The sequence below is a fragment of the Helianthus annuus genome, chromosome 13, assembly GCF_002127325.2.
Source record: "Helianthus annuus cultivar XRQ/B chromosome 13, HanXRQr2.0-SUNRISE, whole genome shotgun sequence".
NCBI classification, from domain to species: Eukaryota; Viridiplantae; Streptophyta; class Magnoliopsida; order Asterales; family Asteraceae; genus Helianthus; species Helianthus annuus.
In genome coordinates this window covers 148846529-148918617 of record NC_035445.2, presented here as the reverse complement: position 1 = coordinate 148918617, position 72089 = coordinate 148846529, and the positions used below count along the sequence as shown (strand labels likewise).

At 37.2% G+C, this 72089-nt stretch overlaps 4 protein-coding genes and 1 non-coding gene across 5 annotated transcripts in view; 4 read left to right on the top strand and 1 right to left on the bottom strand.

Annotated features, from left to right (window-relative positions):
* Positions 1-1575, bottom strand: part of LOC110899679 — a 1962-nt gene extending 387 nt beyond the window's left edge. The window contains exons 1-2 of the mRNA XM_022146569.2: positions 845-1575; positions 667-742 (exon numbers count right to left, since the gene is read on the bottom strand). Of these exons, the coding sequence (XP_022002261.1) occupies positions 686-742; positions 845-1357 (570 nt within the window). The 5' untranslated portion in view covers positions 1358-1575 and the 3' untranslated portion in view covers positions 667-685. The remainder of the gene's footprint in view (positions 1-666; positions 743-844) is intronic.
* Positions 1576-12951: 11376 nt separating this feature from the next.
* Positions 12952-14535, top strand: LOC110901923. The gene is made up of 2 exons (XM_022148679.1): positions 12952-13149; positions 13252-14535. The coding sequence occupies exons 1-2, from the start codon at positions 12952-12954 to the stop codon at positions 14533-14535; spliced, it is 1482 nt and encodes a 493-aa protein (XP_022004371.1).
* Positions 14536-15538: 1003 nt separating this feature from the next.
* LOC110899680 (E3 ubiquitin-protein ligase HOS1) lies at positions 15539-25208 on the top strand. The gene is made up of 10 exons (XM_022146570.2): positions 15539-15765; positions 17423-17810; positions 18658-18792; positions 19218-19393; positions 20167-20559; positions 21183-21341; positions 22018-22491; positions 22842-22979; positions 23739-24298; positions 24791-25208. Exons 1-10 carry the CDS (start codon positions 15634-15636, stop codon positions 24948-24950), a joined length of 2715 nt encoding a protein of 904 aa, XP_022002262.1. The 5' UTR covers positions 15539-15633; the 3' UTR covers positions 24951-25208.
* A 1685-nt stretch (positions 25209-26893) lies between these two features.
* LOC110899682 lies at positions 26894-28790 on the top strand. Its single transcript, XR_002570436.2, has 3 exons — positions 26894-27475; positions 27931-28402; positions 28497-28790. It is a non-coding gene; the product is annotated as an uncharacterized LOC110899682 (transcript).
* A 24174-nt stretch (positions 28791-52964) lies between these two features.
* On the top strand, positions 52965-54048 carry LOC110901924 (putative receptor-like protein kinase At4g00960). The gene is made up of 4 exons (XM_022148680.2): positions 52965-53099; positions 53236-53351; positions 53440-53650; positions 53822-54048. The coding sequence occupies exons 3-4, from the start codon at positions 53443-53445 to the stop codon at positions 54046-54048; spliced, it is 435 nt and encodes a 144-aa protein (XP_022004372.1). The 5' UTR covers positions 52965-53099; positions 53236-53351; positions 53440-53442.
* The last annotated feature ends 18041 nt before the right edge of the window (positions 54049-72089 follow it).

The following is a 72089-nucleotide window of genomic DNA, read 5'->3' as shown; positions in this document are numbered from 1 at the left end:
CTAACCGGTTTTGGTTCATGTTCCAAACCGGTTTCCAAGTGGAAAAGGATCAGTTAGTTTCCAAACCGGCTCCGGCTTTCAACCGGTTCGGTTCATAGTTGTTAATGGCGAATAGCGACAAATAGGGGTAAGATACTTATATGCTATTGCTACATAGTGAATAGCAATAAATAGCGATACATTAGAAAAAAATTGAAAAAGTTTTATATGTATATTTTATCAAAATACCTAGGTATATACGCTATTTTACATGTATATTTAACAAAAACTTAAAACTCAGCTATTTTATAGCTATATTTAATCGCTATTTATATTTAAAATAAAAACTGAAATCCTGCTATTTATAGCTACATACCCTGCAGTGACCTTCGACCTATACGCTACGCTATTCGCCACAGCGACAACTATTGACAACTAAGGTTTCGGTTCGATTTTAACAGGTTTCAAACCGGTTCAACAACAGAGGGGTTCCAGCCCGATCGCAAACCAGTAATTTGGTTCTTGTCAAACCGATTTTACGCACCTCTACCCTTGACTACCACTTAAAACATAACACATTCACTATACACAATGGGATACCGCCATGCTACAAGCCCTTTCGTACACAACATGAACATACAAAAACAGATTTCAAGAACACGATACGAATCATTAATAATTTCATACCATCTCGCATTCTCGCAGTTCAAACTCTATACGAATCGGCTGAAACTCCAACCAAATACAATCCAGGGAAAACATTCTGCAACCCAAATCAAGAACCAGATAAGCAAAAATATATTATATATATAGAAACAGGGGCCAACAAGAAGCTGAAATCAATTCAAACGATTCAAAGACATACATCGACATGTTTCTGTGCTGTTCTATTCCTCTTCTTCGGTCTTCTAACCGGTCTGGATCCAGTAAACGCATACACATCTTCTTCAATTTCATCTTTCGATAACGAGATCCATAACCTCCTTTTCTTTCCGTACTCCTCGTTCTCCTCCTCCGCCGCACCACCACCACCTCTCAACAACCGCCCCGATTTTACGCTACCGTTACTGTTACCTTCAACGGCATCGATCACCAGCCTCCTCGGCCGCAGATTCCACGGCTTAACGTCTCCGTCATCTGTCGTTACCACGTCACCATCGATGATCTTTCCGTTGCTGCAGTTTGCTTTCTCCGGCGACACGACGTCGTTTTTATGGTTTTGTTTATCGGGTTTTTGTTTTGTGATGGTGTGAATCCGGTTGAGGTCGGAGGAGTCGGTGGCGGGGGAGTTGCGGTGGCGGTGGGGACGGCGGAACTGGCCCCACTTAAGGAACGGGAGTGAGAAGTTGTGGAGGGGTTTCGGCGGCACCGTCGCCATGTGTATAGTGGTTAGTTTTCAAGAAGATGAGGATGAAGTTACTCGTGCATACATACATACAAAGATGATGTATGTATGTATGTATGTATGTATGTATAAGATTGTTTGTTCAGGATAACAGAAGAAGGGGGGAGGGGAGGAAACAATGACAGGGATGAAGAGGAGGTGACCGAGAGAGGTGAAGGGAGGTGGGTGTGGAGTATACACAAAAAGCATGACCCCTTCAACAGGGGTTATAAATATTTAATTGAGTTAAATGCGATTTTTTTTTTAACGGCAAATTTGGATCACTGACGGACCACTAGAGTATCATTATGCCACCAGCAGAACCACCCGATCATATGGTTTGAATCATTTTCACACTTTAATGTAAAGTAGTGGCGGACCTAGGAATTTTTCTATGGAGGTGCGAAACATTTTTAAAAATTTTAGGCCCCTAGGTATATAAGTAAAAAAATCGGTTCGGGTCGGGTCATGTAAAACAAAAGAAATTGCGCCATAACGTCCCTACTCATGGTTCCTATCACAAATAAATTGATGCATAAGTTGATCGCTCCATAACATAATGTTTCAATTTTAATTTTCAACTCTAGAAATCGTGTGTAATCACCCTAAAAATCATCTAAACAACATAATCACCCTAAAAATCATCTAAACAACCATAAACAACGTCAAAACACATGAAATTTCAAACCTATTTAAGAATTTTGTTACCCTTTGGCGTCGGACGGCGGTGGTTCGCGGCTGCTGGTGACGTGCTGTTGTGTTCGATGATCGCTGGTAGGAGACGACCCAAGAGAGGGAGGGCGGGAGGAATTCTAAGGGACTATTGAGCTTATTTTAATTATTATAGTTTGAACTTTGGTTGAGTTTGTTTAATGGGCTAGTAATTAGTGGGTTAATTATGTTTAATGAAATAGTGGGTTAAGGTATTGGGTATTTGGGTTAAGTTGGGTAGTATAGGTTTATATAATTTAGGTAGTTTTTTAATTAGAGTTTACTAAAAAAATTTAAAATATAAATCGAAAACATTTTTTACCTAAGGTGTGCGGACGAAAAAATCCAAGGGGTGCAGACGGGATTTTCAATGAAAAATAGCACTAAATTTTTTTTTCCCGGGGTGCGCCCGCCCACCTTGGGCTACATATAAGTCCGCCCCTGATGTAAAGGTTTGATTTTTTATTTGTGAGTCTAAAAAGCTTCATCATTGTTATTTTAGTCCATTAGGTTAAGTTTATCTATTTTCTTTTTGTTAACAAGAAGAGTAATTCGGTCATTTTATATGTAGAAAGGCAATTCGGCCATATAAATGACCGAATTGCCCTTCTCGTTAACAAAAATAATGGATAAAGTAAACCAAATAGACTAAAATGGCAACAGTGAAGCCTTTTTGGACCCGCAGGTAAAAAACGAAACTTTTAGACTAAACTGCCAAAATGATCCAAACCACAGGGACTAAAATGACATTTAACTCTATTTAATTTTTAGATGGGTTGTTTGGGTTTTATTATACCACACAGAGTGGATATGTATTTGTGGCGGGGAAGCCTCTTTACGTCGGGCACATCGGTTTGCGTATGGCATGTAGGGCGGAAAAGTCTTCACCACTCAGCATGAGGGGCTTATGGATGGTGAGGTGGCGACTTTTTTATTGGTTGGTGGATTTTGAGTTGGTTTTGATTGTTTAATGTTTATTTTATTTTATTTTTTACCTTAAATTTTATTAATTCATACCTGCCAAGTTACATCAAAACAGAAGGTAGACGGGCAACAAGCTGCGCCGCCACCTCTTTCTGAATTGCAAACCCTAATCTAAGAAAGACAAAACATGCCCACTGAGGTTGAACTATGGATGACCCGTTGGACCCTGGTCAGGAATTGGATAGCTTCTAGTGCTAGGGAGTCAAATGTGTCAAATGCAAAAGGGACAAAACATGTTGGTTCTCTGCACAAGCTTTAGCGTGCTTATCAACTTTCTTCGATTCTGCCTTTCTTGCTGTTTGTCCAGCTACGAACCCATTTTCTCTTAAACCAACCAAAGGGGGAAACCCCCGTGAGGTCCACACGAGCATGTTTCTCCATAGCCCAACCAAAGACGGGTAGATCCGCTGGTCGCAGAGTAGATCTGCCTTCCATAGGGTCCGTAAGGAAATTCACAGGAGCCTCTTTCTTAGTCGAAATCCCAACTCTTCTCATGAGGTCTCACAAAACATCCCGCACCCAGTCATGCCGATATTTGAACCCAGGGAACTCTTTACAATGCACTGTGTGCTCTCCGTATTTATCCATACAAGTTTTACGGCATATCGGGCACGTTTCATATTTTCGGTACATAGAAATCATCAGCCGGTATTTAAGGATGACTTTGTATTCTACTGCTGACATACATTGTTTATTTTTTATTTCATTTTTATAAAACACAACTTTCACGCAGCTACCACTTTATTTTTTTTTTTTTTTATCATGCTCTCTTGCGTAAGTGGCTGTCACATGACGCTTGACACTCTCTTTTCATGCCCTCCCAACCCATATATGTCATGTAGGAAGAGATTATAAAATTGTGATTTGAGAAGTATGAATGGTATGTAAATAAAATGGGATTATATATTTGGATTAATATAGTTTAATAATTTCGCGTGACTATTAAGACATTTTATATTCATTTAATAGTAAGTTTAACTTGACTTATTGCAAAATATAATATAATCAATCAATTGTGTGAAAGTAACTAAATTAAAATATACACGTGTATTTTATATTTAACACGTATGAATTCAATATATCGATATATATTTTGTGTGCGTAAAAGAAGAAGAGAAGGTAGCAAATTAATTAATTAAAGATATAAATTTAGTTTGTTTCTTTTTACAAATTTCAAATTTTAATGTAATACTAACACCGTGGGGTATGGTGGGGCTTGGGTTAGGTTTGGGTAGGGACATGAGTTAACACCTGGAATTGGAGCCCCCCACCGCCTAGTGACGTATCCGTGGGGTATGGCGAAGCGTGGGTTGGGCTTGGGTTAGGTGCACCGCTTGGCAGATTATTAAAAAAAAAATTACAAAAAAATTATAAATTTCACACAACATTTATAAAAAAAAAACCTAAAATTTCATTAGATTTTTAAAAATGACATAATCCTAAAAATTACATAATACCTAAAAATTACAAAATAAAAAACCTAGAGCGTTAGGTAAATTTCAAAAATGGTGATCTTGTCGAACGCCTTTCGCTCCTTGCCTAGAAATTCAATGTTTGCCATCGCCACCCGGTTCTCGTGGCTTAAATCGCCGCTCGGAACGGCTCGTAGTAAGCCTTGAAACGATCGAGCTTGGGCCGTAGCTCGCACCATTTATGTTGGCACGCGTTGAGGTTGTGGTGGTCGTGTCGGACGTTATGTTTGTAGGTTGCGAATGCTTCCGGCCAATATCGTGTTTGGCCGGGTTGCCGACCCTTCATAGCGTCAACGACGCTTGTGACGAGGCCAATTCTTCCTCGTGGTTCCAAGATGCCATCTTCTTCGGGTTGGGGTAACGGGTTCGTGGGATCAAGTGGGTAGACGTTGGGGTAGCGGTGGATAGTGACGGTTTGGGATGGGGTTGCCGGTGGGGTTGGGGGTTACATTTATAGGGGATGTTGGGGTGACCGCTTGGCTTGGCCAAACGGTTTGAATTTAAAATTCAAACTTTCAAATGGCCCGCTATGACATGACGGGGTTAGCGAATAGGAGGCCGCCAGCTAGGATGTCAAGACCGCCCCATGCCCGGCTTGAAACCCAAACCCACCTGGGGTGATGGCTTGAACGTTTTCCCCCAACCCAAGCCCCATACCCCGTAGTCTAACATATTTTTAAATATTTCTATATTTAAATCTTACACGATTTAAACCCTCAACCATTTTAGATAAAGAGAAAACATCATATCATCATACCATATTCCTAGAGACATACAATTTTCATTTAATCTTGAGTAAACTGTAATTTTACCCCCTGAGGTTAGGGGTTATTGGCATGTCTACCCCTCCTAAGGAAATAATTGCAATTTTACCCTCACTGTTTGCTGTTATGTTGCAACCTTACCTCCCGGCGTCAAAGTCAATAACAGATCTGTTAACTCTAAGTTGAAATGACTATATTACCCTTCCATTTTACCCCCCAACATTCGTGTTAAGTCGCACAATTACCCCTACTGGTAAATTACTAATTTGTCCTTTGTTATTACCCCTGTACTTTGTGTTAAGACACAACATTACCCCCTGCAACCACTGCCACCGCCATTCACCACCCTCAACCACCACTGCCACCTCCACTGCCACCTCCAGCCACCACCCTCAACCACCTCCAGCCACCACCCTCCAACACTCTCAACCATTTTTCTCTCTCGCCGCTGTCCATTTAAATCAAATCACACCCAACCCTCAACAACCTCAGTTCAATTCATCTTGTCATCAACAAAGCATAAACTCATACAGATTAAGGAACAAATTTCTGAAAAAATGCAACTAATTACTAACCAGAATGGGGATTCTTCCAACATTAACAATAAATGTGACAAAATCTCCATTAATTGAAGAGGTAAATACAACAATCGGATTATACAATATATGCTGTGAAGGTCTAACCCATCATATTCATAGCCCTTCCTCTTTCTTTTTCCTTTAGTCACGCTACCCAAACAATAGCTCCACAAATCCCTCTATTTTCTTCAAATTCACATCTTTAAAATCCTCAAATATCTCTCAAAACCTCACAAACATTCAAAATTTCCATTTGGGTATCTCTCAGATCTCCAAAACATCTCCAAAAATTCAAGAAATGGAACCGTTAATGGATTCCGCCACCACTCCCCACCGTACGCCGTCGTTTAAGGATAACTATACCAAAAGTAGGCTCTTGTTGAGTATTTGATAACTAGGGTTGAGATCCTGTACAAACAGTGCTAATTATAAGAACCGTAAGAACAGATCTGAACCATTGTTAATTTAAATCAAGGGTTGATATTGATTATAAATAAAACTCTTATAATTAAAAATTACTACTAACAAATTAGGGGCAATTTTGTAAAATTGCTAGTCATTTGACCATTTTCTATTAAATACAAATTCCACCAAGGTTTTTTAAACTAAAATAACTTTTATATACTTCATTATTTTTTTTTAAAATATATACCATAAAATCAAGTATTTTTTTATCTTTAATATGAGTACCATATTGCTATACCTTTTTGTATTTATAAAAGTGTTTTTTAAAAAAAGTTAACAAAAGGTGTTTTATATTTGTGCTAATAAGGTGCTGATTATGTGTTAATTACAAAATAATACAAACAAACACCAAAAGTAGATATAATCAGCACATCTGGTGTGCTGATAATGGAGAACGATTGAAGATGTTGTGCTAATGTCGTTTATGTTGATAATGGAGAACGATTCGAGGACGATGTGCTGATAATGAAGAACGATTAATGATGTTGTGCTAATTATATAGTGTTGTGCTGATTATATTTTTTGTAATTATTTTTAATTAGTTATAAATAAATATGGTCAAAAAGTCTAAATTACCCCTAAACTAATTTTTTATTGATGGATACTTGTCAATTATGTATTGGTTCTTATGGTTCTTACAAACTTAAGTGTTTGTATTTGATCCCATTCCTTGATAACTATACCAAAAGTAACATAAAAAACATTACTAAAACATAATAAAAATATACACATCAACTGTAAACCGACTAGTAAGAAACCATTTATCGCACACACTCTAGACTTTGCTGCACTCGGATGAGCCTTATGAGAATCATAATCCACATCACTTCACAAATTCACACCACCAAAAAGATCGAATTTTCGTTTAACAAACCACAATATGTCAATATATGAACCTAAACATGAACATAGAACCATAATCTGTACATGAAGAAAATATAAGACAAGATTTACCAATCATAATCATTCTTATCATTTTCAGAGTTGAGAAATTCATCAACACCGGTTTTTTGAACAGTTGTTGCAGATTGCATACCGAATATAGGAGAATTTCCTGTTCTTGATGCTACAACATGAATATGATTTAAGAAATATAAAACAATTAATCAGCATATCATCAGTTCATCACATGGGGGGGGGGGGGGGTACTCAAATGTCAAAAATCCCACCCAAGATTATATAATTCAACATGTATCTTCTTCCCTTTTAGTCAAAATTCACCTAACATGTTATAAAGCTTATAACTTGATGATAAAATTAAAACATACCAAGTGATGAATCAAATTCAGCTTCTGGGCTCTGAACAAGAAGATCATGAAGTTCTTTTTCTCGTTTTCTCATCTGTAAAAACAACCCTGGCTCCTCTTCTTTCTCTCTTGCTGCTAAATTCCGGTAACTCTGTTGCCGTTGTGATGTGTGCCCATGTTCCCATGACAGATGCCACGAACAAGTTCACATCTATTTCCGTGTTTCATGTTTTGTATTTTCCATAAAACTAGGCTTGTTTAGTTAGTTGGTTTAGTTTTTTAGTATATTCCTTTCCTGATGCTTTTGTAAGCCTATAAAATGGCATGTATGTTTATTGTTTGATTAGGATTGAAATATGAATTAATTCTTGGTTTCTCTCTAAATTTCTTTCAAGCTTCGATCTATTTTCTTTGGATCAATTGGTTAACGAATAGGTTCGTAACAATTGGTTTCAATGGTGGCATAGTGTTTAGGGCTGGTGTTGTTGTTGCGGAAGCGGTTTCGATGGCAGGAGCTTGGAACCGGGGACGATTTTTGAGAATATCGATCATCCGAGCAATAGATGACTCGATTTGCTCGAACAACTCGTGTTTGGATAGAGTTTGAGCGTCCATTGAGTGGATTAAGCTCAAAAGAAAATAGTAGGAACAAGACTTGAGATAACTCTCTAATATTTTTCATTCCTAATCAATTGCTAAAATGAGATATCCTTAAATAAGGATTACAAACACTAATTAAGAACATGGGATCATGGGTGCATATGCCCCACTACTACCTATTTTCCCTTACAATTCTCAACCTACTGACTAAGTAAAACCATGTGACTAAAAACAATAAACATAAAATTAATTAAAAGTAAAAACCTATTCTATTGGTATTTCATGAGTACACATCATTCCCCACCCCTTATAAAATCCTTGTCCTCAAGGATGCAACCAGAACAAGACTTAACGGTGCTCCACGGAGGTCGCCATTCGAGGCGTCCAACTACATTCGGATCTGGCGGAACAAAACGCAGTGGTGGCCGCCACTCGTGTTTCACGGCTACCCATTTGATGTGGTTCAAAAACAAAGTCTTGGTGAGATGATAAAACAACGAACACAACTTGGGTTCCTCTATTGCAACTTTGACATTTGTCCTTTTCTTTTTTATGACCGTCAACTTGGGTTCAAGTGCTTGTATTGGTTTTGGGGCTGGCGGTTGGTTGGTTTCTTGCACAAGCGGTACCGGTAGTGTGGCTTGTTTTGGTTTTGATGCAGAAAATACAGTGTAATGGTTGGTTTTCGGTAACGTGGTTGCGGAAATTAGCGGCGGCATGAGAGGAAAAACTGATGGTGGCGGTACTTTTGGTGGGGGTGTAGCTGTTAGAGCGGGTGGTACGGGTGGTGCGGTGGCAGAAATGCATGGTGGAAGTGTAAGAGATTGGGCTTCCCATGCGGTTCGGAATGATCGGAGCTCGTTGAAGACGACTTGCAATTGAGATTCGAGCTTCACAAGAGATTCATTCATCCATTGATAAAACTCGCCTTCGGATAAAGTGTGAACAACCATGGTCCAGGGGATCACGACGGCTCTGATACCAATTGTTATGTACCAATCGGTTGATAGATATTCCGTTGAGTGGATTAAGCTCAAAAGAAAATAGTAGGAACAAGACTTGAGATAACTCTCTAATATTTTTCATTCCTAATCAATTGCTAAAATGAGATATCCTTAAATAAGGATTACAAACACTAATTAAGAACATGGGATCATGGGTGCATATGCCCCACTACTACCTATTTTCCCTTACAATTCTCAACCTACTGACTAAGTAAAACCATGTGACTAAAAACAATAAACATAAAATTAATTAAAAGTAAAAACCTATTCTATTGGTATTTCATGAGTACACATCACGTTGCTTCCCCGGCACCGGCATTTCTTTCTCCGGCCCCCGGAAACTCCGATTCATCGTATAATTCAATAACTTTATAATTATTTCTTCACCATCACCCACAAATTTACACCCACAGATCTCACATCGGTGTATAATCTCCGAACTCATCATCGTCTTCCATTATTAGATCCTAAATAACAAGAAAACCCTAATATGAAGAAGAAGATGATGCAGCAGTTATGGCAGTGAACGGAGGTGATGGTTGTGCAGTGGCCGGAGACGATAACCGGAGATTTATGATGAAGATGTTGATCGGAGATGGTGACCAGCGGTGACGAATGGCCGGAGACGAAGACCGGAGATTTATGATGAAGATGTTGATCGGAGATGGTGACCAGCGGTGACGAACGGCCGGAGACGATAACCGGAGACGAAGACCGGAGACGGCAGTTCAAGTATGCCGATGGGGATTGTGATGAACGGAGGTGGTGATGGCGATGAACAACAGTGATTGCAATGTTTGATTCTTCTGGAGATTATATAATAATAATAATAATAATAATAATAATAATAATAATAATAATAATAATAATAATAATAATAAAATAATAATAATAATAATAATAATAATAATAAATATAGGCTAAGATTACCAAAATACCCCTACCTATAACAGTCAAATAACTGTTGACTGACGGCAGGGGGTAAGGTTGCGACATAACCCCAAACAGTGCGGGGTAAAATTGCAATTATTTCATTAGGAGGGGTAGACATGCCTATGACCCCAAACCTCAGGGGTAAAATTATTCACTTAGTAACATGTTGGATATGAGTTTTATTCTATTATGCTATGTAGTCAAACTTGTATACTCGCCTTTGCTTTTGCATTGAACTCTATTTTAATACATGTTGCAGGTTAATTATTGAGATGATACTCAAGACGAAACAAGATTTAGGGTGGACTAGATACACACCTAAATTAATCTATCTTTTGTTGTTATGTTACAATTTGGAACTATGTTGTTATTTCTATTTGAATCTTGTATGACAATTTAGTTTTGAAATGAAATTTGAATCTAATTAAATATTGTCACATAGTGTTATGACGTCTCTAGCAATCTATACACACTTCGTCTCATCCCGATGTTTCCGCCATCGGTTGGGGTGTGACAGAAACGAGCTCCTTCACATTCGCCGGCGAGATAATGATACTGTGGAAAGTTTCATCGTTAGATTCAATAAAGAAAGCCTGGCAATCCCGGGTGTCACAAACGATCTAGTGTGTGGAGCTTTCCTGCAAGGAGTAAACGATGATGAGCTATTAATAACACTTCACGGGAGAGATGGTGTGCCTCTCACCATTGACGAAATCTTGAGGATAGCCAAAGTATACGTTATACAAGAAAAATTTGTAGTTGCTAGTCACGCGGCCAACATAAAAAAGAAGGCTCAGAAAAGCCAGGAGGATAGTGAACATCAGAGTTCTAAAAGTAAGGGTCGAGGAGACAGATACCAGAAAGGTGATAGAACGGACTCGCGGTATGATAGGTCTAGAAATACCTACTCAAGGAATGAATCCTCTAAACCTCAGTCCGATTACCCCAACTTGAGCAAGACTCCAGCGGAAATCCTAGCCTCTGAGAACCTTAAGTTTAACCCTCAAAGCCGCTAAAGGATAACCCCAACAAAGACACAAACAAGTACTGTGAGTACCACAAAGGGAGCGGCCATGATACCGATGACTGTTTTCAGTTAAAGAAGCAGATCGAGTATTTCGTGAAGCGTAAATTGGCCCACCTGGTGCGAGACATCAAACAGTGCCCGCCCCCTGTCAAAGAAGAAAACGACAAAGCGGCGGGTAAGAGGCCGCGAGAGTTAAACACGGTATACACGGATAAGGGAAAAGAAGCCAAACGGAGTTTCTCCACGCTCGAACCCTAGATACTGGCAACCATGACAATCGAGCCTCACGTGGAAGACTTACACCTCACCACTGACGCCTTAATCATTTCCGCTTCGGTAGGTGATTATAACATGAGAAGGATCCTGGTAGATACTGGGAGTTCAGAAGATATCATCTATGAGCATTGCTTCAAAAAAATGCAACCAGAAGATAGAAGACTGCTTGAGTCAGTGCACGCCCCTATTAAAGGTTTCACTAGGGAAAAGGTTGATCCAATTGGCCAAATTACCTTCTCAGTCACATTCGGACAAGCCCCCCGGGAAAGAAACATACTCCTTACATTCCTTGTGGTACGCGTTGAGTCTTACCACAATGTAATCATCGGAAGGTTCACCCTGGGGAAATTGGATGCCATCGTATCTACGGCACGAGAATTCATGAAGTTTCCCTCCCCACGGGGTATTGCTACAGTATTTCGAGATAAGGTGGGAGAGGTATTAGACACCAAGAGATGCCGCCAAGGGCCTACCAGCGCCATCGGCCCAGAAAGGTGGGTGTTAAGCACACGCCACCCAGATCAGACAGTAACAATAGGGGACAGTCTCTCCCCTGAAGTAAAAAATAACCTGAAACAGCTGTTGAGAAAGAATACTGACATCTTTGCTTTTGAACACTCTGACATAACTAGGATACCCAAGGATAAGGCAGAACACAAGCTAGCAACACTCCCGGGCATTAAACCGGTCGCACAAGGCAAACGCAGCATGGCTCCAGATCGAAAAGCAGCGGTAGTCAAAGATGTACGAAAGTTGGTTAAAGATGGAATTCTCAGAGAAACAAAGTATCACACATATGTATCGAACCATGTGATGGTCAAGAAACCAGACGGCACATGGCGAATGTGTATCGACTTTAAAGACCTGAATAAAGCATGCCCCAAAGATGCCTACCTGCTGCCGGAGATGGATTTCAAGGTGGACTCTCTGGTCCCTTTTAGGTACAAGTGCTTCCTAGACGCTTATAAGGGATATCACCAGATCAAAATGTCAAGAGAAGACGAAGAAAAAACGACGTTTCATACCGACGTGGGCATTTTTTGTTATACTAAAATGCCTTTTGGTCTACAAAACGCCGGAGCTACCTATCAGCGGCTCATGGACAAGGCTTTCGAAAAACAAATCGGCAGAAACTTAGAAGTATACGTTGACGATTTGGTAATTAAGAGCATGGAAGAAAAACAAATGCTCGAAGACATTGAAGAAACCTTCCAAAAGCTCAGAAAATACAATATTAAACTCAACCCCAAGAAGTGTTCATTTGGGTTAGAGGAAGGCAAGTTCTTGGGGGTAGTGGTCACACGGGATGGCTTTAAATCTAACCCGGAAAAGGTAGCCGCCATAACACGGATGCCCTCCCCCAGGACTTTGAAAGAGACGTAGGCATTAAACGGGCGTCTAGTGGCCATAAAAAGATTCCTGGCAAGACACACCGAGAGATCTTTGCCATTCATAAAGACGCTGAAAGATTGCCTTAACAAGAAAAATTTCAAATGGACCAGCGAAGCGGAAGAAGCCCTGCAAGACATGAAGCGTTTTATCGATAAACTAACAATGTTGACAGCGCCATACCCGGAAGAACTACTCAAAATGTATCTGGCGGCGGCCCATAACGCGGTAAGCGCGGTGCTCATGGTGGAGAGAGATGGGAAACAAACGCCCATATACTACATCAGCCGAGTTCTGGCGGGACCCGAAATGCGGTATCCAACGCTCGAAAAGTTGGTACTAGCTCTGGTTCACGCTACCCAGCGACTACGAAGATACTTTCAAGGGCACCGCGTATAGGTTCTAACAAACTACCCGCTACAGCAAATTTTGCACAAGCCAGAGATTTCCGGAAGATTGGCTAAATGGGCGATCGAGTTGGGAGCCCTGGATATTGAGTATCGAAAGCGAACAACAATCAAGGGGCAGGTGATCGCTGATTTCTTGGTCGAAATTCCGGATGTAGAAACTATACAGGATACCGCCATTCAGGACATCCCAGAATCCAGCACAGCCAGGCAAACCTGGAAACTTTACACTGATGGATCATCTAGCGGGAAAGGTTCCGGGGCAGGCCTAATGCTGATAAGCCCAGACGAAATAAGGCTGATGTATGCCTTACGTTTTGATTTTGAATGTTCCAACAATGAAGCAGAATACGAGGCACTACTCGTAGGCTTGAGGATGGCCCAATCTATGGGAGCTACACGAGTTGATGCGTATGTTGACTCTTTACTGGTTAATAATCAAGTAAACGAAACTTACGAAGCCAAGGACGCATCAATGGCGAAGTATTTGGCTAAAACGAAGGAGCTCATTGCTTCCTTTGACAATGTCACACTTAATCACGTCCACAGAGTAAAAAACCAAATAGCAGACGCCTTGAGCAAACTTGCTACTTCGGGTATGGAAAGAGAAGTAAAGGTAGAAACTTTGCAAATGCTTTCCATTGAACCCCCGGAAGTCTACGCTGTCACGGCGGAAGAACCCTGTTGGTACACTCCCATACTAAAGCTCCTTGCAAAAGGGGAATTACCCTCCGCCAGAGGCGAAGCTCAAAAGATACAAACTAAAGCATTACAGTATGAAGTAAACAATGGTGTCCTGTACCGGGAGTCATATTTGGGACCACTACTGCGGTGTGTATACCAGGCGGAAGCAAAATACCTAATCCAAGAAATACACGCTGGCATAAGTGGCATTCATGCCGGGCCCCGGGCAGTGGTTGCCAAAATTCACAACGTCGGGTACTATTGGCCCGAGATGCACGAGGACGCGGTAGAAGAGCTCAGAAGGTGCCGCAGTTGCCAAAAGTTTGCTCCCCAAACACTCCGTCCCAAGAACAACCTAATCCCAGTTACAGCGGCCTGGCCCTTCCAGAAATGGGCGGTGGACATCGTGGGGCCATTCCCGCTGGCCCCCGGGAAGCTAAAATACCTTATTGTAGCAATTGACTATTTCACCAAGTGGGTTGAAGCGAAACCCTTGGCCAAAATAACCGCGGAAAACGCCAAGAAGTTCCTCTGGGAACACATAGTGTGCCGGTTTGGGTTGCCGCTATATTTGGTAAGCGATAATGGAACGCAATTCACCGATAGGGTCTTGCAAGACTGGTGTGCATAACTTCAGATTCAACAAATCTTTACATCGGTAGCACATCTCCAAGGAAATGGCCAGATGGAACGGGCAAATAGGAGTTTGCTGGACGGGATAAAAAGGAGACTAGGTTATGAAGGAAGCTCTTGGGTGGAAGAACTGCCGAACGTCCTCTAGGCACATCGAACAATGCCTAAGATGAGTAACAATGAAACCCCCTTCAGCCTAACCTATGGCGCGGAAGCAATGATACTCGCGGAAGTTGGTTTGCCCTTGCTACGACGTCTTACTACTAACGACGAAAATGACAGACTCCTAAGGGAAGGCCTGGATATGCTCGAAGAAAGGCGTGAGGCAGCCGCCATCAGCGAGGCAAAATACAAGAAGACCCTAGAAAAATAATATAACCAACGCGTGGCTCAACATACTTTAAAGGAAGGCGAGTACGTCATGCGTGATAATGAAGCCAGTAGAGCGGAACCCTCAGGCAAATTGGGACCCAACTGGGAAGGCCCCTACGTCATCCAAGTATTCCGAGTCTGATTCAAAGATCGAACAATCAAACACACTAATGCAAAGTGCAAACCCATTATCCAAATTGAAACAATAGTAAAAGGGACCATTTTAACAACTCTCTTCCTCCAACCAACTCAAACAATAACTGAAGTACACGAGTTTGTGGGGTTAAAAGGAGGTTCTTAAGGGGATCATTAGGATCGGATGTTGGTGTATTTGGAAGGCCAGAAACAAAGCTAGATTTGACAACAAAGACAGAGACATTATGAGTGAGATAAAAGCGATGAGTTTTTTTATGGCTCAAAATTAGGTCGAAATTCAAAGATATTTCTTGGCAGGATTGGTATAATTTTGTAATTATGTAGTGTCTGTGTTGTGTCGGGTCCCTCGGTTTAAGGTTTGGTCGTGTTTTAATGAAATTTACCTTTCAAAAAAAAAAAAATTAAAACAATAACATTCACAATCTTTAGTACAAATTCTAGCATCAACCAAAATCTAAAGGGGCCTTTTCTAGTCACCTAACATTCTCCTTTTTCTTTATTCAAGTGTTCCAAGAATCAAAACCCTGCCTCTCCCTCTCTCATAACTGCTCTGATCTCCGGCGACAAAATGGACGGTAGGAGGCTGTTCGACGGCGGACCCACCGGACATTCAGATTCCGATAACCGAAACGGTGTCGTAAGGCATGGTACTAGTAGTAATCTCTCACTTCAACCTAACTACAGCTTACCGAAAGTGCAGGTATGTATACATATATACGCAGTGTTTCATCTTTATGTTCATGATAGTTGAGTTCAATTTGTGAAAAATACGTTTAGATATTCGATTAGTTACAGTTATAAGTTGTATAGAATAGATTTAGTTAGTTGAAAAGGGAGTATTGGTGTGTTGTGTGAGTTTGGTTAGTGAATTAGGGTTTGTGGTAGTTCAGTAATTTTAGACTCTGTTTTTGATTATTTATTTGAAATTTGAATTGCTTATTATTCTTTTTGTTAAGTGTAGTTTACACTTTACAATAAGCCTGATTAGTAATGGCCTTGTCAGTCTGAATGAAATAGTTCCGATGGTTTCGGTAAGGTAAGGACCGTGGAAACAAGAGGCGGACCAAAACTGACACACGATTAGCTGGTTAGGCAGAGTTTGCTAGACTTGCATGTGTCTAAGGACATGATCGGGGATAGGAGTTCTTCGAGACGTCATATTAGGGTTATGGACTTTTTGGGGAGTGTATAGGTCTGTTTTGGGGCCTTAGCTTTTTGTATACTTTTGTTTGTCGTAGCCTTAGTTTTTTCTTAGTGTTGTCGAGTGAATTAGCGAATAGAACCTTTTAGGGGAGTGTATAGGTAACTGCATAGGGGTTAGTGCTTCTTTTGCTTGTCTTATTGCTCTTTTATCTGTAGCTAGTAGCTACTATAGTTTACTCATCACTGTATGTTAGTGGTGGTTTGCAACTATTGTTATCAGTACTTCTGTACTGCTGTTTGCTCTGCTTCTCTTAGCTACATTTTATGTTATCTGGACTGCTGTACTGTACACGTTAAAAGAAGTTTTTGGAGCCGAAGGTTTTCCCCCGTCACACCCTCCCCAACCCTACCAGTAGCTTTTCTACGAGTGGGATCATACTGGGTAGTTTGTTTGTTTAGTTTTTCTATTGCAAGGACTACTTGCATATATGTAGCTGAAAGGTTCTGTGTTGTTAATAGCGCTCATAGTGAATAACGTAGCGAAGCGCTCGCTCATCGCCACTTGATTTTGGTGCCTCCATAGCGAGTAAATAGTGGGGTTTCAGGTTTTTTTGTTTTAATATTAATAGTGATAAAATACGCATATACAATAGCTGGGTTTTATGTTTTTTTGTTTAGTATACGTATAGAAACACCGTATTTGGATATAATACACATATAAAATATTTCTTAAGCTTTCTTCTAGTGTATCATCATCATCATACTCAGTAAATCCCACCAATAGCAAAGCTAAGGTAGGGTCTGAAGAGGGTAAGATGTAGACAGCCTTACCTCTACCCGTAAGAATAGAGAGGTTGCTTCCAGTGAGACCCCCGACTCGATAGTAGTTTTGCATCAAGCCTTGGACCTAAGGTGCATATCACTTAGCAATCGGGACATACCGATTGGTGCATCTACTCTCGTGTCTTTCGGCTATCAACGCCACCACATGATACATGATTAATTGTCCCCCGTTTTTAACGTTATTTTCACGCTTTCTTCTAGTGTATCGCTAAACATAAAATAACGCATTAACGCCCACTATTTCATCGCTATTGCTACGTAGCGTATGGGTTGCTTGTCGCTATCTTCTGCTATTCGTTACTAACAACTATGCTTCTGTGTTTTTTCTGTGATGTTTTGGAAGCTTATGCTGCTAGTGGCTTTAATTTCAGGAAGCACTGGAGCACTTCGCATCTATCGATCTAATAGAACTATGCAATGAAGCAAAAGTTGAGCATTGTCGGGCAACACGAGATTTAAGAAGCTGCGGACGCTGTGTTCAAAGTGTGTTAACGTCATGTGGCCACGCCTCTTTATGTGAAGAATGCAGCCCGCGATGTGATGTTTGCCCGATCTGCAGATTTCCCATACCAAAAACCGGGAACAGACTCTCTCGACGTCTATTTTACGAGTGCATTGAAGCTGGTCTTATTTCCAAAAGGTATGACGATAGGTTTCAAGAAAAAGACGACGAGAAACAAGCAACGGCTGATGTTGAACGGCTGTATTCGTTCTTTGATGTTGCGTTGGAGAACAATTTGCTATCGTTGATCTGCCATTGTATCCTTATTCAGCAACGCTATTTTCACCAAATATTTAACTTTTTAGTTAAGAGTAAAGTACACGGTTAGTCCCTGTGGTTTTCCAAAATTTTGGATTTGGTCCCTAGCTTTCCAAAAGCACACAGATGATCCATGTGGTTTGTACTTTGTGATTCATTTAGTCCCCAACCAACAAATCTAAAGGTTTCAGGAGGTGCAAGGTATGAACTAAATGCGTTACATAGTTGTTAATAGCGAATAGCGGTAACTAGCGACAAGCTACCTATACGCTACACAACGATAGCGATGAGATAACGAGCACTATTTGAGCGATAACGTATTAGATTTTTTTTTTAATTTAAAAAGCTAGGGCTTTATTCACGAATTTAAGGTTTTTGATGAAATTAGTGAAGATTGCAGCTGTTTGGTTGATTAAAATTCCTAAAATTCTGTTTTTAATATTTAAAAAAAGGAAAAAAAACCCTAATTGTCGCTATTTCATGCTATTGAGCGCTAAACATCAAATAGCGATGATCCAGCGCTACGCTATTCGCTATTAACAACTATGGTTACAAAGTGCAAACCACAGGGACCATCTGTGTACTTTTGGAAATAGTTGGGGACTAAATGCGTTACAAAGTGCAAACCATAGGGACCATCTATGTACTTTTGGTAAAAGTTGGGGACTAAATGCGTTACAAAATGCAAATCACGAGGACCAGCTGTGTACTTTTGGAAAGCTAGAGATCAAATCTAATTTTTTGAAAAACCACAGGGACTATCCGTGTACTTTACTCTTATGGTTATATAAATAGGTCTAGTTTCCTAAATTTCGAGATCCATTTTTCTTAACAGTTTGTCAATAGATATAACAGATGTTTGTATGGACGAAAGTGCAGTTTCCAGTGACCCGGTTGTCGCGTTGTTACTGGATGAAGTGGTTGTTAAAGACTGGTGCAAGAGGACATTCAAAAATATTATTGCTGACCTTCAGCCTATATGTATCCTACAATGTTATATTATATTATATATATATATAACAAAGTTCATGCTTGTGAATAGTAAGGTGGTGCTAAAATGCATCATCTCCCTTTGCTAAAATAAGCCGCTCTATCTACACGCTAAAATGAGCCGCTTTTTGTGGCTTTTGTCTTTTTGTGTGTGTTTTTTTTAACTTTCAATCGCACCCGTATACTTTAAATAACATGCTTTCGTTAATTATACCGATTGGGCGATTGTCGGTATTGTACTTTATGAGTTTTTCCTTTCGGTTGCTATACTAAGTGTCGACACCGTATCGATACTGTAACGATTGGAACTGATACCGACTGGACTCCCGACGCAACTCGCGGGGGAAATTTACTAGTTTTGATTCATATTTAGTGTTTGTTATAGAATCAAGGCCATTTTCTTTAACATATTAAAGATAAACTTAACGTTGACGAAATGAAGGAAAAGTCAAGTGTGCTTCTAAAGTTGACAGTGAGGCTAAGTGGCATATCTACCGTACTCGAAGAATTGGAATCTTCGTTTAAAGATTCCCTTTCTGCACAGCTTCATGATATTCACCACCTACAAGAGAGCATACTAAAGACAAAACAGGTTTGATTTTCTTTTGAAAACCATTCGGTTTCGGTTTTAGCAACGGTTCGGTTTTTGGAACAAAATTATGTAAGATTCAAAAATAAAAAGTATAATTCAAAATTTAAGAATCTTTCTTAGATGTTTTCATAAATCTAATCTTCTGATCTATTTTAATGTTTCTCCAAAGTTTTTATTAAGACATTTTTTTATAATACTTTAAAAATTATTTAAGTTTTATGTTAAATTTTGTTATTTCTTGTAGGCAATAGATAAATCATTTCAAAGATAAATAAACGTTAATGTTTGTTTTATAAATATTTAACATTCAAGAGAAAAATTAAGAATTCCTAAATTTATATATAACTAACATTAAAAACATGATTTTTAGGTTATTCGGTTCGGGTTTTTCGGTTTTCATGTAATGCAAAACCGTAACTATACCATAAATTCCGGTTCGGTTTTCTTCCGGTTTATTGTGCAGTTCAGTTAAATCGGTTTTTTCGGTTCGTTTTTTTTTTGGTTTTTTGCGCACCCCTAATTATCTCAAATGGGTCAAATAGGTCAAACAGGCTGAAAGTCACCCAAAGTGTTTTTAATGCATACAACCTCCTAAATTGTGTTATTCAGTTGCACAAATTATTTTTATATGACATTGTTTTCTAATCAATATAACACGTTAAGTATTCTACTATTCTATTAAAAATGGACAAAAAGTGTTTGTGGGTCAACCTAAACTGTTTCAACCCAAACCCGTTTGACCCACTACTAACATACTCACCTGCTAATTCCAGCATATGGAGATGATGATTTGGTACACACGGCATGAGTTTCTCGAAAAGCTAAATCGGCATGATAGTTTCTCATCTTGGCGTTCTGATTTTCGCGAGAGAAAATCAATGGCAATAAGACGTGCATGGCCGTCCCCTATTGAAACCTCAACGACAGATGGCGGAATCTTGTTCATTGAAGATGCTTTATCAAATCTCGAAACGCAACAAGAGGATACACCTGATAGAGAGTATGAACTAGAAATCGCGTCTCTGCCGAAAGACGGAGGCCTTTCGTTTTCTCGAGCCAAAATAGAGGGTATTACGGGAAGTTATCCGTTTGAAAACGTGAGATCAGCTGTTGACGTTCTGTTTTTATACGGAAGCTCAGATCTGGTTGTAGCAAAACAAGCTATTGTATCCTTTTCATGTATCATACATTACTAGGGGTGCAAACTAGCCAAGCCGAGCCCGAGCTTGACCAGGCTCGAGCTTGTTTTCAAATTCAGCTTGGTTCGAGCTCGGCTCGTTGGTAGTTTCTCAAGCTTGAGCTCTGCTTGTTTATTATCTATTTAATTAATATATTAAATAAAAATAGTATAAATAACAGATTCGTTTTGGCTTGTGAGCTCGAGCTCGTTTAGTAAACAAGCTTATGCTTAGGTTCGGGCTCAGCTTGTAAACAAGTTTAAATAAGCTCGGCTTGGCTCGTTTGCTCGACAACTTTAAATAATGGGTAAATGTTATGGAATATTAATAAAAACTTATATTACACCAAGGCTCGATAAGGCTCGACGAGGTTCACATGCCAGGCTCGAACTCGGGCTCGATAAATAAACGACCTTTATTTTAGGCTCAAGCTCGTCTCGGGCTCAATAAGGGCTGGTTCATTTCGAGCTTTTTATCGAGCCGATCTCGAGCAGCTCGCGAGCCGCTCAGCTCGTTTGCACCACTATACTTTACTGATTTACTGGGCTAAAGTTTTTATTGTTTTTAACATAACAATGACTTAATATTTGGATCTTCTTAACATGAAGTAGTTCTTATATTATCTGTTCGATCGGCTCTGGAAAATACGTGACGATAAATGGAGATTTTGTGTAGATGATTTTTCTGCTACGTTTAATATAGCGAGGCATTCGATATTGGAATCGTTTACTTTCTATCTGCTTGATGACCACAGTGATGAGGCCCTGCAGGTGATTTTCCCTTCATGGTTTTCTATTTTTTAGTTTCTATCGTGAAATTCAAATATTGAACAATATTCATAGCCAAGTATGAGTTATTTTGTTATTCGTTTATTAAAGATTTCTTTGTAAGCAGATATTTATGTGCAATTTGTCCTATTAAGTGCAAGCACAACTTCTAGAATATCTTGATGCAAAATTTTAGATAGAGTAAAATGTCATTTTCGTCCCTGAGGTTTGGCCAGTTTTGCGATTTTCGTCCAAAGGTTTGTTTTTCCGCATCTGGATCCAAAAGGTTTAAAATCTTGCCATTTTCATCCAGCTCGTTAACTCCATCCATTTTTTTTTCTGTTAAGTCAAGGGTATTTCTGGTTTTTGTTAATTTAAAAGGCAATTCGGTCTTTTTCACTTTATGTACAAGCATTTCGCATAATGTGCAAGTATTCAAAAGACTGAATTGCCCTTTAAGTTAACAAAAAAGACGAAAATACCCCTGACTTCACGGAGAAAAATGGATAAAGTTAAGTAGTTAAAGACCGAAAGTCGCAAAACTGACCAAACCTTAGGGACGAAAATGGCATTTTATTCTTTTAGATATTTAGATTGTTGCTGCTTCTAGTGTTCCTATTTTTGAGTCACCAATTCTTTTGATCGTATACACTAATTATTAATTCGCGCCATTTCACAGGAAGCCTGTCGTCTTCTCCCAGAGATCGCGGGCCCCACAACACATCCGAAAGTAGCACAAGTGTTATTAGAAAGACAAAACGCTTACGCAGCTCTTATGGTTTTAAGATGGTCAGGGAGTGATAGTGGGACCGAATTAGTCTCACTTAACGAGGCTGTTACTGCTGTTCGGGTTAGAGTTGAGTGTGGATTTCTTGTTGAAGCGTTTATGTATCAGAGGTCAGTTTGCACAAAAGTTAAGAAAAAAAGAGCGGGGCAATTGAACGATGATTTTGATGACGGGTTGGATTGGTTAGAGATACTAGTAACGGAAATTTGTCTTCTCTGTATTCGACGGAAATTAGTTGATCGTATTATTGGATTGCCGTGGAATGTGGATGAGGAGAAATATCTGCACAAGTGTCTTTTGGATTATGTTCTTCTCGAAGACCCGTTGACAAACACCGGAAGTCTTCTTGTTGTGTTCTATCTACAGGTATCTTAGTAGGGTTGTTCTTCGTTTTCTTTTTCGGGTTTCGGGTTTTTGGCTGGGAAAAAGTGACCCGGTAACCGAACCATTTAAAGTTTGGGTTAGTTGGGTTCAGGTTATTCGGGTTATGTTTTCGGTTCTAGATGTAATTTTATTAAAAATGTTATTTTTTCGTAAAATATAATTAAAAAACTACATTGGTTGCACATATCTTAGATTGAGTATTTGTTTGTGGACAATAAGTTTAGGATGGAGGGAGTGCCTGTTTTGGGCCTTTGATGCTGATGTGTACAAATGTGCTGACACAAACTCCGAAAATTGAACATCTTACTAAACCGTATATTTTATTTTTTTAGCGATATCGATACGCGGAAGCATATCAAGTTGATAGGAAGCTTAAAAGCTTTGAGCAGGACTTCATTGAAAAGAATCCTGTTGATGAAGATGTAATAAACAGAATGGTTAACACACAACGTTGGAGAGCGGGATTAGTTGTATGTTATTCTCACAATCTTTTTTTTCTCTTGTTTTGTACAAACGAACCGAATGAACACGAACAAGGCCTTGTTCATGTTCGTTCGCTAAGGAAATTATGTGTTCACGGATTGTTCATGAACGTTTACCGAACGAGATTTTCTGTTCGTGTTCGTTCATAAAGGAAATTAAGGAAATGAACGTGCTCGTGTCGTTTGTTAAGTTTCGGTAACGAATGTTCATGAACATAAATGAACACAAACGAATCTGTATAAACACAAATGAACACAAGAAAAAGGAACGTGTATTAAATTTTGAATAAAATCGGTATCTTTCATCACAAATATTACGTAGATCCACCCATAGTATACTAAACTAATATTTTATTAAATAAAATACAATACACTAATATTTATTAAATGTTTTATTATTCAGAATTCTTAAGTATTGAAATATAAATATGAAAATAAAAACCCCAATGAACTATAGAACCCAAACGAACATAAACAAACACGTTACCGAACGTTCACGAACATAAACGAACAAACGCAACCGCCGTTCATTTTCGTTCTTTAACTAAACGAATAGAATTTCCTGTTCGTGTTTGTTCATTTACTAAACGAACGAACACAAACGAACTTCCCGCCGAACGGTTCACGAACTGTTTGCTGGATGTTCAGTTCATTTGCAGCTGTATTTGCAAAGTACTATGTAGGACTTCATATGCATTTTTTGTTCTTCAAATCACAAATATCTGATTATATATATATATATTATAGGACAAAAGCATACATCTACTGCCAGAAGTTGACCAACAAAAGGTCAAAAACGGAGAAATGACCGAAATAAACCCACCACAGAGTGACGACAACGTTCTCAAAAACCCCAATCTTCTCGATTCTACCAACTTAGCTCCTTCTCACATTAACTCTTCTATTCTTCTTCAATTGGATAATGAAACCGAAACCCCGTCACCCAAATCAAATTTCGTTGGATTGACAAATTATAGCACACCCATTTCAAAACCGAACACCTTTAGTGATACAGAAAGAGGAATGAGCATACTTAAACCTGTCATCAGATTTGATGATATTACAACATCCACTACACCGTTGAAAGAATTTAACCTAGGTTCTTCAAGGGTTCGGAAGAACAAATATCACCAAAGCGGGTCGGTTAACCGGATTTCAAGATCTGGAAATATTGCTACTGCTAATATTGAAGATTCACCTAGCAGTGTTGGTGGGTTATTTAACGTAAAAGATTCTGGTAAATCTGCACGCCTGAGTCGACTCGGTAGAGATTCTGATGTGCAGGATGTTATGGACGTGTCTTGGAGGTATAATAATATTATTTTTTTACCTTTAAATTTATTACTCGCTTATTTTATGAAAATCGCAACAGTTGGTTTGTCATTTAGTTTTAAGTAAAATGCCAAAATCGTCCCTAAGGTTTGGGCTGATTTATCGTTAACCATGGACGATTTTGGCAATTTACCAATTTATTTTTCTGTTTTTAATTTTTTTAAATTTCTTTTTTATCTTTAAATAAAAAACTATAAAAATAATTATAAATATATTATACATATATATACACACACATATGCACAGTATTCTTTTTTTTTAAATCCTTCTCGTTTATTAGTAATACATATGATTTATAAGTTAGCACTTTCTTTATACTAAAATATTCGATTTAACATGTGTTTATCTATGTCAAATATCTTAAGTACCCTTCAAAACAGAAATGATCAATCTTTTGGATGAAAACCAATGTTATATAATGATATATTTAAGGGGCAAAAATGTAATCTTTGCTCTGTGATCCTCAGCAACAAAGATGAAAGGCTTCCTGTGCAAACAAACATGAACAGCGGGCCCAGATGGAGGTCTGATGATGCAAGTGACCATGAAGATCAGCAGAGCCCCAATAGGCTGACAGGTGGCGTTTCCACAAGAGTGTTAAGAAGAAACAGGCTCGCTAGAAGATGACTCCGTTCAAGATTTTGCGAACCTAAAAAAGTCTTTTCTTACACCCACAGTGATCCCGTTCAGATTGATTAAAGATCGGTCATAGTTGATTGATGCCTGGTTCCGGATGGCTTTTTTTGTTTTCTGGTAGTTTTGTATCTTATGATATGAAGAGGATGAGTATAAATTGTGTTTATTTGAAACTTGTATCGTTATTAAACAACTTAGTTTTGTATTTATCAGCATGTTTTATCATAATCAATGAATCTTTTCTCGAAATTTCATGTTTTATTTTGATTTGATTTACTAAAACTTCATGTTTTATTTACTGGATTGTTTGCCAAGGAACAATACGTGTTCGAGATATATGTATATGGCACCGATCGGCCCTATTATGGGTGGTGGTGGAAAGCTATTCGCAGCGCAAATTATCCAAATACTTGTGATCATCGAGCGCAACCATGGGTCCCCTTTTCTACATCTTGAAGAAGCTCAAGCTTTTGAGGGTTTGACGAAACGGACATGACCAGACATGGCGGATTCGCATATGTTTATCATGATGAAGATGCTAGTTTGCGATGAGAAGGATCGAGCCGGATGGTACAACCCATCAATGGATCATCAAACACTGTTGTGTAGCCTACTTTTTCCTCCTCTTCTAGTGAGACAATGTATTTTCATATCATTCTAGACAAAGTTATATACAAGCTTGCTTTAAGCTAGTTATATATATATGACCATTAGAAGAATGATCGAGTAATAGTATCATCAACGCCGAATCACCAAAGGGAAACTTTTGTCCGAAATTACCAACAGATCAACGACGGATCCCACTAGAAATGAATGAAAACTGGAAAACTAAACTAGCCGTCGATAACCCACAAAATTGAGCTTATTACTAACTGATGTTAGGAAAGCCAATCACAGAAGCAATGTTTTTCACACTTGGACTAGAAGTCGTCGACTCAAAAGTCTTTCAAGGAAGTTGTTGCCATGCATAATTGCATATCCTGTAAATGAACCGAATGTTTATGAACTTGTTCGGCGGGAAATAAATGAACAAACACGAACAAAAAAATTTGTTCGTTTAATTAAATGAACGAACATGAACACACCTTGTGTTCGTTCATTATATGTTCGTGAAGGTTCGTTTATGTTCGTGAATGTTCGTTTATTTACGTTCGTTTATTTGCGTTCGTTTAAATTTTTGTAAAAACATAAATAGTTATATTTATATAAATATTAGGTTTTCTAACTACTTATATAAATATAACTAATTAGTAATTCAGTTTTCTAGTAATCAAAAATGAAATTTTAAATTTTTTATTAGATAGTATTGATCACTTACTTAATATTTATATAAAAAATCTACTTAATATTATATTTATGAACCCTAATTAGATTTGTTGAATGAACTGTAATATATTAGACTTGTTTGTTCGTGTTCACTAATGTTAAATTGTTTTTGTTTATATTTGTTCAATTACGTTCATTTGTGTTCGTTTATGTTTGTTCAATCATGTTAATTTATGTTTGTCTATATGTTCAGTTATAATTTTTGTTTGTTTGTGTTTGTTTATGTTCGTGAACTGTTCGTTTAGGCTTTAAACAAACAAACATAAACGAACACGAACATGGCCGATTTCTTATTTAAAGAACACGAACAAAAAAATATGTCCATTATATGTTCGTGTTCATTCGATTTATTTAGAGGCCTACTTGTAGTTGGGATATAAAAAGCCAAATATCTTGTAGTTGGGATGTAAAAAGTCAAAAAGTTGGTTTGACTATCAAAACAGAGATCTCTATTTCTCTGGTTGGTCTTTTTGCCAAATTGCAAAACATGGCCTTTGATTTCTTTATATCTGAAATTCTGAATCTACAATGGATACGAACTTGCTTACGATTACTTACGATGTTATTCTAAGCTTTAATCTCTTGCACTCCCTTTTAGGTATGTTTTTCCTTCCTAATTATTAAAGTATTTTTTTTTATAAATCTAGAAAGGATAAAACAGAGTAATCTTAACATCATGTCTCATATTAGTGTCTATGAAATCTATAAAGTCTGGGTCTTATAATCTCACTAATAAGATCTAGTTTTGTTTTCTTCTTCACTTTATGTTTTTTTCTTCCAATTTTTCGGTTTTTACCATCAACATCCTTTTTGAATTGTGTTATGATGATCTATTTTCATGTATTTTAAACCCTCAAAATTTGGCATGTTTGTAAAAAAGTCGACCCAAGCTAACCTCTCGTTCGCTCACTCATTTTAAAATAAAAGGGCCTAACTAGTGTGTGTATATATGTATATAAATTATAATTAAAATTTTAGGTTTTGTGGTTTACAAATTTTAGTATTAGCTAATTTCAATGTTAGTTTAACGATACTATCATTTGATATTTTAAATCGGGGCACGCACGAAAACGGACAAGAGATAGCTGTAAAAAGAATATCTACTTAAGGTGGCAAAGAATTCAAGAATGAGGTAGAGCTACTCGTGAAACTTAATCACTGTAACTTGGTCCGTGGGCATAGCATTGAAGGTATCAAACGCCTTCTAATTTATGAGTTACTGCCACATGAAAGTCTTGATAAATACATGGAAGTCTTTTACTATTTTAATTGCACTATGGCCGACCATGAGAATTCGTGTACCCAGTTCGAGCTCGAAAAAACGTACCCTTAGGCCTTAACGAAATTGAATATTGAGCTCACTAAAGATCTAAACCTAATGCCAATGGGCTAATAACTAATATAAACCATAAAAATAGTTTTGTAAGTGGGCCTATATCGGTGTTTGTAGTGGTACACCCTATTAATTTTTTTTACATATACATATCGGATTTTTTAGAATACCGTGCCCTTCGAAATATCGGGCCCTGGCCGGTGGTTCTCCCCGCCCACCCTCAGGGCCGGCCATGGCACTATTGTGGTAGAAAATTATATTTTGTTGTGTTGAATATTGTTATTGATGGCTACATCTTGATGATTCATGCAGATTCATCTAAAAGTTCCATTCTTGATGACTGGGAAAAACGCCGCAACGTCATCATAGATGTTGCGAGTGGACTCCATTACCTCCATGAAGGAAGCCATCAAAGGATAGTTCATCAGGACCATAAAGCAACTAGTGTTTCGTTGGACGCAAATTGGAAGGCCAAAATTGGAGATTTTGGCCTAGTAAAATTGTTTGAACTAAATGAATCTCATCGCACCACAAATCATCTTGTTGAACTAAGTGTATATGTGAGTCCATAAGGGGTACTTTAATAAATTTGTTTTATACCCATAGTGCCAAAGGTTTATATTTCTTGGATAGCGGTTACATATCTCCTGAGTACATCCGGTATAGGCGCTTCTCGTCTCAATCTGACGTCTTTAGTTTCGGTGTACTGGTATTAGAAGTTATAGCATGTCAAAAGAATGTACCTTCATGTGATGATGCGCGAAGCCAAATGCTTCATAACCTTGTACGTATCCATCTTCCATTATAAAATTATATAAATATTGATAATATTTGTAAGCTAATTACTCCCTTGCGAAAATTGATTTTTACTCTTGTAGGGATACGAATGTTGGCAAGGGAAAGAGACAAGACAAATGATGGATCCTTGTTTAACTACCGAATCAGATTCGGTAGAGGGGTCACTAGATGCATCCACATTGCGTTATTATGCATTCAAGAAGACCACAAATCTAGGCCACACATGAGTTCAGTCGTTGATTGGCTTAATACCAGATCCAATCCCAACTAATTATGATAATCCAACCATATCAAATAGTATGTCGGTGTCTCTATTAATGTATAGATTGTAGATATTTTAGTTTAAAGATACTATCATTTGATATTTTAAATCAGGGCATGCTCGAAAACAGACAAGAGATAGTTGTAAAAAGGCTAAAAACGGTATCTACTCAAGGTGGCAAAGAATTCAAGAATGAAGCTGAGCTACTTGCGAAACTTAATCACCAACTTTGTGGGTATGACATTGAAGGCATCAAACACCTTCTAATTTATGAGTTAATGAACACCTTCTAATTTATGAGTTACTGCCACATGGAAGTCTTGATAAATAAATATTTGGTAAATCTTTCTAGGTAGTTGACTTACACTTGTAATCATAGTAGTTAATTTTCATTGTAAAGAAATAATTGTAAAAACTAAGGTAAAAGATACTTTTCACGCATTTGGATATATGTAGTCGTAGTGACACAACCAAATATTTGTGTTATGTCACGTAGGAAATAGGTTAGGGAATTTAAGTAAAATTTTATTTGTAGTAAAATAAATTCGAGTTATTTAAAAGTATGGAACCTAGTGTTTGTTGAAAATTAAATTAATCAACAACAAAATAATATTAATTACCGAGTTATCAGCCAAACCAGTTTGTTCTAACTTGAGCAAACTGATTAAAGAAAGGTAGAAGGAGACTGTCCCGTTGTCGGACGAATTTAAAGAACACGTAAATTAAAACCAACCTGGCGAGTGAGAACGAAGATCCTTGAACAAAAGCCTTGAACTGCACGGATGATTCCTGTCCTTAAAGGATTTTACGCGCTCGTATTGCTGTGAGCTGCAGCGTAAACTCCCAGGATTTAATGCAGAACTGATCTGGTATTCCAACAGCAATGGAAACCAGAAAACGCAGAAGCTGGAACGAAAACAGGAACACACAATAGAGAGAGAGAGAGAGCTGCGAAAATTGGTGTGTAGAATAGATAGCAGGAAGCTTTTATTTATAGGTTTGGTTATACCAGAGAATGAGAAAAATAGGGAGTGATATACCAGTCCATAACCAATTCGAATTCCTCAATATATATCTGATACGAATTCAGTTGCTGGATAAATATCCCAAACGAAGTCATGAAACTGGATATATATCTCATACGAATTCGGTTCACTAGAGATAATGAGATAACCCCCACTGGTTTCGAACTCATCTCTATCTCCCTATCTGATTCGATCTCCAGATCTGACCCACCTGACCAGACCTTAGCTAAAAATAAAAGCTCCTCAGCTCCTAGCGACGATGCGTACGTGCGAAGTGCAAAGTGCAAAGTGCGCCTCATTCGCGCCTCAAACGCGACCATTCACGAGCTCGCGGCTCGGCTCGGCTCGGCGCGCGTGTGGGCTTCATCCACTTCTCAACCCATTTAACACTTTGGAGGCCCATAAGGAACAATCCCTTATAAACCACTCAAAGTTCACTCCCTCCACCAATGTGGGATGGAGGAAACATACCAACTTGTATGTTTACCTCTTTAATATTTCCAACAATCCCCCACCAAGTTGGAATGTTTCCTTTCACTTAGACTAATGATGTCACTAGGTGTCACGAAGATTAAACCTAGTTTATGTTGATAAACAAGAAGAGACAGATTAGATGGTGTCCTATGGAATTAAACCATTAACCTGATAGCCCCCTTCGGTTTACCCCCACACATCACCAGCTGACTTTGCGTTCTCACTGAGCGCGAATATGGCCGTGCGCTATAAATCCTTTTCATGACCCTTTAGAAGATAAACCACTAATCTTCACTCGAGGCGACACCACCCCTAGATCATATAGGCAAAGTTTTACATCACCCACGTTGCTTGGATGCCTCCAAAACTTTGTTAAGAGCATAAGCTCACCCTTGTTCTCGGCAACGACGTACTATCATACCACACATGGATCTATCAAATTTGATAGTACCTTCTATCGTTAAGTGACTTCGTTTTTTACCCATTAAACTTGAGAAATAGGAGCACTAAGTTCAAGTTGGGTTTCCATCACTAACGATTCTATTATGGTTTTAGACCCATGTCTCTCGCGGTATTCACAACCAAATCTCTCGTCAGAGGTTTAGTAAACGGATCTGCCAAGTTCTTACTTGTCTTGACATAGACAGCCTTGATGGTACCACTTTCAAGCAGTTGTCTCACATAATTGTGCCGAAGACCTATGTGTCTTGATCTCCCATTATACACTGCGTTGTATACTTTAGATAGTGTGGCCTCACTATCACAATACATGGGAATAGACGGCATTGGAACATCCCACAGACGGATGTCAGTAAGTAGATCTCTAATCCACCCTGCTTCCTTACCAGCCGCAGCTAGCGCTATGAGCTCAGCTTCCATAGTTGAGTGGGCAATACACGTCTGTTTCTTGCTCGCCCAAGAAACTGCTCCTCCTGCTAGAGTGAAAATCCACCCACTTGTAGATTTTGATTCATTGTTGCGATCAATCCAGCTTGCATCAGAATAACCTTCAAGTATTCTGGAAGAAGACGTGTATGTCAGTTCTAAGTTACTGGTCCTTTTCAGGTATCCAAGTACTCTACCCACTGCCTTCCAGTGTTCTGTCCCTGGATTAACAGTATACTGACTCAGTTTGCTTACAGCAAAAGCAATATTAGGAAGAGTGCAATGCGTTGCATACATCATACTTCCAATAGCACTCGCATACTCCAGTTGAGCCACTGCTCTTCCAGAGTTCACATTAAGTTTCACACTTGGATCAAATGGAGTATTAAACTCTTTAATATTTAAGTGTTGAAACTTAGTCAGAATTTTCTCTATGTAATGAGATTGACTAAGAGAAATCTGACTTCCAATTCTTTTCACCTTGATCCCAAGAATGGTATCAAATTCTCCTAGATCTTTCATCTTAAAGTTCGAGGACTAATATTTCTTAGTTTCAGAAATACCTTCAAGGTGAGTGCTAATGATCAACATATCATCAACATAGAGACAAATCACGACTGTATAACCGGGTTCGCATTTAGTATAAATACATCTGTTAGCACTGTTGTGTCGAAACCCGAAAGCAGTCACAGTGGTATCAAATCTCTCATGCCACTGTTTAGGAGCTTGCTTCAAACCATACAGAGATTTAATAAGTCTACACACTTTGTTCTCTTGTCCAGGCATCACAAACCCTTCTGGTTGCTCCAAATAAATCTCCTCATTTAGATACCCATTTAGAAATGCTGTCTTTACATCCATTTGATGGATGTAAAGCCCTTTCAAAGCAGACACCGCTATCAGAGTTCTAATAGAACTTATTCTAGCCACAGGTGCATAGGTATCAAAATAGTCGATCCCTTCTCTCTACCTATACCCTTTAGCGACTAATCTCGCTTTATAGGCAGAGATGGATCCATCTGGATGATACTTCCTTTTGAAAATCCATTTGGATCCAATAGGTTTCTTTCCCTTGGGTAGATCAGCTAACTCCCAAGTTCCATTTCCCATAATGGAATCCATTTCATCATTGACTGCCTCCTTCCACAAAGGAGCATCTCTTGATGACATTGCCTCGTTGAAAGTTTTAGGATCATCATCCAAATTTACAGCAAAAATGACCTCTCTCGTCACTTTCTTTTGAGTTCCTTCAACCAGGTAAGAAAAGAAATCATCTCCATAACTTTTATCTTTTCTAACTCTAGTACTTTTCCTTGGTTCTTCAACTATTGGTGAGGGTTGAACCCTTTTCTCAAAAGTACTAGAAGTTGTGGTGCCATTTGAGTTTTCATCATCTCTAGAAAACTTGTTCTCAAAGAATTCCACATCTCTGGATTCTACAACTATACCTGATTCGTCATCCAACAATCGGTAAGATTTACTATGCGAAGCATATCCAATGAATACACTCTTGAAAGCTCGTTCTCCCAGTTTGAGTGTCTTTGAATCAGGTACGCGATAGTAAGCAAGACAACCCCAAACCCTCAAATGCTCTAGATTTGGTTTTCTTCCTTTCCATAACTCATATGGACTCGTAGGTATCACACGACTAGTGATCCTATTATGAACATAACATGCGGTTAACACAGCTTCCCCCCACATATTATGAGGTAGACCCGATTGGTTTAACATACAGTTAGCCATCTCTACCAAGGTTCGGTTCTTTCTCTCAGCCAAACCATTTTGTTGGGGAGTATATGGTGCAGTTCTCTCATGTATGATGCCTTCTTCTTCGCAGAATGCATCAAACTTTCGGTTAAAGTATTCTCCGCCTCTGTCCGAGCGAAGAATTTTAATGCGTTTCTCCTTTTGTTTTTCAACCTCAGCCTTATATATTTTGAATGCCTCAAAAGCTTCGTCTTTTGAATGCAACAAATAAACATATAAGTATCGGCTCGAGTCATCGCAGAAAGTGATAAAGTATCTCTTACCCCCACGAGTAAGAACTCTATTCAGTTCACAAATATCTGAATGAATTAGTTCTAGCAGTGATGTATTGCGTTTATGAACACTTGGAAAAGGTTTCTTTGTGAATTTTGATTTAACACAAGTTTCGCATTTTTCAAAGTCTTTATCTTTTAATTTTAATAAACCTTTAGTTTGCATTTTTTCAATGTTTTTAATATTAGTATGAGCTAAACGTTTATGCCATAAAGAAATTGAACAAGCGATATAATCAGAAGACATAATTTCATTCAAATCAAAACCAATTGCATTACATTCACCAATACTAGAACTAACACTACCACCACTATCACTATCACTTTCATTCCCAAACCCATCAATCACTGAAACGCCCCCTTCATCCGAATCTTCTTCTTCATCAATCCCATCTTCAGCTAAGTCAAGACGATACATTCCACCCGTGTTCTTTGCTTGACCCACATAGATGTCATTTAGAGAAAACTTCACATGGAGATTCTTGATAACCAGCTTGTAACCATTCCGATCAAACTTATCAGCAGAAACAAGACCCTTGGTGATACCAGGAACATGCAACACGTCCTGAAGAGTAACCACTTGACCATCTCTAAAGTTTAGCCGCACCGTGCCTTTACCACGAACCTCTACACGATGTCCATCAGCACATACCACCACTGTTCCTTGAGGAACAGGAGCATAAGTAAGAAACGAGCCACGATTCCCACAAACATGAACAGTGGCTCCAGAATCCAAGAACCATCCTCTACATGCCACAATGCGTGTATATTGAGAAAGCATATTAACTTCACCAAGACCCACACTGGCCACTAGATTGGTGACTTTCTCAACATCAATAGCTGTAACACCTCGAATTTTTGTGTCCAATGATGTGTTAACACGTGACATTTGATTATACGTGGCATCTATAATGAATAGAGGACTAATTTTGACAAACCTTGAAAGTATATAAATTCGAGGGTTATAAATGTCAACAAGGGTAAATATACTGTATAGTAACCCTAAATAATGCTTGAACCTTCAAACGAATAAATCATAGATCGTACAGAAGCGAAACGCGAAAGAAAGTGAGAGATTACAAGCTACAGGGGTTAACCATGTCAACATGTTTAATTATGCCTCTGAGTGACCCTTTGACGTTCCCAAGGCTTGTAACGGTATTATACACTCACTAAAATATAATATATAAATTTCGCGAAGTTTTGTTATGAAACGAGAAAGTTACGATCGAATTCGTAGGGGAAGGGTTAAAAGCGTCGATAATGAAAGTTAAGGCTTTCTGAATAATTAATAAACTAACCAGGGACTTAACAACGCGGGTAAATAACACGAGGTCCTTAGTCGTAATTAACCGAGGGCCAAACCGCAAAGTTACCCCTTCAAACCCGAAAGGTCAGGCAAATCATTACGAAAGATTTCGTTATTAATTACCAAATTCTGATAATCATTTCAAAAGATTTAAAATTTCTGGAAACCAGGCCTCTCGCGACCCGCGTGATGGTTATGGTTAAGTTGAGGCGGGCCGCGAGCCTTCTCTTTTACACGCCTGATATTCAAATCTTAGGCGACCCGCATTAAAATGGCATGGAACTCCCATGCGGGCCGCGTGGGACGCCCAGATGCAGAAAGTTGTAACATCTTGCCTTTTGAGCATTATGAACGACCAAGAACCAATAAATGTGGCATGGGTGCCCCCTACTCGACCCATAATCCTCCAAGACACCTGCCATTCATCCAAGGGCACTTGTAGACCCTTGTGTGATGATCTTGGACCATGACATTGGCTATAAATAGCAAGGTTATGTCCATAAGTTCATCACAACTCAAACACACATCTCTGATCATTCTAAGAGCTCCCAAGCATCCATCTCTGCTCTATAAGCAAGAAACAACTTCTGTAAGTCGTTCACAATCAATATGGTCTTGCATTCCCATAGTTATAGCTTATAAACACAACCGTCGTAACTAACGGTTGTCATTACAATAACTTGCAAATGGTTCAGTCTTATGACGAATCAAAAGTGGTTTTGAGTTGGTATTTATGTGGGTAATGAACCTCTAAAAGGGTTCCCCCTGATCACCACTCTAACTATGTCAAATATCGAGTCAAACGCGCACTTAAAAAGTCAACAGAAAGCTATTTTACCGATTTATGCATAACCTGTAATGTACATACTAAGAAACCTGTTTTGACACTCACAAAATATGATATTAAGTATATAAACTTGTTTACGCTCGTTTGAATCGATCATTTGCTATATTGAACCGGTTCGGAGCCGAATGTCGCAAAAGTTTGACTTTTGCATTGACTTCAGTTCTGACCCGTTTTAGTGAGGTATAGACATACCTTAGGACCCTCTTAGGACCAGGTTACATGATGGTATAAACCTCTGTGATCGGTTCATGAGTTATCCGAGTCTTTTACGCATTTCCGTTAATCGCCTAAAAGTTGACCGTAACGCCATTTTGAAAATAAAACGAGTATTTCGGACACGTGAACGGACCAGAACCTTGCTTATTAAATTATAAGCATGTCCTTAAAGTTTCACGTCAATCCGAGGTCTAGAATGAGAGTTATGCTAAATGGCGCATTTAAAGTAAACTTTAGTAATTAACGGCGCAATTAGCATAACACCTATCTAAACCAAGATTTCGTCACCAAAACTTTTACCCACTGTATTAAAATAATATTTTGGGAATTTTAAAGATTTTTAATAATTTTTACCTCGCTCATAACCTGCGGTTATGGCTACGGTTCGGTAAATACCGAATATGCCCTTTTCGGCCAAAACATGAGTTCTACAAGGTCTTTTGACCCGATTCCAGTTGCTACTGATTTTAAATAATAAATAAAGTATTTTAGACTTTATAAACTGTTCGGGAAACTCAGATTTCCTGTAGAACTCGAAAAGCTCTTTAAAAGTCTTTAAAATGACCGAAAAGCCCCTACGGGGCATAATATTAACTTAAACTCGTTACGGGCATCACGGAAGGTATCCTATTGATACCACAACCTCTTTAAGGCATATTGACTTAGGAAATAAGCGTAGGACTCTCATGGTTAACCGTTTCGCCTATTGCGCGCACGGTTCGGCTTATGAAACTAGTTTTCATAAATTAGCCGATACGGGTCAAATTATATTATTTGGACCCCAAAATCCAGAGTGTGAACCTTAGACCTATATAAAACAAGTCTCTGAACTTGTTGGGTCAGAATCACGCTCCATTCTCGGTTTTCGCCTTTTCGCGCGATTAAACCATATTTATATTCCGGAACCAACCAGTCTAGGCTACGGCCATTATAACAACTCGTTAGGATTCTAAGAGGTTAATTAAAACCTTCGTTCCAGATTAGGAGCCCCAGTAAAAGCTACCGGTGATTTAATCCAAATTAAGGAAAAATACTTGCAAAGGTAAATACTTTAACTTATTTCCCCTATATGGGCTTGGGTTACGGTATATTAATACCGCTTGATTGAGCATTGTATTCTTTCATCGCTTAGGTGGTTAATTAAATAATATGATCGGCTCATTTAAACAGTTTTGTTTCTTAAAAGCCTTTGGGGGGTTTAATGACCGTTGTCCCGGATATCCTTGGCATCATTTTACGAAATGGCCACGACCATCGACATCCCGGTGTAGGCGTACACCCGGTATATATTGTCGACACTAAATTAAAAGACGTAGCCGTTGGTTTTTATACTACGGTTTTACGCAATGTGGTGTGTCTATAAATCTTTAACCCGACACGACCCGGGCTACTGAACGCATAAAAGAACATGTAAAACGTTCACAAGATTTTAATAATTTTCCCAAGTTATAAAAGAGTTTGTGCCTTGTGCATTCAAATCAATTTTAATAAACATTTTCAAATGTGTCAGTTGAATGTATTTACCAGTGTAAACTGACGTATTTTCCCCAAAAAGATTAAGTGCAGGTACTATACGAAATGGGCTGGTATTAGCTTCCTAAGCATCACGAATAGTCTCGCAAACTCGATGCCGTATCTGAATGAACAATATTTTATTATTATTTTGATCCGCTGTGGATATATTCGACTTCTGTAATACATTTGATATTACAACCAGAGGTTGAAGTTTATATATTTATCTTAAGCTTCCGCTGTGCATTATATAATTGTGTGGTTTGACTATATTGTTGCCAACATCGTCACGGTAATCCCCCACCGGGCCCACCGGTGAGACACGTGGAAATCGGGGTGTGACAATAGCACTTGTAGAACCAACTGTAGATCCAGATTTCCTCTGAGAGCACTCTCGTGCATAATTCCCTATTTCTCCACAAACATGACATTTACCAGACCTCTTTGGTTGATGGTTGTTAGTGTGTTGTGACTTCTTGAATTCTTTTTTCTTTGGTGCTGTAAACTTCTTATTCTTTGATGATGCCCCTTTTCCCTTTTGACCAGATCCTCCAGCAACATGATTCACACTCGATCCGACTTTACCTCTTTTGTCCCTGTTGCGCGTTTCCTCCTCAATTCGAAGGTGCTTCAACAGTTCATCCAAAGAGTAGTCCTCAGACTTGTGCATCATTCTCTTTGAGAAATCCTTCCAATTAGGAGGCAATTTTGCGATAATGACCCCTACTTGAAATATTTCTGGCAGCGGAATAGAAAGTGCAGTCAATTTGTTAACAAGAACTTGGAGTTCATGCACCTGCTCCAGGTTTGACTTGTCATCGACCATTTGGAAGTCTAAGTACTTGGCAATAAGGTATTTGTTAGTACCTTCTTCATGAGCCTTGTACTTATCTTCCAAAGCTTTCCGCAATTCTCTAGCACTTTTTATCGGCGCGTACAAGTCATAGAGACGATCCGAAAGGGAATTTTTGATGTGACCCAGGCAAAGATCTTTAGCTTCTTTACGGATAAGTCTTTGCCTTGCCAAATCTTCATTTGGGAGCTCTCCTGCTTCACCAGGAGGGTCATCAGGGATTGCAGGCAAGTCAGGATCAAGGATATAGTAGAGTTTCAACACAACTAGCATGAACTTAACCTTGTCCGCTCAGCGGGTATAGTTCTGACCATCGAATCTGTCCAACTTGACAAACTCTTGATTCATGAATCTCAGATTGGCTGTTGGTAGTTCAGAGTCCATTAATTCTGTTCATTAAACACAAAATTAAAATCCTTTAAGATTGTTGAAAATTAAATTAATCAACAATAAAATAATATTAATTACCGAGTTATCAGCCAAACCAGTTTGTTTCAACTTGAGCAAACTGATTAAAGAAAGGTAGAAGGAGACTGTCCCGTTGTCGGACGAATTTAAAGAACACGTAAATTAAAACCAACCTGGCGATTGAGAACGAAGATCCTTGAACGAAAGCCTTGAACTGCACGGATGATTCCTGTCCTTAAAGGATTTTACGCGCTCGTATTGCTGTGAGCTGCAGCGTAAACTCCCAGGACTTAATGCAGAACTGATCTGGTATTCCAACAGCAACGGAAACCAGAAAACGCAGAAGCTGGAACGAAAACAGGAACACACAATAGAGAGAGAGAGAGCTGCGAAAATTGGTGTGTAGAATAGATAGCAGGAAGCTTTTATTTATAGGTTTGGTTATACCAAAGAATGAGAAAAATAGGGAGTGATATACTAATCCATAACGCATTCGCGCCTCAAACGCGACCATTCGCGAGCCCGCGGCTCGGCTCGGCGTGCATGTGGGCTTCATCCACTTCTCAACCCATTTAACACTTTCGGGGCCCATAAGGAACAATCACTTATAAACCACTCAAAGTTCACTCCCTCCATCAATGTGGGATGGAGGAAACATACCAACTTGTATGTTTACCTCTTTAATATTTCCAACAGTGTTCTTGTTTATTAAGCTCACCAATAAAAGAGATCATGTTAAATTATTTGAAGATCTAATAGAACCATCACACAAAAATTAATTTAGAAGACGTACTTTTAAATGAAATGCAATACAATTTTATGTTTCTTGTATTTCATATGACAAGTTATAATAAAAACATATCGGTTATATGCTATTTATGTGATTGGCGTGAGGAATTATATTACTTTTTAGTATTGAAATTACGGTATCTTATTTGTTTGATAAAACACATTTCAAGCATGTAGGTGTGGACCATTTAGTGATATCGGTGCTCCTCATTTATCTTATACTGGTAGTTGTTGTCGAAATTGCTTGTCGTTGTCAAACAAGACATGTTATCTCCCATTGATATTGGGCTCTTTTAGTACTATCACTATATGACACCATGTGCGTGTCACGTGTCATTTTCTAAGATTAATAAAGAATTTTGTTTTTTCATGGCATCCCATCATTTCTAAAACATTGTCATCTATAAGATTTATAAAGAAGTTTGTGTAAATTATAATAATGGATTTTTCTTAAACTATAATAATTCTATCTGTAACTAGCCAATTATGTCCTATAGTTCAACAAAAGAGGGGAGTTTTCCTATTTTTAGAATTTTTTTCAAGCATAACTAGGGGTGTGAACAACTTGAGCTACTCGAGATGACCCATGGGCTTAAATACCCGGTCCGAACAAAAAATAAGCTTGTTTAGTAAATGAGCTCAAGCCTAAGCTTCACTTATCGAGCTCAAGCTGGCTTGTGAGCCTAAACAAGCCTATTATTTGAATCATCTATATTAATATATTAAATATATTTTTATGAAATAATAATTGTTATTTATAAAGTTATGATAAAATAACTAAATTCTCTAAAATTAATAATTATAGTTAGCATAAATTAACTAATACATAATAATCGAATTGAGACTGATCCAAACTTTAGCTTAAGAAACAATCCACAATCCGAGCTCGAGCTTCAGAAACAAAGCTTGAAATTTGCCGAGCTCTCATAAGTAGTATGTTTGTACCCCTTAGCATAACAAGTGTAAATTGAACATTATAGTTACATGTTTTAACCATTTATAGTTTTACAAACATATTGTCATGCACTATGTCAATATCGCTAAAACAATAAAATATACGTTTTAGTAAGATGTTCAATTTTCAGAGTTTATGTTCATTGTATGTTCGTGAACTTTCGTTTATGTTCATTCATTTATGTTCGTGAATGTTTATTTATTTACGTTCGTCTATGTTTATTTATTTGCGTTCGTTTAAATTTTTGTAAAAACATAAATAGTTATATTTATATAAATATTAGTTTTGTAACTACTTATATAAATGTAACTAATTAGTAATTCAGTTTTCTAGTAATCAAAAATGAAATTTTAAATTTTTTATTAGATAGTAATTGATCACTTACTTAATATTTATATAAAAAATCTACTTAATATTATATTTATGAACCCTAATTAGATTTGTTTCGAATGAACTGTAATATATTAGACTTGTTTGTTCGTGTTCACTAATGTTAAATTGTGTTTGTTTATATTTGTTCAATTACGTTCATTTGTGTTCGTTTATGTTTGTTGAATCATGTTAATTTATGTTTGTCTATATGTTCAGTTATATTTTTTGTTTGTTTGTGTTTGTTTATGTTCGTGAACTGTTCGTTTAGGCTTTAAACAAACAAACATAAACGAACACGAACATGGCCGATTTCTTATTGAAAGAACACGAACAAAAAAATGTGTTCCATTATATGTTCATGTTCGTGTTCGGTTAAAGTCTAATGAACAAACACAAATATGTGCATGTTTGTGTTTGTTCGATTCGTTTAAAGGCCTACTTGTAGTTCGGATATAAAAAGCCAAATTATATATTCTTATGTTCCCCTTAAAGTCAAAGGGGAACATAACTATTCTGCACCGTTGGATCAGCCTAAGATTTAATCTTGACCGTCATAAATCAGAAAAAGTAGGGGAGGTTTTTTCTGGATTCCTTTTTACTTGCTCAGCCGAAATTCCAGGGAAGGATTCTTTTTGTTTTGTTTTGTTTTTTTTTTTTTTTGAAAGCCAACCCACGTTCTATCTGTTTTGATTTTTGAAAAAGAAAACAGTCCCATTAAAGAAAACCATCTACCCACCCAGGTATTAAAACACACGTTCTGTGTGAAAAATTTACTAATTCTAAAGTTAATAATTAAAAAGTTATATAATTAAATTGATGCTATCTGTGTAATAAAAAAAATCAAAACGTTAAAACAAGAATCGAATGTTGTCCATTATTGAGATTTGCAAAAGAAAAAAAACGGGGGTAACGTAAAACAGAATGAAATAAATACAGCTAAAACCAGGCTTTTTAAATATATGTATTCAAGTAAAAAAATATTTTTTAAAATATAATAATAAAGTTGTATATAAATACTAATAAAAAACAAAAATATTTTTTAAAATATAATAATGAAGTTGTATATAAATACTAATAAAAAACAAACAGCTATAAAAATATATATTTTAGTGTATTCTACACCATTTCAATTTTTTTTCCCTTCCAAAAAGCATGAAACTGTCAAACAGTTCCTCCACTCAACGTGGGGTATTAGAAGTTAACTAGAGGGCACGTGGCAGTATTTTGCGGTGCACCTGTCATACAAACATGTATATAAGCTGTAGAGAGACTACGAAAAGAAAACTTACCTTCTGCTCTCAGACTCTCAAGACACGTAAATAAAGGTATTTCCTACTGCTCTCAAGAGTCAAAACTGCAAACATGGTGAAGCTTATCATAGAAAAACAACAGCCCAACGTAAGTTTTCTAATAAAACATTCTGCTTTCAATTGATTTGTTTCATTTGTTTTTGTATTCAAGATACCAGGTTGAAAAATACGGACCCAAAATCACTTGTAAGTTAACATTTTATAAATTTTATATTCTTTTTATAATGTAATACAACTCATTTGTTTTTACTAAACAATTGGGTTTTATGTTTGAAGGGACAAAGCCACGACTTTGTCATACCTATTGCTACACACTGTGCTCTTTTCAATCATTTATTTTGCAGAAACCAATCAATAGTGTAGAGATTAAAGAACAAGGCTGTGATTTCAGTCCGTACACTTCTTTGGGAAATCCGTGAATTAAGAGGTGATATGTTGTTTGTGCATACTTGGACATGTTAGACACATATTTTTTATCGTGTATTAAACTGTTTTAGATACCTATTCTCTTTCACGCTACTATTCCTTTTTTATACCAAACTTATAGATATATTTTTTTTTGAACGACAGATATTTCTAGGTCTGGATTTGCTTACTATATGTGTGCACTTCTGTGTTCATATATTAAATGTATCCTGCACAGATTATTATACCTTCGTATATCTCTTAACACATTATAAATTGAGCAAATTATTGACAGGAACCTCTTATTTGATCCTTAAAATTTCTAACAAACTCACTTTGCTATTTTTAGGCATAATACATATCTACGTATGAACTCTTTTCACTAAAAAACTCACAAGTTGCCTTCTGGTTTTAAACAAATAATATTTTAAGTAGATTACAAACAATAAAATACTTATATATTATACCATTAATATGCCCGTCCACTGGACGGGTATAGAACTAGTATCTTGTAGTTCGAATGTAAAAAGTCAAAAAGTTGGTTTGACTATCAAAACAGAGATCTCTATTTCTCCCCTACTCTCGTCTCTTTTGCGTATTGTCTTTTTGCCAAATTGCAAAACATGGCCTTTGATTTCTTTATATTTGAATCTACAATGGATACGAACTTACTTACGATGTTATTCTAAGCTTTAATCTCTTGCACACCCTTTTAGGTATGTTATTCCTTCCTAATTATTAAAGTATTTTTTTTTATAAATATAGAAAGGATTAAACAGAGGAATCTTAACATCCTGTCTCATATTAGTGTCTATGAAATCTATAAAGTTGGGGTCTTATAATCTCACTAATAAGATCTAGTTTTGTTTTCTTCTTCACTTCATGTTTTTTTCTTCCAATTTTACGGTTTTTACCATCAACATCCCTTTTGAATTGTGTTATAATGATCTATTTTCATGTATTTTAAACCCTCAAATTTTGGCATGTTTGTAAAAAAGTCGACCCAAGCTAACCTCTCGTTCGCTCACTCATTTTAAAATACTAGTAGGGTGCCCGCGCGATGCGGCGGGGGCGACACTTTGCATTACAAAATTCGTTTCTAGTAGTTTTCCTATTCGTATAATATTTATGATAACATTATTGTGGTGGATATATGTCATAAGTTTACACATATGTAAAAGTTTTGTTCTTTTATAAAAAATAATAACCAAAAGACAAAAAATATTGTTTTTTTTGTATAAAAATTAATAATCAAAAGACAAAAAATAAAAGATAAGTTATTATAATTGTAAAGTTTGTTTATTTTATTGGTTAAATTATAAAGTATAATTTTATTCTTTAAAGTTCATAACTTTTTATAAATATCCACATACTACTCATCCAATAAACTTTAAGTTTAAAATTTTCGTTTTTATAAAAATAAAAAATAGTATTTGACTCGTAAGTACGTTTTAGAGCTTTAACTTAAATTGTTAAATTTCAGGTTTTTACAAATATAAAAAATTTATATTTTTATAGATTTCATAAACTGTTTTTATAAAAAATAGGATGATAAGAGTTTATATCTTTAACTTTATATCATACTAAGTTCAAATTTTTAGTTCCTAACTAATCTTATCTATATGAGTCTACTTTTAACTAATAATCCCTAAAAATATGCAACACAATCTACTACTATGTATCTAGTCAAGTTGGTAAATAATTATTTTAGAACTGACTATTATTATCTATAACAATATAGTTGAACTTATAATTCCTAAAAATTTGGAACCCGGTTTAGAATTTATCTAGTAAAGATTGTAAATTTCTGGAGTATTTTATTTATATTACTTGTTATAAAAATGTTTACAAAATAATTATTTTTTTATTAACTTTATATCATAGTAAGTTCAGTTTTTTAGTTTAGCTTTAAAGTTTATTAATTTATTACTTTTTAATTAAAAAATGCAGATTATTAGATTAATATCCAAGAATAACTGCAATAATTATTTTTTTTATTAGTTGACCTATAATTCCTAAAATTATGGGACATAGTTTACTATTTATCTACTAAATATCGTAAATTAGTATTAAATAATTCCTAAGATCTTGGGATATAGTTTACTATTAGTCTACTAATCTGTATATTAGTATTAAATAATTCCTAAAATTTTGGAACATAGTTTATCTTCTATCTACTAAATATCAAAGTTTTGTTTTGTTATAAAAATAAAAAACTTGGGTAAAAAACAAATGTTAATGTACGGTAGCTAGGTAATGGTCAAAGCTGGCTTGGGTAGAAAACAAATGTTGGCTTTAATCAATTGTACATTTACGCATCGGCTATTTGTACTTTATGAACGCACGGCGAAACTAAAAAAGACAACTATCGAAACGTTTAAAAAAACGTGCCGATCGTTATGGTACCTTCGGATTTTTTTTAAAACATTACGGGTTGTAAGATATCGCAGGAATACAATAAAGAATTAAAGAAGGGGGAGTGTAACTAATTACCCATAATTATGTTAAATGTCAAGGATTTAAATGTAATAGATTGAGGGACTAAAAAATAATTATGGTTTAAAAGACCACTTTACCCTCATTCTAGGGGTTTATTTATAAATAATGGGGGAAGAAGTTCTTAACTTTTGGGAATCCTTCCCTCATGTATTATAATATAGTATAGAAAAGAGCCTAATTAGTGTGTGTATATATGTATATAAATTATAATTAAAATTTTAGGTTTTGTGGTTTACAAATTTTAGTATTAGCTAATTTAAATGTTAGTTCAACAATACTATCATTTGATATTTTAAATCAGGGCACGCTCGAAAATGGACAAGAGATAGCTGTAAAAAGAATATCTACTTAAGGTGGCAAAGAATTCAAGAATGAGGTCGAGCTACTCGTGAAACTTAATCACTGTAACTTGGTCCGTGGGTATAGCATTGAAGGCATCGAACGCCTTCTAATTTATGAGTTACTGCCACATGGAAGTCTTGATAAATACATAATGTTCTTGGGGTAACTGAACTTACACTTGTAATCATAGTAGTTAATTTTCATTGTAAAGAGAAACTTAATAATGTTTTACTATTTTAATTGTACTATGACCGACCATGAGAATTCGTGTACCCAGTTCGAGCTCGAAAAAACGTGCCCTTAGGCCTTAACGAAATTGAATATTGAGCTCACTAAAGATCTAAACCTAATGCCAATGGGCTAATAACTAATATAAACCATAAAACAGTTTTGTAAGTGGGCCTATATTGGTGTTTGTATTGGTATACCCTATTAATTTTTTTACATATACATATCGGATTTTTTTAGAATACCGTACCCTTCGAAATATCGGGCCCTGGCCGGTGGTTCTCCCCGCCCACCCTCAGGGCCGGCCATGGCACTATTGTGGTAGAAAATTATATTTTGTTGTGTTGAATATTGTTATTGATGGCTACATCTTGATGATTCATGCAGATTCAACTAAGAGTTCCATTCTTGATGACCGGGAAAAACGCCGCAACGTCATCATAGATGTTGTGAGTGGACTCCATTACCTCCATGAAGGAAGCCATGAAAGGATAGTTCATCGGGACCTTAAAGCAACTAGTGTTTTGTTGGACGCAAATTGAAAGGCCAAAATTGGAGATTTTGGCCTAGTAAAATTGTTTGAACTCAATGAATCTCATCGCGCCACAAATCATCTTGTTGAACTAAGTGTATGTGTGAATCCATAAAGGGTACTTTAATAAATTTGTTTTATACCCATAGTGCCAAAGGTTTATATTTCTTGGATAGCGGTTACATATCTCCCGAGTATATCTGGTATAGGCGCTTCTCGTCTCAATCTGACGTCTGTAGTTTCGGTGTACTGATATTAGAAGTTATAGCATGTCAAAAGAATGTACCTTTATGTGATGATGCGCGAAGCCAAATGCTTCATAACCTTGTACGTATCCATTTTCCATTATAAAATTATATAAATATTGATAATATTTGTAAGCTAATTACTCCCTTGCGAAAATTGATTTTTACTCTTGTGGGGATACGAATGTTGGTAAGGGAAAGAGGCAAGACAAATGATGGATCCCTGTTTAACTACCGAATCAGGTTCGATAGAGGGGTCACTAGATGCATCCACATTGCGTTATTATGCATTCAAGAAGACAACAAATCTAGGCCACACATGAGTTCAGTCGTTGATTGGCTTAATACCAGATCCAATCCCTCTGATAATCCAACCACATCAAATAGTATGTCAGTGTCTCTATTAATGTATAGATTGTAGATATTTTAGTTTAAAGATACTATCATTTGATATTTTAAATCAGGGCATGCTTGAAAACAGACAAGAGATAGTTGTAACAAGGCTAAAAACGATATCTACTCAAGATGGCAAAGAATTCAAGAATGAATCTGAGCTACTTGCGAAACTTAATCACCAACTTTGTGGCTATGACATTGAAGGCATCAAACACCTTCTAATTTATGAGTTACTGAATACCTTCTAATTTATGAGTTACTGTCACATGGAAGTCTTGATAAATAAATATTTGGTAAATTTTTCTGGGTAGCTGACTTACACTTGTAATCATAGTAGTTAATTTTCATTGTAAAGAAAAAATTGTAAAAACTAAGGTAAAAGATACTTTTCACGCATTTGGATATATGTAATGACAAAGCCAAATATTTGTGTTATGTCACGTAGGAAAAAGGTTAGGGAATTTAAGTAAAATTTTATTTGTAGTAAAATAAATTCGAGTTATTTAAAAGTATGGAACCTAGTGTTCTTGTTTATTAAGCTCACCAATAAAAGAGATCATGTTAAATTATTTGAAGATCTAATAGAACCATCACACAAAAAATTAATTTAAAAGACGTACTTATAAATGAAATGCAATGCAATTTTATGTTTCTTGTATTTCATATGACAAGTTGTAATAAACACATATCGGTTACCTGCTATTTATGTGATTGGCGTGAGTAATTATATTACTTTTTAGTTTCGAAATTACGGTATCTTATTTGTTTGATAAAATACATTTCAAGCAGATAGGTGTGGACCATTTATTGATCTCGGTGCTCCTCATTTATCTTATAGTGGTAATCATTGTCGAAATTGCTTAGTCGTTGTCAAACAAGACATGTTATCTCCCATTGACATTGGGCTCTTTTAGGCCATGGGGTATGGGGTTTGGGCTGGGGAAAATGCCCAAGTCACCACCCCAGGTGGGCGTGGCCCTTGGGGCTTGGCTTTCAAGCCGGGCGTGTGGCGGTCTTGACAAACCTAGCTGGCTGCCTCCTATTCGCTCACCCCGCCATGTCATAGCTGCCGTTTCAAAAGTTTGAATTTTAAATTCAAACCGTTTGACCGCCACCCGGGGGTCCCAACAACCCCTATAAAATGTAACACCCAACCCACAGCCCAAGCTCGATCGTTCCAAGGCTTGCTACGAAGCCATTCCGAGCGGCGAGTTAAGCCACGAAGACCAGGTGACGGTAGCAAACATAGAGTTTCGAGGCAAGGAGCGAAGGGTGTTCGACAAGATCGCCCTTTTTGAAATTTATCTAACGCTCTAGGTTTGTTATTTTGTAATTTTTAGAAATTATGTAATTTTTAGGATTATGTAATTTTTAACTTTTTAATGAAGTTGTAGGTTTTTTTTATAAATGTTGTGTGAATTTTATAAATTTTGTAATTTTTTTTAATAAGCTGCCACGCGGTGCACCCAACCCAAGCCCAACCCACGCCTCGCCATACCCCGCGGACATGTCACTAGTCGATGTGTGGCTCCCATTGCACGTGTCAACAAATACCCAACCCAAACCCCACCATACCCCATGGTCTTAGTACAAATATTACATGACACCATATGCGTGTCACGTGTCATATTCTAAGATTAATAAAGAATTTTGTTTTTCATGCCCGTCATTTCTAAAATATTGTCATCTATAAATTTATAAAGAAGTTTGTATATAAACGAGAGGGATGAGAAACATCATATAATTAATAATCATCATGTGCATTATTCAACCTAGCTATTAAATGGTAAGTATTAAGTCCGTTTTCAAAATACTATTTAAGAACCCTATACAATATATATATGAATTGCTTTGAACAACTCTTTTACATTAAGAAGGTGTTCGTTACGTAAAGAGAAAGTATATAAATAAATTATACAAAAGTAGTTAACTAGTTGGTGCCCCGCCCGTGTTGCGGGGCGATGACCGAATAATGAGCGAATGTTAGTCAGCTCATTGACACGGAAAACAATTAAATCGAGTCAACCAATTAAAACAAAACTCTTTTGTAGTTTTGATAAAAAAACTAAAACAATAGCAATATTGTAATTTTTAACTGAGTGAAAGTTGTATTTTTCGATTGGGGTAAAATCGTAATTTGACAAAAGCTAAAGTAATGGCAGTACTGTAAATTTGAGCCTGGGGCAAAATTGTAAATTTTCACAGGGGCAAATTCGTAATTTTTAACTTGAGGTAACAACGTAATATAAATTTGAACTAAGGGCACAATCATAATTTTAAGCTTGAGGAAAAGCACAATTTTATTTTGAATCGAGGGTAAAATCGTAATTTTGAGTTGGGGCAAAAACATAAAATTATTTTGAACTGGGGAAAAAACGTAATTTTGAATTGAGGGCGAAATCACAATTTTTAACCGGGAAAAAATCACATTTTTGAACAGAGGGCAAAATCGTAATTTTTTAGTGGGGGCAAAAACAAAATTTTATTTTGAACTGGGGGCGAAAAGGTAATTCTGAGCTGAGGGGAAAACCACAATTGTATTTTGAATGGAGGGAAAAATCGTAATTTTGAGCTGGGGACAAAAGCGTAATTTTATTTTGAACTGTGGGAAAACTGTAATTTTAAAGAGGGACAAAAAGGTGATTTTAGAATAGATATAAAATAATAAACTGGTTGGTCCAATGGGAGAGTGCCAGGCAAAGCCATAATTTTGAATTGGGGGCAAGATCGTTATTTTGAGATGGGGACAAAAAGCGTAATTGTATTTAGAGCTGGGGGCAAAAACGTAATTTTAAAATGGATATAAAACAATAAACGTGTTGGTTCAATGGCGGAGTGTCAGACAACTGCCTGACATTATTCCCCCATTTGATTTTTTGTATATGTAGGTAATTATAATAATGGATTTTTCTTAAACTATAATAATTCTATCTGTAACTAGCCAATTATGCCTATGCATAGTTCAACAAAATTGGGGAGATTTCCTATTTGTAGTTTTCAAGCATAACTTGGGGATAACTAAGGGTGTAAACGAGTTGAGCTACTTGAGATCAGTTTGAAAAATCCTTAAGATGACCCATGGGCTTAAATTAATCCCCGGCCCTAGCATAAAAATAAGCTTGTTTAGCAAACGAGTTCAAGCATGAGCTTCATTTATCAAGTTCAAGCTGACTTGTGAGCCTAAACAAGCCTATTATTTGAATCATTTATATTTATTATATTCAATATATTTTTATGAAATAATAATTATTATTTATAAAGTTATGATAAAATAACTGAATTCTCTAAAATTAATAATTATAGTTAGCATAAATTAATTAATACATAATAAACGAATTGAGACTGATCCAAACTTTAGTTTAAGAAACAATCCACAATCCGAGCTCGAGCTTTAGAAACAAAGCTCGAACTTCGCCGAGCTCGAGCTCTTGTAAGTAGTATGTTTGCACCCCTTGGCATAACGACTGTAAATTGAACATTTTAGTTACATGTTTTAACCATTTATAGGTTTACAAACATATTGTCGTGCACTATGTAAATCAATTCATCTAATTATTTTAACTTATGCACGACATCCGGAAACTTTTTTTTGACGGAATTCCTCTTCGCAAATGGACTCTCAACGACATACAATTGAAAAGCTAGAGCGGAAACTTTATTCTTAAATTAGCAAAAGATTACCAACAGATCATCAACCAAAATATACCAAAAAATAACAAGGATCGGACTTACTCGCGTTGGTTTCCTCTCGGAAATTTGTGTGTGATTGTCTTTTATTAATAATAATAATAATAATAATAATAATAATAATAATAATAATAATAATAATAATAATAATAATAATAATAATAATAATCTTTCTATACTGATAAACACAAATTTTTTTTAGACACGTGTTATTCTTTGATAATTTCTCACGACGACGACGTACTACCCTCGTGTAATAGTTCATACGGATTATAAATTGCGTGAAACATCTTGCATGGTGCTCAAAGGGCCCCATAACTTTACCTTCTCAACCAACTGAACGATCCACTTTTCTAGGATAGCGAAAGAGTGTCCATATTTGTTTGGAAGTGTTGTGTTCCTTTCACAAACAGTTGGGTTTTTATATTTTTTTATTATTATAAACAAATCAGGTTACCTCTATAAAATATCGGTATTTTCGACCGCAATCAACCTTTTATGACTGAAATTGTGGTGGTATGACCTTCAAATACAACTGTTTTTAGGCGGATTAAAGTGTAAATCAAGGGCTAATTTGTGACCATTTTTTCACTTGCTAAATCGCAAATGCTTGGTAGTGGTTTTATTAACAGAATATATATAAAATTGGGAGGTGATTTACATACCATTGTTGTAAAAGTGATCTCTAAAAAATTGCTCAACTACCGAGTAAGCTTCCATGAAGCTGCCAAAAATACAAAAATAATTATTTTTGAAAGACAAATTTGGATCACTGACTGACGGAGTATCAAAGTGCCACCAGCAGACCATCCGATCATATCAATCTCCACTAGGCATAATGACTATACATCAATTCATGAAGAAACTCAATAAATATGAGAAAAACCCTTTGTGGAAATCGAACCCAGGACCAATTGGTCCCAAAGCCTTATCACACTCCCAAAAATAATTGACTGTTAGACTATCTCCAATGCTGGAGGGGCCTCTTAGACATCCTTACCTGCCTAGTCAGCTGCCCATCATATTCATACAAATCCATAAAAATTCTTACAGATATTTAAAAATTCCTATTTCAATTCCAACATACAAACATCCTTACATATTTTTACATTTTCCACATCATGACTCATTTTTCTTTAAATTCAATTACTCAAATTATTAACATGTATCTAAATAATAAATGATTTAATAATTAGTATAAGTAATGGCTAATTCAAAACGAAACTAGATTTTAAAAATATAAATCATAAAAACCGCAACGTATTTTTTTCTTAATGGACTTTTTAAAATTCAAATTAAACATAAACCTTGTAATTGACTTCAAATAAAAGAGGTTATTATAAATCTTTTAATATTATATAAAGAGTTAATTGCCATTTTAATCCCTGTGGTTTGGGTCATTTTGCTAGTTTAGTCCAAATGTTTCATTTTTCGCTTGTGGGTCCAAAAAAGTTTCACCATTGCCATTTTAGTCTACTGGGTTAACTTCATTCATTTTTTCTGTTAACAACAAGGGCAAGTCGGTCATTTTATATGGCTAAATTGTCATTCTAGCTAAGAGAATTACATATAAAATGACTGAATTGCCCTTCTCATTAACAGAAAAATGAATGAGGTTTACCCGGTGGAATAAAATGACAACAATAAAACCTTTTTAGACCCACATACAAAAAATAAACCTTTAAACTAAAGTTACAAAATGACCCAAACCAGATTTGCCTATTTAACTCTTAGACCATAGGTAATGGTTAATGCCCACTAAGGGGCATTTTTCACCACATCATCATCATAATGCCCTTTTAAAAAATGTGTAATGGTTAATGTTCATTTCATTTATTACTTTCCATTATTTTTCTTCTCTTTGGGCATTATTATAGAAATGCCCCTCACTCTTCATGCCCCTATAATGCCCATGAGTAATGGTGTAAGGGCATTATCAAAATCTTTCATGCCCTTATAAAGACCCATTACATATGGTCTTATATAAAATGCTTCTTTCCTTTTTCACTTTTTCATCTACTCCAATCCCTGCTTTTCATTTTCTGGAATCTCTTTTTGTTCATAAAAGACAAAAACTCATTTTCTCTCTATTGAAGCTTTCCAAGCAAGTATTCCTCACAAATCTCTGCTATTAATATTCTCTAATCTCTTCATTTACTCACACCTGCAACTCCAATTTCCTTTTCGTAAATTTCCTTCTGCACGGGCTCCTTGTCTTCGGACATAATCGGACGCTGATCTCCAACGCAAAGGGCGGGAGGATTAGGGATGCGTTGGAGACGGTCTTAGAAAAATCTGACCAACCCACCAAATCATATTCTCCTGATCTACTCTGGTCTCTTTTGCGTATCACTTTTGTGTTCTAGTAAAATAAGTTTTCGCTGCTGCTGCCGTTTGTCTTCTAACAAATCCAGTTTAGGTTGTCGTAAACCATCAGCTCAGATCTGCTCAAGAAATCCTGTGCTTCTGATACTATTTTTTTGCCAAACACGGCCTTTGATTTCTTTATCTCTGAATGCTTACTAACTTACGACGTTATTCTAAGCTTTAATCTCTTGCACTTCGGTATGTTTTTCTTCCTAATTATTACTCCCATAAACTAATTTATAAGGATTAAATAATACGATTGGAAACAGAACCATAAACTTCGCAACCTTTTAGACTCAATAGATTTAAGTATCAATATGTGAGGGGCTATGAAGTTCAAGGGTTTAAAGATAGAGCCATTTACTTTTGTTAGGTGTGTGGTTTAGTATTTAACAAAGTATACATACGTATATAAAGATATATCCTAAATAAAATTGTTACTTTTACTTTTTCATTTTACATTCTATAGTCAATTCGCCCTAAATACCTTTTCTAAAAAAAAAATACAGTTTTAAAAGTTAATTATTTATTATACTTGACTAGTTATTAAAACACAAACTAAGTTTAATAACATTTCTATTTAATCTGGGAAGAACTACAAAACGAAGGTGATAATACAAGTTGTTATTGGGATAGTTGGATTCATCATAATAACTGTTAGTTTCCGTCTCTATGTTCTTAAGAACGAGAAAAAGGAACAAATACCTCAAATCAACACTGTTGAGAGTAAGTTTCCCTTCTTCCGCTTACGCTTCATGATTACAACAATTAAGTCGCATTTTATGGCGTGTTAGTGACCGCCAAGCCGTCCATCTCTAAAACTACTCCTAACTCTCTATATCTCTCTCTCTCTCTTAACTAGTTGTGTTGGATGTTCCTGAATCATTACGATACACCTTCAACTCAGTGAAGATAGCAACAAACAATTTCTCCGACGACAATATCTTGGGAAAAGGTGGATTTGGAAATGTTTACAAGGTATGCATATAAAGAATGTTGCTTCTTACATAAAGTCGGCACTTGTAATGTTAGTTTAACGATATTATCATTTGATATTTTAAATCAGGGCATGCTCGAAAACGGACAAGAGATAGCTGTAAAAAGGCTAAAAACGGTATCTACTCAATGTGGCAATGAATTCAAGAATGAGGCTGAGCCACCCCCGAAACTTAATCATTGTAACTTGGTTCAACTTTGTGGGTATACCATTGAAGGCATCATGCGCCTTCTAATTTATGAGTTACTGACACATAGAAGTCTTGATAAATACATATTTGGTAAATTTTCCTGGGTAACTGAACTTACACTTGTAATCATAGTAGTTAATTTAATTGTAAAGAGAAACTTAATAACCTTTTTACTATTTTAATTGCACTATTATGGTGGCAAATTATATTTTGTTCTGTTGAATATTGTTACTGATGGCTACATCTTGATGATTCATGCAGATTCATCTAAGAGTTCCATTCTTAACCGGGAAAGACACCACAACATCATCATAGATGTTGCGAGTGGACTACATTACCTCCATGAAGGAAGCCGTGAACGGATATGTAACGTTTCATATTTTTGTAATTCTTTTTGTTTTATTGTAATTCGTATCTTACATTTTAATATTTGTAATTCCGGGACTTTGATCATAATGAAAATTGCTTTTTATATCATACTTGTTTAATCATGCATGCACAATACCTAAACAAACACGAGCTACGTGTTTTAATTAAAAACTGAGACGTAAATCGAGTTTATGTTTTCTCAGAATGATATTCATACATGTTCATACATTACACATGCGTAATTACACCTTAAAATGGCCAAAACATGATTAACTATGCTTTTATGGCCCCAGATAACAACCAAACCTAATCAAAAGGGCCAAAATGGAATTTTGGTATTCTTGAAAGGTCTTACGGACCACAACACGGTCCCCTGAAGAATGATCTACATATTGCATAATCAAGTTCTACATTACATAATCAATAATTTAATACAACAATTGACAAAATGAAAAAGCAAAAATGAATAAAGAATGTTTTTTTTGCAAAGTGAAACCTAAATTTGAGGCAGCTTAATTTTAGATTTGAAGCGTTCTCTTGAAGTAGCACACTCGGGCTAGTCCAATCTACCCTTACATACTTCTTAGTGTGTCGACTGTAAAAAAGTTTACATATAGTTTGTAAAATGCTTTCAATTTACCAGGAATTATGAACATAGGTTTTTAAAAGAGTAAATTACAAGTTTTGTCCTTTATGTTTACACCAAATTGCAGGTATTGTCCTTTTTCCAAAAGTTTACAGGTGGTGTCCTTAACCTTCCAAAATCTTGCATGTTATGTTCTTTAGGCCAAACGCAGTTAGAATTTTTGGTTAAATATAGTCATGTGCAAGGCACACGAGGGTACTATTGTAATGTCATCTATTTAATTTAAAAAATAAAAAAATAAAAATTGCATATACAAACCCAGTAACTTTCTCTTTCCCTCGACACTCTTTCTCTCTCTAAATTATCTCTCTCTCCTTCAAGAATAAAAAAAATCTGCATAAACCTCAAGATTTCACAAATCAGTAATCTTTCCAACTTAAAAAGAAATATAAAAACACATGTTCCAAATCCCCAGTCTGGAAACCCTAAACCCAATAATCCAATATGCCATAAACAGTTTTTTCTTTTAACACAAATCACAACCAATATAAACTAATAAGCAACTAAAAACACAAAAAAATATAAAGATAGAATAAAATTACAGTTGAGGGCACAGACAACAACATTATAAAGACCTTCATTGACAAGAGCTTCAACAAGAGACGTGAGACCAGGGGACACGATCCCCTCACCATTCGTAACAAAAATCACAGGCTTTGAAGGATCAAAATCATCAGTAGCAGAAGAAGAAGATGAAGTTTGAACAGTAGATTCGTCTTCGCTCTTTGTGTTGTTTGATTTGCTGCGTCATCGGAAGCTCATATATCCCATGGATGAATCGAAACCTGATCGATCTTCAAGTACTCGTCTCTCTGTTTTGAGTTGATTGTTCATAGCATGATTTCGACGCCTCCGCTATTTGATCAGAGTTGTGGTTGGGCCTTCTGACGTCGAACGCACCCAATCGCAGAACCCAGGGCGACGCTCGTACGGACCTCCATCCCCACCACCGCCGGCGATTCCAGAAGACACCCAATCGAAGAACCCACGACCGCGCAATCAATTTTCAACATCAATGCAAATTTAGGGCTTTCCCCACCACCACCTCCGGCCACTTGGTTGAATGTGCAGAGATCAAGACTGCAAATTTAGGCATATGCGGTATGCTTGAAATCTGTTTTGCTTGTTTGAATGAAAGAAAGAAGACAAAACAATAATTTATCTGATTAGGATGATTCGTGGTTATCCCACTTGTTTTAATAAAATTGCCAGTTGGCCATTCAAAAAAAGGATGATTCGTTGTTTCTTTTTTACTTGGTCAAATGATTGAGGGTGGTGGTAGCTGGGAGGGCGGTGGTGGTTGTGAGGTTGTTGGCTGAAATCTAGAGAGAGAGGAGTGAAAGAGGGGTAGAGAGAGAAAGAGATGGGAGATAGATAAGATGTGTGTATTTATATAATATATAATATTAGTTTCTAAATTTATTTATGTTTTTTATTAAAATAATTTTAAATATATAGGTAAAAAGACCAAATTACCCTTGGGTAACCAGATTTAACCAAAAAATTTAACTAGGTTTGGCCTAAAGGACGTAACGTGCAAAGTTTTTGGAACATTAAGTACAAAACTTGTCGACTTTTGCGCTAAAGGACAGCGTCTGCAATTTGGTGTAAACATAAAGGATAAGAAATGTAATTTACTCGTTTTTAAAATTTGCTAAGTGAAACCATATTTGCCTTTTCAATCCTAAAAGAATATGTTAACGAATAAGAGGAGGTGAGTGGTCATAAAATAGTGCCATGAATAAATTACAACCCCTTGGTGGGATTTTATGGACTTTATTTTATTCTTTTGTTCTAATTTGCCAACCCACCAAACAAACGAAGTTAATGGGGGTATCAATCCTTCATTCCTAAACCTTATCAAGCATTTCCTAAACCTTACGAAATGGGTGTGGAGGTACAGGGTAGAGGAACGAAGTGTTTGGAGAAGAGTGGTGAACGCTTGTCATGTTAAGAGGAGAGGCCGGAATATTTTGATTGCTAATCCTGCTTTGACAGGTGTGTGGATTAATATCGTAAGAATGGAGTCGAGACTGATGATAAATGGGAGAAATATCAATAGCTACATCAAAGGCATTGTGAATAATGGGGTTTCGATTAGATTTTGGGTTGACATCTGGTTCGATGAGACATCGCTAATGACTAGGTGGCCACGGTTGTTCACACTTGAAAAAGATAAAACATGCAGTGTTAGCGAGAGAGTAAGGAATAATGTGCAGGTAACGAGGCGGAAATGGAACTGGTGCAGAAATGGTTTTTCAAACGATGAACTTACTGAATGGAAAGAATGCACAACGATTCTTTCGACAATTAAACTCTCAGATCAAAGAGATAAATGGAAGTGGATTCCAGAAGGGTCCGGATATTTTACAACGACTTCAATGAAAAGTTTGATGAATGAAGAAACAGACACGAGTCAGTTTTATGTCGTTAAAAATGCATTTGGATTCCAGAGAAGTGCACTATTTTCGTTTGGCAGGCAGAGTTAGATCGTATTCCGACAAGGCAAGTGTTGGCTAGAAGAAACATTATGGTCGATGTGGAAGATTGCGCTCTTTGTGGGGAAGCTCAAGAAACTGTGGAGCACTTATTCGCACCATGCGATATTGCTGCTCATGTATGGCCGAGTCTCAGTTCTTTGGCCAAGACTACGGCTATCTTTTCTTTTTTCCTTCAAAGATTTGCTGGACTACTAAAAGACATGCGGGATGGGAGTCAAAGAGGTGGTTAGTGGCCTTATCATTATTACTTGCTGGTGCATCTGGAAGGCGAGAAACTCAAAGATCTTTCAAAAGGAAGAGGGAGAAGCGAGGATATAATGGGGGATGTTAGGAGATTGGGATTTCTTTGGTTAAAGTGTAGGTCAAAGTATAAGAACATTGTATGGAAAGGGTGGTGTAAATATCCGTTGTATATGGTTTAGTGGTTCACCCTGCATTTTTTGTGGGGTAGGCCGGTGTTTCTTAATGAAGTTTAATTTTCAAAAAAAAAAAAGATAAAAACATGTATTAAAGTTCTAATTATATTTTGTTGAGTAAATTACAAGTTTTGTCCTTTATGTTTACACCACATTGCAGGCGCTGTCCTTTAGCGCAAAAGTTTACGAGTTTTGTCTTTAACGTTTCAAAATCCTGCACGTTATGTCCTTTAGGCCAAACCCAGTTAGATTTTTTGGTTAAATCTGGTCATGTGCCTTACACATGAGGGTATTCTCGTCATTTCAGCTCTTAGTGACTATTGACTAAATAACTTGTATTAAGAGACTATTTCTGTAAAAAAATGAAAAAGTTAAGTATAGATAAAAAGAAAAAAACTCTGCACAAATACCTCTCTCTACCACTATTGCCACTGCCATAACCCACCCCACGCCACCACAACCCAGCGTCACCATCTGCCACTGCCATAACCTACGCTACCACCACCCCCACACCACCTGCTACTGCAACCACCCATCACCACCATTCCCGTCAACCACAACCACCAGTATACCTTTGCAACTAAATGGTGTCAGTAAACGCCAAAATTGATGTCAAAATTTATGAATTAAACCCCAAAATTAAACTCACCACCCAATTCACCACCATCCACCTTGTTCATTATCTTTCTGAATTAAACCCCAAAATTAAACTCTAAAACCCTAACCAAAGTAATAACAACATTCAAATTATATGAAATTAAGCTAAATCCAAGTAATAATAGCATTCATTTTATGAAATTCATATAATATATATCAATATACCCATTTCATAATCAAAATGGTGGCTGTAAACATCAACACAACCACAAATTGAAGTCAAAATCCTCATTTTATCTTGCACATAGTTCTTTGACTGAGCATATATGCTTTTAAACAAAAAGATGAAAATTGAAAACCATAGTCTTTGGTTCAAGAAGCTTAAAAGACATGAAATTCGGAATCAAAATAGTGGCAATAAACACCAACACCAGTGCCGGTGGTGTTAGAGACGGAGTGAGAGATAGTTGCCGGAGAAGTTTTGTTCGCCGGTGATGAGAAAAGAGAAGGATTTGTTGACATAAGAAGGCAGTTGTGGCGGTTTCGTTGTATGGTGTCAAAGTGGCGTTGATGGCCGGTGGTTGGGTGGGTGGCCGGAGCTCCTACAACCACACATTGAACCAGGTTTAAAACTACCGTCGGTGGTGTTAGAGATGGAAGATAAAAACGGCTAGATGATGCTTGTTCATCACAGATCTAGCTAAATCAACAGATGTAGGAGATTCAGATCGCTTGAAAACATCGGTTGGTTCATTGTCGCCGGAAATGGTGTCGGTTTTAGGTGGAGTTTGCTGTAGAGAGAAATGAATAAGAGAAATGGAGAGAGATATCAGATGAGATAAGGATTATATAACCCTTTTATTTTTTTAGTTTGTTACAAAATAGTCCCTTAATAAAAGTTCTTTACAAAATAGACCTTGAGAAGGTGAAATGAAAACAATACCCTTATGTGCAAGGCACATGACCATATTTAACCAAAAAATCTAACTGGGTTTGGCCGAAAGGACATAACGTGCAGGATTTTGAAACGTTAAGGACAAAACTCGTAAACTTTTGCGCTAAAGGACAACGCCTGCAATTTGATGTAAACATAAAGGACAAAACTTGTAATTTATTATCTTTTGTTGGTTGAGACAACACTTGTTTCAGGACCCCCTTGTAACACCCCGTGTTTTCAAATGTCAAAGTCAAAGTCAAGGGTTGACTTTATTGTAATTAGTCTATTTTAATTTTTGTATTATGTGGAGTAAGTGTTGTCTAATCAAAATAAAGCGAATGTTAATCGAATGCGAATCGTTAATCGACTTTGAATAGTAGGAAGTAACGATGCGATAAAGCTAATCAATCGATAATCAAGCTAATCGAATCAATCACCGAACTCGAAACTCGAATTATGGGAACTTTGGTATTGTTATACGTGTGTGTGTGCCTTATATGTTTCTTGTGCGTGTTACTTTATGTTGTTATGTGTGGTGATCAATCAAATCGAATCGAAACTCGAAAAGCAATCGAACACAATCGAAACCGAAACCAAAACGTGAAATCAGGATACTTATATGTTAGATATAGTAGTTGGAACTGAAAGTAATTTGATTAGGAACTCTATCGTACTCGAATCATCGTTCATCGAAAACGAAACGTCAAAAAAATCATCGCGAAACACTCAAGAGGTTGTGCCAATCGAACAGGACACCCTGATCGAACAGGCCAGCCGATCGAACATGCTGTTCGATCGGGCAGCCCATTCGATCAGTGAGCCTGGCCGATCGGTTACACCTTTCCTCTTTTGGAAGCCTATAAATAGGGTTGTCATTGTCTTCATTTCCACTTTTGGAAAGCTCTGACCGAACCAACCTTATTCTTCATCTTTTCTCAGATTTCTCTCAAATCCGGTAAGTTTTCACTCTAAATCTTGTACGTTTTCATTCATTACACGATTCCACACCTTTCTATCTTTCAAATCTTGGATTCTAACCGTGAAATCACCAAGACCTAAGTGTTCTTGGATGATGTCATCATGGTGTTCTTCAAGAACATCATGTTTTGGCCTCATTCAACCATGAATAGCTTGGATCTAACCGATTTCCACATAAACAAACTAAGATCTATGATAGATCTTAACATTTCACGGTGTGAAACGTTGGAAGACGGATTTCCCGGTTATCTTTCAACTCTTTTGCACCCACGACCTTCAAACCAGTAGAAACGGAGCTTGAACCAGCTCACTAATCATTCTAACAATCACATGGTTCAAGGTTCGGATTCTAACTACGAGGTTCACCGATTCCGGGTTAAACACTAAACTACCGTTCCGAACAGTTCACTGGACGGACTTGGGTGATTGCTGTCCGAACCAGTGAAATAAGTAAGAACCCATGTTATATGGTTCAACTCGTTGTCAAAACTACCTCAAAATCATATCAAAACAAACCAAAACAGCCAAGTGTTAGACGAAAGGCCGACCAGGTCAGAAATGCTGGCCGAGCGGCTAGACTGTTTGAACGAACAGCCCAGCCGATCGACTGGGCCAGCCGATCGGCTGACACATGGTCCTACATCTTTTCAACTTCATGAAGTATGGTATTGACGAAGTGATGTTCGATCGAATATGCTACTCGAATGGTAAACATTACTCTTCGGATCATGAGATACTATGCTTCAACACTTAATCGTTTCAAACTAGTCAAGCCTTAGGATGCTGTTCGATCGGATACACCGCCCGATCGAGTGACCCTTCCCTGAGGACTTGCAACTGAAGTTGACTAACCGATCGGTTGGGCCGACCGATCGAACGACCCGTTCGATCGATCGATCGACTTGAAAGGTAAGAACACTTCAATGTTTTCAAATGCTGCAACTAAAACTTCAAAAGTTCAAACCATCATACACAAACACATCCTTCCTAAAGGAAGAAACAATCCACTTGAACAAGTCTAAGCCGATCGAACCTACCGGCCTATCGAGCAGACTACCCGAACGGTTGGACCAACCGAACGGCTAGTGCTGTTCGATCGAACATGTCGTTCGATCGACCAGACTGTTCGACTCAATTTCACTTGTTGCATCTTTCCGCGTTACTCATCGTTATGCTATCGAACTATTCAGGCTAACCTACTTTCAGCACTCCCTTCAATCCATCAATCAATCACTGTGAGTATACTCGATCCCTTTTTGCTTTAGCACTTTTGGGTGTTACATACGTTACTTATCAAATCACAATCAACACAAACTATTTGAACGCTAACCGATCGCATGTATTACTTGACTAAATGAATGTTGTTTATTATGTTTACACGTGGAGTGCTATCTACCTGCCTTAGCAACATAGTACTATAGTTTGGACTCAGCACCCGTTCACACGGGGGTTGTTAAGGACAATTACTTGCATTGATTACGGTGGTAATCATGTATTGCGAACTGTCTCGGACAGTCAACCCGCAGTCGTTGGTACCGATGGTCCCATGTCGATAATAAACATGCTTCGTTTTCCTCTGTGTACATGTTGGTTATGCGTAAACTATTCGAACTCTATATGCTATTATCAAACTTGTGTTCTCACCTTTACATTTTATGTATTGACTTTATTTTAACGTATGTGACAGGTGTTTAAGGTGTTTGCTTGCTAGGGAAGCGAAGCTAGAATAAGTTTCTAGAGTCCCCCAACAAATAATTGTTTGTCAAGAACAGGCTTCTAGTGCATAGTTGTCTGTTGATCTTGTCAGGCTGGGTCTTTAGGAGCATTTAAACAATACTTTATTTATTTGGTTTGTAATAATTAAATTTGAGTTGTTGGAACAAAATTATTTGCCTAGTTGTTATCTATGATAACTTGTTTATTTATTTGGGATACGGTATGGGACTTATCATTTAAACTGAATTTGTAATAATAGTTGTTGTGGAAACTTCTGGACAATCTGTTTCGCTCAGTGCCGGGCCCCGATGATTCCGCCATCGGTTGGGTGTGACACCCCTGACACCAGGGACATCACCATTAATATATTAGTTACCATGTTTTTTTACGGCAAATTTCTTTTATTCCCGTCGTCTGTAAGACTTAAACCCAAGACTTCCCCTACCCAAGGTGTTTAAATGCTATGTCTTTGCCAATAGACCACCACCCCCTTGTTTATTAATTAGTTACCATGTTGATATTATATTTATCTAGCAATATTACGTTTGGTTTTCATGATAGATAATTTGGTTTATTTTAAAAGATCTTATCTTAAATTAATAATTTAAATTTGAAGATAATATTTTATTAGAAAAATTGAAGAATTTTATTTCAAATTCAAAGCAAGATAAAATTTAATATTAATATACTGTTTAACTAATATAAGATAAGTATGAAAAAGACGCGGGAAAACAATAGATTAGATGACCCCAATAAATGACACGTGTCACACATTGATTCACTTTATTATATAGAATAGATAGATATAGACTAATTCAAAATGAAACTAGATTTTAAAAATATAAATCATAATAACCGCAACATATTTTTTCTTAAATGGAATTTTAAAATTCAAATTAAACCTAAAGCTTGTAATTGACTTCAATTAGAAAAAGTGTTAATGCATATGGCGTTGTAGCATAGTGGCATCTTGGTGGTGTGATAAGGCTTAATATCATTAGGTCCTGGGTTCGATTTCCTCAGGGGGTGAAGATGGATATGATCGAGTGGTTTCACACTTTCGCTGGTGGCACGATAATACTCCTAGTAGTTCGTCAGTAATCCAAATTTGGTGTTAAAAAGGGTCCTAATATTAACACATGGCAAAAACTTATTTACACATGGTGTATACAGGCCGTATAATGTTATACGGCCCGTATAGAATTTAAAAAACTAACAAAGTCTGTGCCAGCAGACTTTGTCAGTTTTTTTAATTCCATACGGGCCGTATAAAAGTATACGGCCCGTATACACCATGTGTAAATAATTTGCCTGATCGTATACAATGTATACGAACGACGTATACGGGCCGTATACTATTATACGACCCGTATGGAACGAAAATTAGATTTTACTCAAAGTATTTAAGGGATTTAAGGTGTCAATCACACGAGACATTTTACAGTCGTGAGGTGGTCAAACCTTTATAAAAGTAGAAAAAAATAAAACATTAACAAGTAACAAAGATTGAAGAACAAAAAAACGTGTCGTATGACTGTAATAAAAAGGAAGGGTGAGGCATTTGATGAGAGTTGTAAGGAGAAGCGTTGAAATCAAGGGTCCCGTCATTACAACCACTTATTTCAACGGGGATGTAATGCAATGATTCCTCTCAATTGAATAGACAGACACTTGCTGTCACGGCCAATGTGCCCGGTTTGACCCGGTCATGAGCCGCGGGACAGGAATCCCGTGGTTTTTATTAATTTAAAGTGACAACGGAAGACTTTAATACAAGATCTTTTAATACTAAGAACGCCCGTTTTTATAATTTAGGGATAAACCCCGTCATTTACAATATAGTGATTTCACTGGGAAATCTTATTGTTTCCTGGATGCATGGTATACCTAGATTTATGAGCTTCTTCTAAAATTTTATCTCTTAATTCTCCTTGCTTAGGTACCCAGATTCTTTTCTTATGGAATCTCCAAATTCCATCATTTCCTTGCTCTAACTCTTTTATTTGTCCTTTCATTCCTTCAGCATCATCTTCGATTGCTGTTTCTTGAACTTTCTTTAGTTGTTCCAGTAAATCTAACTGTAGATTTAATCTAAGAGCACGGACTCGCTTTTGCTTTTCATGATACTTACGACTTAAAGCGTCTGCAACTACATTTGTTTTTCCTTCGTGATACTGAATATCACAGTCGTAATCACTTAGAATTTCTATCCATCTTCTTTGCCTCATGTTCAATTCTTTTTGCCCAAATATGTACCTTAAGCTTTTGTGATCTGTATAAACAGTAAACTTACTTCCGTACAGATAATGTCTCCAAATCTTAAGGGCAAAAATTATAGCTCCTAATTCTAAATCATGAGTCGTATAACTTTCCTCGTGCTTCTTCAATTGCCTGGAGGCATACGCAATTACCTTCTTGCGTTGCATCAACACACATCCCAGTCCTAATTTTGAAGCATCACAATAGACTTCAAAATCTTTTGTTCCTTCGGGTAAAGCCAAAATTGGAGCATTTGTTAATCTTTGCTTTAAAATCGTAAAGGCTTCTTCTTGTCTAGGTCCCCATTCAAACTTAACTACTTTACAGGCCAGCTTAGTCAAGGGTACAACTATCTTAGAAAATTTTTTAATAAATCGTCTATAGTATCCAGCTAAGCCTAGAAAGCTTCTGATTTCCATAGCTGTTTGTGGGACTTTCCATTTAGTAATTGCTTCTATTTTAGCAGGATCTACATGGATACCTTCGTGATTTACCACATGACCTAAGAATTGCACTTCTTGTAGCCAGAATTCACACTTCGAGAATTTGGCGTACAACTTTTCTTTTCTTAACAAAGTTAAGAGTGCATGTAGATGCTTACAATGTTCTTCCTGATTTTTGGAATAAATAAGTATATCGTCAATGAAGACAATTACAAATTTATCCAAATATGGTTTACAGATTCGATTCATCATGTCCATGAATGCTGCGGGTGCATTCGTTAATCCGAAGGGCATGACTGTAAACTGATAATGACCATACCTAGTTCTGAAAGCAGTTTTAGGTATGTCTTCTTCTTGTACTTTCAATTGATGATATCCGGAGCGTAAGTCTATTTTAGAAAAATATCTTGCTCCCTGGAGTTGATAAAAAAGATCGTCAATCCTAGGTAATGGGTATCGGTTCTTAATTGTAACTTTATTCAATTCTCTATAATCGATACACATTCTCATCGATTCGTCTTTCTTTTTCACAAACAACACTGGTGCTCCCCACGGGGATGAACTAGGTTGTATGAAACCTTTGCTTAGTAATTCATCTAATTGCTTTTTCAATTCTAGCATTTCTATGGGTGCTAGTCGGTAAGGTGCCTTGGCTATTGGGGTAGTTCCAAGAATTAGATGAATTCTAAATTCTACTTCTCTATCAGGTGGTAACCCGGGTAATTCTTCTGGAAAGACGTTTGGGTATTCTGAGACTACCGGGATGTCATGAAGTTCCTTACTTTTAGTGTTAATGATTACAGAAATCATATACACTACTTATTGTTTTCTTGAATAACTGGCTTTCATTACTGAAATGAATTTCAATGGTTTTCGTGGCTTATCTCCTGTAATTAAAATTACCTCTCCTGTAGGGGTACGAATTTCTACGGAATTTTTATCACAAAGGATTCGAGCATGGTTGGCTATTAACTAATCCATTCCTAACACGACATCGAATCCGGCTAATTTCATAGGTAACAGATTTGCAGAGAACTTATGGCCTAATAGCTCTACCATTCCTTCTTGCAAAACCTTATCTATGTTAATAGAATTTCCATCTGTCGTTTCGACTGTAAAAATCTGCCTAAGGGTGGTTAAAGGTAAATTAAGAGCTTGGCAGAACGAAGTATTAATAAAACTTTGGTTTGCACCAGAGTCAAATAATACTTTTGCATACACATTATGCACTAAGAACGTACCGGCTATCACATCTGGAAGGAGTTCTGCTTCTTGAGTAGTTAGTTGAAATGCTCGTGCATTCTTCCTTGTAACTCCGTCGATCGTCTTCGCTTTATTGTCTACTGGTTTGGCTAACTTAGGACATTCTGATTGGAAATGTCCAGTTTCTCTACAGTTATAGCGGATTCTTGTTTTCTTTCTGCAATCTTCTTCACGATGTCCTATAGATTTGCAAAAATGGCAGGTCATATTGCATCTTCCATAGTGTTTCTTTTTGCCATTTCTGCAGAAAGGAGGAGATGAGGGTTGCCCAGTTCCTCTTTTCTTGAAATTACCCACACGTATTCCCTGGGTAATTTTTTGAGCCAATTCCTTCTTTCTATCTTCTTCTCTTGTGCGCACCAGTTCATCAGTTAAGGTATTAGCTAATTCCACAGCATCGTCAATAGTGCGAGATCTCGTAGCTTTAACGATATTACGGATTTCGCCAATTAATCCCCAAATATAGCGAGAAATGAGTACCGGTTCTGGCGAAGCCAGTGTTGGTAACACTCTAGCATATTCGAAGAAAGTCGAAGTATATCCTCGACAATCTACACCTACCATCCGGTGGGTTAGGAACTTGTTTGCCATTTGTTCCTTTTCATATTCGGGACAGAATTTTCTTTCCATTAACTGCTTAAATTCTTCCCAGCTCATGGCATAAGCTACATTTCTTCCTTTGGCTTGAAGTACCGTATTCCACCATTCCAGCGCCCCTTCTTTGAAAAGGTGTGATGCGTACATTACTTTATCTTCTTCGACACATTTACTTATTGCAATTACTGCTTCGGTTTTCTCTAACCATTGCAGTGTTGCAGTTGCCCCTTCATTACCTGCAAATTCTGCTGGTTTACAGGCAAGAAATTCTTTGTAAGTGCAACCAGGCGTTGCAGCTTTCATTTTCTTAAGAAGTGGGGCTTGCCATGGATCGTTGTTATGATTATCATGATTGCCGCCTCCTTTTACACTATTACTGAAATTATCTTCCTGAGTACGTTTACTAGGAATGATTTGTTGGGGTTCAACAGGTTTTTGAGCAGCAGCCACGATTGCTGGAATAGCATTGGCTATCCCTTGAGCAACAATATTCTCAATATCTTGTCTAGTCATAAATTGGTTTTCCTGATTTTGCTCAGATTGATTCCCTTCATTAACTGGTTCATTACTAGCGTTTTCCATCTGATAATTATTATAGGTATAAACTATTAGTGTCAAATAATTGATAATCTAACAAAACAATAGCACGTAATCACATAAGTCTTTTCACAACACATATATGCCAAAATTGTCGATTTCTCGACTTCCATTTTTTTATAGATTATATTAGGCATCCATACACATTGTTTATATTACAACGTTTTATTCCCGAGCTATTTCACAGAGTTGTATTTTTACTACTACTGTTATTATACAAACAGACTTCCCAACCCCGCTATTCTTTTGTCAACTGGTAGTTTAGTAGCGATGCTCCCTCTCATCATATTTCCAGGATATTTGTTCTCCTATCTCCCGGATCCTATTCCCCGTACCTATCAGTTCTTCGCCAAACTGGCGGAGTTCAGCTAAGTTTCCGTTGCTCATTGGCGGGTTTGGTATAGGTTCTGGGTCAAACTGAGGGAGAAAGGTATAAGGACTATTTATTATGTTCTGGAACTGCCAGTCATTAGTCCACCATTCGTCCATTCCTCCTAAAGGTTGAGCGTGGATTAGAGGGTCTGGGATAGCTGGTTCCAGATTTATGGGAATTTGGGTTTCAGCGGAGTAAGGGTAAAGGTTGTTGTTTATAGGTCTAATAATATCACAGTTTGCTAGTAAGCGATCTATTTCTTCTTGAAATGTTACTTCTTTAGTTTGTTTAGAACTCTCTCCTATTTCCATCTTTGCTGATCTAGAATTTTCCCCGATTTCTATTCCTGCTGGCCTAGAATTTTCTTCGGTCTCGATCCCTTTTCCTTTATCCGTAGGATTTTCTATTTTTGGAATTCTCCTAGTAGCGGGTTTCCTCCTACGTACTTTCCTCCAACCTACATATCTTCTTCTTTTCTTAAGTTTTGCCTTCTCAGGAGGTGGAGCTTGAAATTCCATAGGTTCCTCCACATCAGCAAAGTAACCAGTAAAGTCGTTGGAGACTTTGATTGGTACTGGATAGAGATTGAGATTCTGAAGGGCTTCAGATAGCTCATTCATGCTGTTTAGCATATATGCAAAATGCACAAAAATGCTAAGTTAAAATTTTATAACAAAATTTCATAAATACTAATTAAGTATTATTGCATACCGTGAAATTTTAATACAAAGAACAACTGAAATTTAAACACACTAGGATTTATTGTCACTTATTTATTTAGGGGATAACTTTTCTCTAGAGCTTCGGGATTGTAGGTACTATAGGTACTGATTAAGGGTTTGTATTCACTGCTACAGTGGCTAACATGTAAAGATCTGCCCATTTTTCATCTAATTTGTCTTCCCACGGTGGATTATTGCCTATTTCCTGGGTTTCCGGATTAAACCTCACTTTCTTTGGTTGGGATTTCTTTCCTTTCTCTCGACTTTTCCTACTAATCAAATTTCTTTTACTGGGAGAAAGTGGCTTTTCAAACTGGGCTTTACGGACAAATATTCCTTCATCCGTATCCGTTGGGTATTTTGAGGAAGTTCCTTTTTCTTTAGGTGCAGTATCTAATTTGTGATAAATAGCTAAAAGTCTTTGTTTACCCATACTGTAACTAACAAATAATCAGTACATAATCACGGAATGTCAATCAGAAATTTAAGTAGTCCCCAACTACTTTAATAGACTTTAAATCAATAATAAGCTTAAATCAGTGGCTCTGATACCACCTTTTCCTGTCACGGCCCACGTGCCCGGTTTGACCCTGTCATGAGCCGCGGGACAGGAATCCCGTGGTTTTTATTAATTTAAAGTGACAGCGGAAGACTTTAATACATGATCTTTTAATACTAAGAACACCCGTTTTCATAATTTAGGGATAAACCCTGTCATTTACAATATAGTGATTTCACTGGGAAATCTTTATTTTACAAAACAAGTTTCTTTATTTATTTATATTGAGCCACTTCCTTAAGCTGGTAGTGCTTCACGGCACTTTTCCTGGATCACAACAGATCACCTGAAACATGTTTGAAAAAGGTTTTGTCAGCGGGGAAATACTGAGTGAATCATTCAGTTTACTGAAAACGACGCCTTTGTTATAATTTATAGTATTAAGGGTGATTACAATGTTTCTGTTTATCAACCAACTACCCACAATATTTGTCACTCGACTATCTATTGGCTAGCCCGTTTGTCCAATAGTATATGTGACTGTGGTCAGATCACCCCTTGGCTACCCGTTTGTCCAAGTGTGACGGGAAACAAGTAATGTATACAAAACCCCACATACCGGCTGTAATTGAAGACTACAAAGACTTAATCCCTGTAATTATAACTTTGGAAACAAATATGATTTTGAAAGTAGATTTTGTAAAAAGAGAATGACTCACATTGCAGATTTAACGAGCAGTATATAAGCCTACTGATTAGTCTTGTTTGATCCTAATTAAATAACAAAACTGGGTTAGTAACTAATACAGCAGTTACGGCAATTCACGAGATTAAACCCTCACAATGATTGACAAAGTGCGATACTTAAATATCCAGCGGATTCGCAACGAATAACAGAGCATAGCCCGGATTTGGGCAATACCCAAATATCCTGTCGGAATCACGATGAATAACAAAGTATAAACTCAATTTGAGCAGCACTTAAACACTCGTTGGATAGTTTCAATCGATCGGACGTTGAATCGTAATAGCGATCGAGTTAATACCCGGTATTGTCGCAGCACCTCGCTACTAGTTGGAATTTCGACCTTACAGTAATAAGAATTCGTTTTTATGAAAAGTTGTCGACACCAGTGGACTGTGCATGCAACAGGCTATTTATAGCTGAAATTTGGGTTTGACACGGCCCGCGTAAACTCACATGCAACCTTTACGCGGCCCGCGAGGCTACCTAGTCTAGGCGTAGGGTTGATTGGTCACAAGTAGGTCCCCAGCTTGTCAACACGTGGTCCCGGCATCTTTATCCGGTCAACCTTCAGTTGACGCGGCCCACGTAAAGGTTGACTATCCTTTACGCGGCCCGCCTAAAACCCACATTCTTTGTTTTCTTTGATTTTTCAAGCTAGCTAGGGTTTTTGGTGTCCGGGTTTACATGTATAAATAAATTAGGGATATTTTTGATGGTCCTTACACTTGCTTCATAGGACTCACTTGAATCGTCTCGAAAGTACTGGACAATCAAAATAACAGCTTCGGTTTCATCAGCCTGTACCGAAGAAACCAAATTCACAACAATGAGTCTGAGTCCATTGTTTGTTCGTGAATGTTTCGAATCATCATAGAAGACGTGTCGGGTTCTTCTGCTAGTGGTCGGGCTTCCAATGCTCACATAGGGTGATAAACAACGCTGATATGAAGACAAACCAACTGCTTTGTCTTGAGTCATCGGGAAAACTTTTCCTCGGGGGAGGGTGAGTAGTATGAGTCTGAATCCATTGTGGTTCGTGAATGTTTCGAATCATCATAGAAGACGTGTCGGGTTCTTTTGCTAGTTATTCGGAATGTTTCGAATCATTATTAAAATTAACAACGCGGTCTTGATTGAAAAGAAGTAATTGCAAGACTGTTTTTCGGGCTTCCAATGCTCACACATGGTGAAAAACAACCATGTTGAAACTGGTTTTACCTCATGAAAAGGAAAGAAACATTTTTTAGAGAAGCGTTCGGATTCAAGGGTTTATGAGTCAAAGTTAACATTCAGATTCAGATTCATAAAGCAGATGATTTTGTACTTGGTTTATTCTCTTTAATCTATTAGAACGATCCTTGTTTTGTCACGTACATGCGTTTAGTTCCCAACATCCTTGTTTTGTCATGTAAATTTCGTAAGAAACTTTTCGTGCATTGAACCTTCAGTTGTGTACGCAAATTCACCATCGGTTTCTACAGCACAAGCACATACACCGGTTTCCAAGTAGTGGTTAGAATGTTTGAAGGAAATGTTGGTTCAATATCAACTCATCTTTAGTAGTGTTTGTTTGAGAACCTGATTCAGATAAACAACGGTTCTCCAATTCCAGAGTAAGCAAATACACAATGGTTCTCCAATTCCAGATCAGTAATGAACGTTCAGTTGTGTACACAAATTCATCACTGGTTTCTACAACACAAGCACATACACAGGGAGAATGTTCTCGAAATTGAAGGAAAAGAAAAAATGGTTGCTGATGTCACACCCCAACCGATGGCGGAATCATCGGGGCGCGACACTGAGCGAAACAGATTGTTCAGAAGTTTCCATAACAACTATTTGTATAATTCAGTTAAAGATACGTCCCATACCGTATCCTGAATAAACAAACATATTATTACAGATAACCATCCAAACAAGAAGTTCTGTTCCGACAACTCAGATTTATTATTACAGACAATTGTTTATTATTTCTAGACTCCCTAGCCTCGATTTCATCACCACGCACCTAAGCATCCTAGCAACTTAAGCACCTGTCACATACGTTAAAATAAAGTCAATACATAAAATGTAAAGGTGAGCATACAAGTTTGATAATAGCATATAGAGTTCGAATAGTTTACGCATAACCAGGCACGTACACGGAGGAAAACGATGCATGTTAATTATCGAAATGGGACCATCGGTACCAACGACTGCGGGTTGACTGTCCGAGACAGTTCGCAATACATGAATACCACCATAATCCATGCAAGTAATTGTCCTTAACAACCCCCGTGTAAACGGGTGCTGAGTCCAAACTATAGTACTATGTTGCTAAGGCAGGTAGATAGCACTCCACGTGTAAACATAATAAACAACATTCATTTAGTCAAGTAGCACATGCAAATGGTTAGCGTTCAAATAGTTCGTGTTTGATCGTGATTTGATAGGTAACGTATGTAACACCCAAAAGTGCTAAAAGCAAAAAGGGATCGAGTACACTCACAGTGATTGGTTATGGATTGAAGGGAGCGCTGAGAGTAGGGTTAGCCTGAATAGTTCGATAGCACAACAATGAGTAACGTGGAAAATAAGACAAGTGTGAATGAATCGAATGGACTGGTCGATCGAACAGCAGGTTCGGTCGAACGGGCTGTTCGGTCGGCTGGTATGTCCGGTTGGACAGTCCTGTTCGATCGGCCGGTAGACTCGATCGGCTGGACCATTCGAGTGGATTGTTTCTTCCTCTGGTGTGTTTGTGTTTGAGGATTTGAACTTTTGAAGTTTCGTTGCAGCATTTGAGAACACTGAAGTGTTCCTATCTTTCAAGTCGGTCGATCGAACAGTCTGTTCAATCGGCCGGCTTAGCCGATCGGTTAGGAC

What these genes read in the sequence shown, in the direction of transcription:
- LOC110901923 (XM_022148679.1), top strand. Translation starts at nt 12,952, where the DNA reads ATGAAGCGTTTTATCGATAAACTAACAATGTTGACAGCGCCATACCCG. An exon ending in ATCCAACGCTCGAAAAGTTG is followed by an intron (nt 13,150 to 13,251) that starts GTACTAGCTCTG and finishes ATTTTGCACAAG; the next exon opens with CCAGAGATTTCCGGAAGATT.
- LOC110899680 (XM_022146570.2), top strand. Translation starts at nt 15,634, where the DNA reads ATGGACGGTAGGAGGCTGTTCGACGGCGGACCCACCGGACATTCAGAT. An exon ending in GCTATCGTTGATCTGCCATT is followed by an intron (nt 17,811 to 18,657) that starts GTATCCTTATTC and finishes GTTTGTCAATAG; the next exon opens with ATATAACAGATGTTTGTATG. An exon ending in ACAGTGATGAGGCCCTGCAG is followed by an intron (nt 21,342 to 22,017) that starts GTGATTTTCCCT and finishes GCCATTTCACAG; the next exon opens with GAAGCCTGTCGTCTTCTCCC.
- LOC110901924 (XM_022148680.2), top strand. Translation starts at nt 53,443, where the DNA reads ATGCTCGAAAACGGACAAGAGATAGCTGTAAAAAGGCTAAAAACGGTA. An exon ending in TCTTGATAAATACATATTTG is followed by an intron (nt 53,651 to 53,821) that starts GTAAATTTTCCT and finishes TGATTCATGCAG; the next exon opens with ATTCATCTAAGAGTTCCATT.